This window comes from Canis lupus, chromosome 11, assembly GCF_048164855.1.
Source record: "Canis lupus baileyi chromosome 11, mCanLup2.hap1, whole genome shotgun sequence".
Classification (NCBI taxonomy): domain Eukaryota; kingdom Metazoa; phylum Chordata; class Mammalia; order Carnivora; family Canidae; genus Canis; species Canis lupus.
Genome location: NC_132848.1, coordinates 68,825,014 through 68,897,102, shown reverse-complemented (window position 1 = coordinate 68,897,102; position 72,089 = coordinate 68,825,014). Strand labels below are relative to the sequence as shown.

Here is a 72,089-nt window from a genome sequence, read left to right as displayed (position 1 = left end):
CTCTTACAGCTTAAAACCAGAAGTGACATTCAGAACTTCTTCTCACACTTCGATGGTTCGAGCAAAGGCCATTCCTAACATAAAAGAGGCAAGGATGTATCTTGCAAGAAGTTACTATGGCCGAGTTCAAAAAGGGTGTTGCCTGTGTTCTTCTCTAGGATTTTGATGGAATCTTGTCTCACATTTAGATCTTTCATCCATTTTGAGTTTATCTTTGTGTATGGTGAAAGAGAGTGGTCTAGTTTCATTCTTCTGCATGTGGATGTCCAATTTTCCCAGCACCATTTATTGAAGAGACTGTCTTTCTTCCAATGGATAGTCTTTCCTCCTTTATCGAATATTAGTTGCCCATAAAGTTCAGGGTCCACTTCTGGATTCTCTATTCTGTTCCACTGATCTATGTGTCTGTTTTTGTGCCAGTACCACACTGTCTTGATGACCACAGCTTTGTAGTACAACCTGAAATCTGGCATTGTGATGCCCCCAGATATGGTTTTCTTTTTTAAAATTCCCCTGGCTATTCGGGGTCTTTTCTGATTCCACACAAATCTTAAAATAATTTGTTCTAACTCTCTGAAGAAAGTCCATGGTATTTTGATAGGGATTGCATTAAACGTGTATATTGCCCTGGGTAACATTGACATTTTCACAATATTAATTCTGCCAATCCATGAGCATGGAATATTTTTCCATCTCTTTGTGTCTTCCTCAATTTCTTTCAGAAGTGTTCTATAGTTTTGAGGGTATAGATCCTTTACATCTTTGGTGAGGTTTATTCCTAGGTATCTTATGCTTTTGGGTGCAATTGTAAATGGGATTGACTCCTTAATTTCTCTTTCTTCAGTCTCATTGTTAGTGTATAGAAATGCCACTGACTTCTGGGCATTGATTTTGTATCCTGCCACGCTACCGAATTGCTGTATGAGTTCTAGCAATCTTGGGGTGGAGACTTTTGGGTTTTCTATGTAGAGTATCATGAATGAACTATTGGGACTTCATCAAGATAAGAAGCTTTTGCACAGCAAAGGATACAGTCAACAAAACTCAAAGACAACCTACAGAATGGGAGAAGATATTTGCAAATGACATATCAGATAAAGGGCTAGTTTCCAAGATCTATAAAGAACTTATTAAACTCAACACCAAAGAAACAAACAATCCAATCATGAAATGGGCAAAAGACATGAACAGAAATCTCACAGAGGAAGACATAGACATGGCCAACATGCATATGAGAAAATGCTCTGCATCACTTGCCATCAGGGAAATACAAATCAAAACTACAATGAGATACCACCTCACACCAGTGAGAATGGGGAAAATTAACAAGGCAGGAAACAACAAATGTTGGAGAGGATGCGGAGAAAAGGGAACCCTCTTACACTGTTGGTGGGAATGTGAACTGGTGCAGCCACTCTGGAAAACTGTGTGGAGGTTCCTCAAACAGTTAAAAATATACCTGCCCTACGACCCAGCAATTGCACTGTTGGGGATTTACCCCAAAGATACAGATGCAATGAAACGCCGGGACACCTGCACCCCGATGTTTCTAGCAGCAATGGCCACGATAGCCAAACTGTGGAAGGAGACTCGGTGTCCAACGAAAGATGAATGGATAAAGAAGATGTGGTTTATGTATACAATGGAATATTACTCAGCTATTAGAAATGACAAATACCCACCATTTGCTTCAACGTGGATGGAACTGGAGGGTATTATGCTGAGTGAAGTAAGTCAGTCGGAGAAGGACAAACATTATATGTTCTCATTCATTTGGGGAATATAAATAATAGTGAAAGGGAATATAAGGGAAGGGAGAAGAAATGTGTGGGAAATATCAGAAAGGGAGACAGAACGTAAAGACTGCTAACTCTGGGAAACGAACTAGGGGTGGTAGAAGGGGAGGAGGGCGGGGGGTGGGAGTGAATGGGTGACGGGCACTGGGTATTATTCTGTATGTTAGTAAATTGAACACCAATAAAAAAAAAAAACAAATATGAAAAAAAAAAATAATAAAAAAAAAAAAAAAAAGAGGCAAGGAAGTATTCTATCAACCACCTACAAGTAGAAAAAGATATTTTGCAGACAGTAGATAATGAAATAGATCTTCTTAACAGCCCCAGAAATCTATTCCTGGGTAGGGAATAGCAGTAGGGTAGGCATGGCTTTACAAACAGGTTAATTTTGATACTTACTAAAAGCACAAGGGCTAATGATGATGAAAAAGTATGGGCAGATGGAGAGACTCATTAAGTCCGAACCCAACTCTGGAGCTGATACTCTGAGTGGATGATTGCTACTTCCAGACCCCTGAATAAGTTTCTCAAAACAATTTAATGATATGAACCCAATGGTACTGGTAATTTTGGAATTGTAGCTAGTAGACTTTCCATTTTTAATATGCAGGCTAACGTGAACATTTCCAAAAGAAATTTCATCTTCTGAATTAACATATACGAAAATATTTCAACCGACGGGTACAGAGAAAAATTATTCATTATTTTTAAGGAGCCAAGAAAAGAAAATGTTGTAACTTGGAACTTTAAAAGATGAATGTGAAAAGCCAAAATGCTATAAATGTTCTCTATATGCCAGAAACGCCTGAACTTTCCATTTTTACTAAATTACATCTAATGTAAGCACATTTGGCCTTTTCCTTGCTTCCTCATACTATGATATTCCAATCAAACTGTTTCAATATAAACTAAATCTTGATCCAATACTATTATCTCAACCAGAAGCTCATTTTAAAGCAATATAACCTTTAATGAAATATATGTACAATGGGTATGAGCAGTGATATACCTAAAAAGCTGTTTCTCCAGAAAAAGAAGAGATATTTAATATATTATTCTAGCATCACCTTCACATTCCACTTGCTAGGGAATTAGGGGCAATAGCCTATGTGAGTTTCCAAGGAGTCGGAAGGTTCTGCTATGAACTTCTTCCCCTTCTTTTTTCTTTCTTTTATTTTCTTTTTTTCTTGATTTTCCAGAAGAGAGAGGAGAGCTCTAGGGCCCATGAAGTACCATTTTAACCTCTCCTTGGCATTGAAAGCAGGCAGCAGGGAAAGAAAAGAAGGTAATTCCAAACAGTAAAGACTCCCTCCAGCCTTAGTAGATACAAGTGCCCTCAATCTAGGGCAGGGATCAGCAAATTTCCTCTGTAAAGAGCTAGATGGTTAATTTATTTGGCTGTGCAGGCCACAAGGTCTCCGCTACAAATATTCAATTCAACCATTTTGGTATGAAAGCAGCCATAAATTATACATAAACAAATGAGTATGTCCCTGTTTCAATTAAACTTTATTTATAAAAACTGGACACTCAAGGCTCCTAAGTGGTTCAGTTAAGCATCCAACTCTTGATCTCAGCCCAGGTCTTGATCTCAGGGTTGTGAGTTCAAGCCCCTCATTCGGCTCCACGCTGGGTTTGGAGCCTACTTAAAAACAAAACAAAGCAAAACAAAACAAAAAAACTGGAGACTGGTTATATATGGCCCATTGGCTATAGTTTGTTGATCTCTGCTCTTTGTGAGAAGGAGCCTAGTATTTGAATCTTAGATATGGTCATGGGTCTGTCCAGCTTCTCATGTTCTTTTATGAGAACCTACTACCTTAAAAAAAAAATCAAACCTGTACCTTGTTTCTCCCTTCAAATTTCTTTCATTTCAGAACCAATGATAATTGTTGAGTCCTATAGGTGAAATTTCAGGAAATAAAAGTTGTTTCCCTTATTATCTAGAAATCGATGTATATTTACCTATAAATCTCATCAACCCATATCACTTTTTAGCTAGTAATGTGTGAAAAGCTTTTTACTAAGTCTTGAGCCAATGAAAATGGAAGCAGCCAATCGGCCTTTGCCTCAAGCAGCTAATACTTTCATTGGAAGTGTCATGAGAAAAGGCAACTTTGTATTTCTTTAACAGAAACATGAATGTGTGTATAAGAACAGATGAAAGAGGACAAATGGCAAACAGGTGTCTGGAGTTAGAAAGGTGTTCATGATGCTTAGAACTCAGAGCATTAGGAAAATCCAAAGGCTGGAAAGTCACTGGAAAGCCTGGGGAAGAAAGATTCATGTGGAGAGGGAAGCACAAACACCTGAAAAGGAGGAAGACATGGCTTCTTCCCACTTTTAATTATTTCCTGATTAGTCTGACTTCCTTTTGATAAGAGACAAAGGTCAAAGCTTAGATTTCCCTCCATCTCCTCACCACTCTCCAGCCCACCTCCAAAGAAGAAAATCCCTGATGTGGATCTAGACCAATAGCACTACTATGCCCCAGCACCAAGCAAGGAGTGGGAAAGGAAGATAGAGTCGGGGTGGAAAGTCTTCCATTGTGACTGGAAAGGATGTTTACATCTCAAGAGTACCTGTGGCACACTCTCATTAAAATCCCACATTTGGTTATTATTCTTTGGCCCCCCCTCTTCTCTCGTGAAGGTAATGTGGTAAGAAGGGCATGGAATTTCTTCCATATTTAAGAAGGCAGCTCTAACCTCTATTTGGATTAGGATCCTATAAAATAGAGGCACTGGTCAGACCATTAAGTCTGTCTCACTGTTTATCAAAGGAGCGTCTGAAACTCACGTGAGACAGCCCAATGCACCAACATGAGAGGTTCTATGCAGTGGTTGGTATGAGGCAAAAACTTACATATGTGCTATGGACTGAATTTTTGTGTCTCCTCCAAAATTCATATGTTGAAGCCTAATCCTCAATGTGATGGTGTTTGGAAGTAGGACCTTTGGGAAGTGATTAGTGCCTTTGTAAAAGAGACCTCAGATAGTTGTCTTGCTCCCTTTCTGCCACCTAAGGACACAGAAAGAAGACAGCCATCTATGAATCAGGAAGCAGGCTCTCACCAGACACTGAATCTGCAGGCACCTTGGACTTGGAGTTCCCAGTCTCCAGAACTATGAGAAATGTGCGTTAAGTCACCAGTGTATGATATTTTTCTTATAGCAGCCCAAACAGACTAACATAGCATTTCATTGATTACTTTTTGTCTAGATTATCCCCTAGAGCATCACTCTTGAGCAGAAGTTTCTATCCTTTTCTCTCAAAAACAAGGCAAAGATCAAAGATCTCTGTTTCACACAAGTGTGTTCATACACAAGGAAGAAGACCTCAGCATGTTTGCTTGATCAGGTTAATGACATGCAGTGTGGTTATGACACTGGTAGGGAGAATTCTCAGCCACACCACCTTCCAGTTGTGCAACCTTAGAGAAGGTAATTAACTTTTCTGAGTTTCCGAATTCTCATCTCCAAAATAAGCTTTATTACTTGTTCTATCCACTTTACAGGACTGTAGTAGGATTAACAAAAATAATGGTTGTACAAGCATTCTATACATGGAAAAGCTATTAACAATATGAAGAGGTGGGATCCCTGGGTGGCTCAGTGGTTTAGCACCTGCCTTTGGCCCAGGGTGTGATCCTGGAGTCCTGGGATCGAGTCCCACGTCGGGCTCCCCGCATGGGGCCTGCTTCTCCCTCTGCCTGTGTCTGCCTCTCTCTCTCTCTCTCTCTCTCTCTCTCTCTGTGTGTGTGTGTGTGTGTGTCTCTCATGAATAAATAAATAAAATCTTTTAAAAAACAATATGAAGAGGTTATAATTACTATTATGTTTGACATTAGAGATTTTAATCAATCAAACTAGAAGATAATGTTTTTTTTCTCAAGCACTGAGTAGGATACCCCTAAGCCAATATTAATACTCTTAATAGATCAAGATAGGATTTATCAAACCAAGGCTCTGCAGATTACTACTCTGTTAGATTTAAATAGTGATGTCATTATAATCCCAGGTATTCCAAGGGATTCTGGAAACATGGCAGTGGTAGTAGCAGCATAGCTGCTAGATCTTCCAGACTCCCTACATAAAAATTGGCAGACCAATTAAATAACAAAACCAAAACTCATGAACAATTTTAGAACAAAACTAGATAGCAAAGTGTTCTCATAAAGCTAAAAATATAAGCAGGTAGAGGTAAACCACCAGTAGCCTCAAGAACAGCATGCTATCCCATCTGTGCAGGTAAAAGCAGAAGGAAGCAATGAGGTAAGAAGAGAGCCAAAATAGTGACTAGGTGTTCACAGGAAAGCTTGCAGGGCTAATGTAAAAACAGCAACCGAATCTGGGAAGGATCTCGCCTACTTACACAATTGGGCCACCACAGACTCTTGAAACTGACTTTTCATGACTTCCTTCCCAGACAGAGCCCCATACTGAAGGGGCTAGGAGTGGATTCAAATCTGAGCATGTCAGGAATGAAAGAGATGAAGAAAAGATGGTGTAGATAAAAATGGGAGAGGGAAGTAAAGTCAGGAGTCTTTGAAAACAGCCACCATTTTTTTTTAATACTACATAAAAGCAACAGAAAGGATAAGTCTGTGGAGTTTGAAAAGCTAGCTGAATCAAGCCTCCTTATAAAAGTTCATGAAAACTCATTTCACGTTAAAAAGTGCGTGGTAAAGAAAAATACTCTATACAAAGTTAATATCAGAAAAAGAATAATGAGCAGAATATTACTATTGCAGAAAATAAAAGCATGCCAGAAAGACACATTCAAAATATAGATCACAACTGTAACATCCTATTCTGAAATGAGCTAAAAGACATTAAGGAAATGATACAAGGCATGAATAAAAAACATAAACCAAAATAAAAACTCAGAAATGAGATGATAAACTCAAAAAAAAACTTAGATTTTTTTTTAAAGCATTAAGATTAATCTAGTTAAGATGACTGATTCCAGAAACAGGGAAGGAAATACAGAAGATTAGATAAAAAATTCTTGATATGCCGGAAAGTAAGACAATTCTCAACAATTAGCAGGCCACGTCATAAAGAACTCAAGACACAACTGGAGGAGAGTCTTATGGTCAAAGATTCAACAAGTGAACTTCAATAGTATTAGAATTGCAATTAATTAAAATTCATCGACTGTGTTTTAACTCATGAGCTCATAAAGATATTTGCCCAATAAGAGCATTTTAAGTTAGAAAATTGGGGGAAAGCTGAGTTAAATAGATTTTTTTTCCTGTGGGACTTCTCAGAGCTATTAAAATGTGTTGTAAATCTTTAAGAGGAGATACACTGAATGTCATCAAGTCTAAAACTCACATTTGTTTTTTACACTTTAACATCTGTGAAATTGGGCTGCATCTTCCAATCAATGGCATGACATAATTTAATTAACAGTGTTTTTTCTTTCTTAGTAGTACATAAAATAATGGTGCATCTTACAATCAAAGTTTTCTTAGATCTGTGAAATACAATGGTGTGCTGCCCTTTCCATTCATCCTACCACCAGTGCTTTTTCCAAGTACACATATTAATGGTTCTATGCTCAAGAAATGTTATATTTGAATAAAGGTACAGACCACATATCTGCCCTCAAAATCTCCCAGAACTCCTCTGACATACAGACATTTTATTCCTCCACATGGAAAAACACTTTCACTTCTGGTAGCTTATCTATCACAACTCGCAGCACATCTGCCCTATTGTGGGCAATGACCTCATCCTATGTATCTTTCCTAGCTCATCCCAAGCTTAAGCAGCCTTTTAAAGATAATTATTTTCTACTGACTAACTGGCATAATTAATCTGCTGTTGAGATATCCCTTAAAAGGGATACAATGAAAGTGTAGGTTTCATCTTCTTTCTTTTAAAAATTTCTATTACTATTATGCTACTCTAGGATCTAAGAGAACTGGAGTAATGCATTCTTGAATGATAACCTGGGTTATTTGATCCAAAATAGGTCTCCTCTCATAAGGCCACCTTGACAATGCTGGAGAATGCCTATCCTTATGGAGAGGCCATTACATTCAGATTTAGTGGATTCATAACAAAAGGATAAGAAAGAAATTTTCACGTAGAAACCCAACAGATACAAAAATAGGGTAATAAAAACCAAAACGGTAGCCTCTGACACACAGCCCATAATTGTAGAAACATAACAGAGATCACAAAGGAAGCTGACCTCCCCCACCTCCTCTCCTATTCACCAAGCTCTTTAGCTGCTGGCAGCTGTGTGGGCATGGGTGCCAGCAACAAGGCCACTGTGGAAACAATTGACGCTTTTTCTTTCGGGAAGTCACATCAAGAAAGTCATTGAAGAAGAAGGACTTTTTTCCAAACCACAAAACTGAGTCAGACAACACATACCCAGCATGAAGGATGGACTACTGCCACCAGTTTCTGCTTCAGGCACTGGATTAAGAAGGAAATTATCATAATTCTAAGTCAGTTCTGAAAGTTAGAGGAAGCCATATACATGGATGGATGGATGGACAGAGGGATGGATGGATGGATGGATGGATGGATGGATGGATACATAGATGAGTAGGTAGATAGGTAGGTAGGTAAGTAGGTAAACACATACACACATACATGATAGATAGATAGATCGATACATAGACGGGTAGATACGCTGATGGATAATTGCTGTGCCTATATCTATACAAAAGGTATAAGTGTATCCTTCTCTAATTCCTGCTCCATCAAGCAGCTCTACCTCCTCCTTGGCAGATAAAACAACTCTGGAGGAAAGTTTTCTCTTTGTCCCTCCTTTTCCCTCTCTCGTTCCCTCTCTCCCTCCCCTCTCTGATTCTCTTCCAAATAAAAAAGAGGGCCAAAAATGGCATTAAGGGTTTGAGACACATGTTCAGAGTTGGTAGAAGGACAATTATTCCAGTTCTTTTTTTTCTACTTTAGTGATTGTTCAAAAAAACAAAGAAACAAGTGAAAACCCTAAAAACTTATTTTGGGGGAAAAAATGAAAATATATGCTAAAGAAAATGTGAAACAGGGATAAGATACTGGAGTGAGGGTCCCAAACTTGAGCTCCAATTCTAATTTTGTGTTACAACTTAGAAGCATGTCGAGGTAAAAAAAAAAAAAAAAAAAGCCTAAGTATGCCCAACAAAATATCCCCTTTGGTCCTGAGCACACAGCTCCCTCCACATGGCCTCGTAGTGCTCGTCAGGAATCATCTTGGGATCACCAAGTCTAAGGTGGCCCATGGACTCATTGGAGTTGGCCCTACAAATGAAGGACAGGGAGGTAGCCTATGTGTGCACTGCAGGGACAAGGTGTCCCCAGCTGCACAGCCCTGGAGCCAGCTCAGGGTCATTGGGATGGGCAATTCCAGACCCCCAAGTACCAGATCATGGTCTTGAAGTCTCCTAGGCACATCGCTGACAGAAGGGAGTTCTCTCTCTCTTTTTTCCCATCTTCCTTTGAGATGGACATTACCTTACAATGTTAGTGATATTTTAGGGTTAAGTGTATGAATAATTGCAGGGATTGTTTGTAGTTTCCTGAATGCAGGCACAATGCCCTCCACCTCTTCACATCATCTGGTACAGCCCTAAGCACATTAGAAGGCCCAAAAATACATGTGAATATATATTAATTTTAGAACTCTATTCCAAAATTGCCTATATGTGTGTGTGTATATATATATATATATATACACACACACATACACACACACATATATATACATATATGTGTGCGTATATATAGATATACACACATTTCCCTATAATGTGTGAAATTGTACCACACACATGCATGTGCAGACGACTACAGATATTTTTCATCCTACCTGCACTGCTTGGTTAGTATGTATACTCTTATTTCCCTGGAATTGCCTTCCTGCTAGAATAATGCCCAATAGGCTGTGTGACTCTGGTTGTCTATTTTTCCCATCAAGATTCACAGAGTTATCTTGTACTTTACGAGCATTTGAAATTGGACAATTTCAGTTGTGCAACAGCCCCAAATACATGAGTTTATGTACCAATAAGAGGAGCTTATGGTTTCTATATTTTCTGGTTTCCCAACATAGTATACTAGTTTCAAAGAGTAATTTTTGGTTTTTACCAAATTTGTCTTTTACTTAAAGCTTCTTTATATATGAAACTCTAGAGAACTGTTTGTGGGAACAGGAGTGTGCCAGAAAACTCAACCATATAAATGAAAAAAGAAACAAACCATCATACTGATAGAGAAAGCACATATTTATAGGTTGACTATCTGACTGGAAAGCAGAAATAAAATAAAAATGTTCAAGGTAAATTTCTGCGTTTTGGACACTAGCAAGCCAATTCCCTGTCGCCAACATTTATGGGGATTTTTTTCCTAACAGTTACGGAATATCAAGACACTGAGGCAATTTTTCCCTCACAAAGTAGAATTAGCTTTCCGTCTTCCTCCTCCTTCCCCGCATTAACCATTTCCCCAGTGGCTACACACAAGAACCATTTATATTTACATTAAAAATGATTTGGCCTATGTACACTGTGTTGTTTGACAGGAAAGATGGATGTTCACTTATAATTAAGTTTCAGCAAAAATGACATCATTCAGGAAGATAAGAGTTCCCTTATTCCCCCTCTGCTGGTTTTCTCATAGGATACTGCGGGTTGTATGAAGACTCTGATGATTTTTCTAGGTCTTCTCATCAACAAACAGTTCTACAGCAACTCAGTTACCTCTGAAAATCTGGAGGAAATTTTCCCTAATTCATCAGATATCTCTTGGTTCTTTGCTTTTGGAAAAGGAGAGGCGTAGAGCACTGCCGCGTGAATTACTGTCTGTTGCAGCATAGACATCACCTGGACGTTTACTAGAAACGGAGGACCTTATGGTCCCTCAGACCTATGGAATCAAAATCTGCATTTAAAAAAGACCCCCAGGTGATTTTTCTACATATGGCAGTTTAAGGAATGCTGGTGTAAGAGATATAGGTATGTACAATGGGCAGCTTTGTAGAAAAGGTGTAGTGTTGGAGGGTTTTTTTTTTTTTCTCTCTTTTAACATCAGGCTTTGAGAGCTAGGTCTTCAAACTCTCATGTAGCCCCTTCCCCTACTATAGTAGGTGAACTCTAAAATCATTTTCTGTCTTGTATAATTCTCACATTACTCTATGTGCCTAACCTAATCTTCCCAACCAAGTTAGAGGACAGCAACCATATAAAAATAAATCATTCCACCTTTATTGTGTATTAAATACACTTAAAATGCTATACCAGATATTAGATGTGCTATCACAGATGCAGCAGATATAATCCCCACCAACAGTTAAGTATTTGTTTGTTTGTTGTTTGTTGCTTGTCCTTTATCATCCCAGGACTAGAAACTCTCAACAAAGCAGGGATCGTGTTGTTCACTGTTGGACCTGCAGCTTTTTCCACAATGCCTAGCACAGAGTAGATGCTCAGTAAATATGTATTTCAGAGATGAATGACTTTATAATATGGTAAGAAAAAGAGGATGCATATACAAATATCTAAGTGCCTGGCAGAAGTAATAAGTGCCACACTACCACGTTGTTCACATGTCTTCTATAAAACCGATATGCCTAAGAAAGAACTGAACCTGGGGCACCCGGCTGGCTCAGTCAGTAAAGCATGTGACTCTTGATCTCAAGGTTGTGAGTTCAAGCCCCACATTGCATGTAGAGTTTACTTAATAAAAACAAAAATAATAAAAAATAAAATTGGGAGAATATTTAAAAGAGAAAGAAATTACTGAAACAATCCTTCACAAATTCCTCCAAAAAAAAAAAGAGGGAGGAAGGAACACTTTTTAACTCATTCTGTGAGATAAGTGCTCCCCTGATACCAAAACCAAGAGAAAAAAAAAAAAAAGCTAAGGACCAAGATAACATAATACAGGCACAGGAATCCTCAAAGCAATGCAACCAAACCAAATCCATTAGCATGTAGGGAGAATTATACAGTGTGACCAAATGGGATTTATTCCGAAAATACAAGGTTGGTTCAACATATGAAAATCACTCAATGTAATCTTAATAAAATAAAGGGCCCAAACCACATCATCATCTCAATGCAGAAAAAGCATTTGACAAAAATCCTTTTGTGATAAAAAAAAAATCAACAAAAATAAAAAAGAATTTCCTCAACCTGATAAAGGGCACCTGCAAAAAAACCTACAGTTCACACCACACTTAATTGTAAAAGAGTGAAAGCTTTCCCTCTTCAGATTGAGAATAAGATAAGGATATCTACTCTCACCACTTCTATTTATCATTACACTGGAGAGTCAACCCAGGGCAATAAGAAAAGAAAGAAAGAAAGAAAGAAAGAAAGAAAGAAAGAAAGAAAGAAAGAAAGAAAGAAAGAAAGAAAGAAAGAAAGAAAGAAGAGAGAGAGAGAGAGGGAGGGAGGGAGGGAGGAAGGAAGGAAGGAAGGAAGGAAGGAAGGAAGGAAGGAAGGAAGAAAGAAAGAAAGAAAGAAAGAAAGAAAGAAAGAAAGAAAGAAAGGAAAGAAAGAAAAGAAAGAAAGAAAAGAAAGAAGAAAGGAAGGAAGGAAGGAAGGAAGGAAGGAAGGAAGGAAGGAAGGAAGGAAGGAAGAAAGAAAGAAAGAAAGAAAGAAAGAAAGAAAGAAAGGAAGGAAGGAAAAGAAAAGAAAAGAAAAATTCAGTTATTCAGTTTGGAAAGACAGAATACAATAGACCTCTATTTACAAATGACATATCTTATTTATTAAAAATCCTAAGGAATTCACAAGACAACTAGTAGAACTAATAAATGAGTTCAGCAAGCCCAAAAAGTACAAGAAAAATACACCAAAGTAAGCTGTGTATCTATACACAAGAAGTGAACAATATGAAAATGAAATTAAAAAACAATTCCTTTTAAAGTAGCCTCAGTAGGGTACCTGCGTGGCTCAGTCGGTTAAGCACTCAACTCTTGATTTCAGCTCAAGTCATGATCTCAGAATTGTGGGATAGAGACCTGGGTCAAGCCCCATGCAGTAGGGTGTCTGCTTCTCTCTCTCTGTCACTCTTCCACTGTCCCTCCCTGCCCCCACCCTATTTCTTTCTAAAATAAATAAATCTTCTTAAAAATAGTATCAAAAAGAATAACACCCTTAAAGATAAATTCAACAAAAAATGCAATACCTATAAAATGAAACTACAAACATGTTGAAAGAAATTAGACAAGACTAAAAAAGTGAAAATACATTCTGTGTTCATGGACTGGAAGACTTAATATTGTTAAGACAGCAATGTTTAAAAAAAAAAGACAGCAATGTTTTCCAAATTCATCTGCAGATTTTATGCAATCCCTGTGAAATCCCAGCTACCGTTTTGCAGAAACTGACAAACTGAGCCAAAAATTTATATAGAAATGTAAGCAACCCAGGATAACCAAAATAATCTTGAAAAAGTAGGAAAAAGTTGGGTTTCTTCTCAATTTCAAAACGTCCTGTAATGCCACGGTAATCAAAATTATGTGGTACTGGAATAAGTTTAGACATGTAGATCAATGGATTAGAATTTAGCATCTAAAAATACACCCTTGCACATGGCAAATCATTGACAAGACAATTCGATGGGAAAAAATAGCCTTTTCAATAAATAGCTCTGGTACAACTGTATATCTACATGCAAAAGAATGAATTTGGACTCCTACTTCACACCATATATACCAAAATGGATCAAAGACCCAAATATAAGAGTTAAAACTATTTAACTCTTAGAAGAAAGTATAGGTGTAAATCTTTATGACCTTGGAGTAGAAAATGGTTTCTTACACATGACACCAAAAACACAGCATTAAGAACAAAAAATAATAAAGTAGACTTCATCAAAATTAAAAACTTTTTTTGAGGTCTATTTATTTATTTGAGAGAGAAAGAGAGAGAGAGAATGCAAGTCAGGAGAGGGACAGAGGGAGAGACTCTTCAAGCAGACTCCCTGCTGAGCACAAAGCCCAATGCAGGGCTTAATCTCATGTCCCCTAAGATCATGACCTGAGCCAGAACCAAGAACTGGTTGTTCAGTTGGTTAAAAATGTTTACACATCAAAAGACCCTGAAGTAAATGAAAAAGAAAAAAAAAAAAGGATTCACAGAAGGGGAGAAACTATTTGCAAATTATAAATCTGATAAATGACTATCATCCAGAATACATAAAGAACAACAACATGACAATAAAAACCATAAACAATCCAATTAAAAATGGGCAAAGGATTTAAATAGGCGATTCTCCAAAGATGATTTGTAAATGGTCAATAGGCACATGAAAAGATGTTTAGCATCACCAACTGTTAGGGAAAGGCAAATCAAAACCACAATGAGACACTACTTCTCACCTGCTCCAAAGGCTACAATCAAAAAACAGAAAATAACCAAGTGTTGGCAAGGATGTAGAGACCTGGCCCCCTCAGACGTGGCTGGAGGAATGTAAAATGCTACTGCCGCTGTGGAAACAGTTGGTCAGTTCTGCAAAACGGTAAGCATGCTATTGCCATATGACCCAGCAATTCCACTCCCTGCCATATACCCAAGAGAACTGAAACGTGTCTACACAAAGCTTGTACGCGAATGTAGCATTGTTAATAATAGCCAGAAAGTGGAAACAATGCAAATGCCCATCAACTAATGCATGAAGAAAGAAAATATCTTATATACGCCGTGGAATATAATTTGCCATAAAAGTGAATGAAATAGTGACACATGCCACAGGGTGGGTGAACCTTGAACATTTTGCACTAAGTTTAAGAAGCCAGATGCAAGAAACCACATATTGTATGAGTCCACTTACATGAAATGGCTAAAATAAGCAGCTCATCCAGGCAGAAAGTAGATTAATGGCTTTTGGGGGTTTTGGTAGAGGGGGAATGGGTGTGGCTGCTAATGGTTACAGAGTTTCTTCTGGGAGTGATGAAAATATTATGAAATTATAGAGTGATAATGGCTGTGAAACTGTGAATTGACTAAAACCCACTGAACCCACCCACTTTAAAAGGGTGAATTTTATGGTATATGAATTATATCTCAACTTAAATAAAAATGGGTATGACAAAAAATAAACAAGCATCCCTTTCAAAACTGCTTCTCTCTTAACTTTATAAAAGAATGTCATCTCTCCCACTTATTCTATTCTTTTATGGTATATTCCCTGGGGTACATGGCCAAACAGATGAATGATTCGAGATATTGGTGAACGGCCCTCACAAGTCCTTTTGTGAAAAAGTTATCTCCAATTTTTTTGCTATCAAGGAAATTGCAGGGACAACTAATCAAGTTGTTGGATAAAAATGATTTTGAAGGTAAATTACAATATGATTTTTAACATAATTCAGGATAATTTCAAGGAACTGAGTGGACACGATTACAAGAATTCTTTCTATATGCGCCCACTTATTTAAGTGAATACGTTTTGTCAGAATTTACATCCATAACCATGGAAAGTAGGAATAAAATTGATGCCGAAATCTTCCTCGTTCTAAAATAATATTCTATACTATGCGAACTAATTAGGAAAAAGCTATTTCTTTCAGAGATATGTTTCCAAGAAATTTTACCCTTTAATAATATTTTAAACTTGGAAATATATTTTAATTATTTTTGATCAATTGAGTGCTATAGGTATTTGTAACATTAACTCAATGCAGAATATTTTAATGCTTCAAACCCCGTGGTTATAGGACATTTGAAAAGACAATAATAGAACTTCAATTTATATGTATATTTCTGTAACAGAATTATGACTGAATAATCAATAAAAACCTTTAAATCTCAAAACAGTAATGATACAAAATTCCAACTGTTAAAGAAGAGCCTATTTATGCCTTTTTAAAATAAACTTTAGATTTTATTATATAGAGAGAAGGAGTGTAAAGACTTTTTCAAAACTTTTTTTATTATGGAAAATTTATTTTTTTAAATAATAAATTTATTTTTTATTGGTGTTCAATTTGCCAACATACAGAATAACACCCAGTGCTCATCCCATCAAGTGCCCCCCTCAGTGCCCGTCACCCAGTCACCCCCACCCCCGACCCACCTCCCCTTCCACCACCCCTTGTTCATTTCCCAGAGTTAGGAGTCTTCATGTTCTGTCTCCCTTTCTGATATTTCCCACACATTTCTTCTCCCTTCCCTTATATTCCCTTTCACTATTATTTATATTCCCCAAACGAATGAGACCATATAATGTTTGTCCTTCTCTGATTGACTTATTTCCCTCAGCATAACACCCTCCACTTCCATCCACGTTGAAGCAAATGGTGGGTATTTGTCGTTTCTAATGGCTGAGGAATATTCCATTGTATACATAGACCACATCCTCTTTATCCATTCATCTTTCGGTGGACACCGAGGCTGCTTCCACAGTTTGGCTATTGAAAATTTCAAACATCGGTAGCTTTAGCCTGAGAGATAAGGACTCAGGCTATAAGACCACGTATGTTTAGAAATTACTGTAAGGATTTGATGCGGGTTGTTTCCTTAAGGAAGTAATCTTAAGGAACAAGAGAAAGAGTCCCAAAAAAAGTATAACAAAGAAGAAGGAAAGACCCGTCAAGGGTATATTATCAAACTGATCACACTGGGGGTTCCACCCGGAACCCTCTGAGTCTCCATGTAAGATGCACCTCAGAATCGTTGGGCAGTTCTGTCCCCCAGTAATACAGAATTGTCCCAAGGAGTGTTCACTTTCTCACACTTATTTCAAAGTTGTTCATGCACCCGAATGGCATGCCAGGTTTCTGCAGATGCTGTCTGTGGCGGGAGGGATGCATGGTGCACTAAGGCCAGGTACTGCTCCCAGGATTACTACTGCAATAGCTAAGGGGGACCCAAAGCAGGTACGGTAGGCATGGGGATGCCCAGTGCGTGAATAACGGCAACAGAATGCGGTAAGGAACATCAATCTGCCCAGCACCCAGCACCGACAATTATCTTGCTCTATTTATATCTCCATCTATCTTTATCTCTCACAGAATTCTGAAGAAAATCATGTCATGTCATCTACACATATTTCGGTAGGAATCTCTAGAAGATAAGGACTTTTTTAAAAAAAGATTTTATTTATTTATTTGAGATAGAGAGGGCACAGGCGGGGGCATAGGGACAGAGGGAGAGGGAGAAGGGGACTCCTCACTGAGCAGAGAGCCCGACACAGGGCTGGATCCCAGGACCCTGAGAGCCCCAGGACCCTGAGATCATGACCAGAGCCAAAGCAGACGCTTAACCACTGAGCAACCCAGGCCTAGAAGATAAAAACGTTTTAAAACATAACTCCAAGCCTTAGATTTTCTTTTCCCTGACATCTTGAAATAGTATATTATTTTACTTATATTCCTCTTTTGACCGTAGTTTTCTGGATTTCTGGATTTTTGGATTTTTGAGTTTAACAATTCAGTTTAATCAAAGACTGGTGCCTTGAAATGCAATTTACCTTTACTCATGGCTTCAGTTTAACTTGGCCTGTTGGTTGCGGGAGAGAAAAAGGGCAAAAGACAAAATATACAAATGATGACAAAATGAACGAACAAACCAACAAAAAACTCACCTCCAAATTAGACACTTGAAAAGGAAGAAAAATATTTAAAAAAAAAAAGCATCGTGGGCCACATTCCCATTTTCCCTACGAAAAGGTGATTGTGTGTTCTCCATAATTACTTGTTTTTAAGCAAGTCTCATGATTTAGGAATTATTATCCACATACTCAGGTTTCACATTTTAGATAATAACACATTTTTCTGTTACCTTCTTGGGATGATGCCTCTTACCCTTCCCAGCTCAAATTCCATGGAACATCTGTGCATATGTGAACCAAAAATTACGCAAAGTAAATTTTTAATGAATTAGGATGCGTTCTGGGATTATCTGGTGCCTGTGTTGACGTACGTCTAACTTTTGCTTTCTGTACCAGTCCTCCAGCTTCCCTCTGGAGGTACATCCAACTACCTATTAGGGATGAGAGCATGTGTTCACTCCAAGTTTAGAACCCGCTAATGCTCCATAGGTATAGGGTTACAAACCGACTTGAATCTTTTGGTGTTCAACTTTGTTTGTTCTTGGCAAACCTCAAAAAACTTAACGGGGCTCAAAAGATTTCTTGGACATGGACTTTAAGAAAAAGTATTTTGATGAGTAAAGCATAAATGAACCAGAACCCATATGGATCAAATTTTCCTCAAAATGCACATGGGTTTAATAATTAATGGAAAAAGTGCTTCTAGTATGCATTTGGGGTTTTATCAAACCCCAGATATTTGGAAATAAAATAGTGTGATAGGTTCAAAGAACCCAAACTCTGATTTGATGCACCCACAGTAATATCTTGATGTTGAATAAAAATGAGAGCTATGTAGGTGTAATGGAAAACAGAGGCAGAACTTGTTCAAAAATTATGTCAATGAAAGAAAATAACATAACGCTACAAAGTTCATCTTTGTTCATATTTATTTTCATAAATCCTTCTTTTGCGAATTTCCAACAATCTTTTAACCATACTCTGTCTTAGCATATTAAAAGTTTTGAAAGAAATTATTGATTGCAAGGAAAAAAATTTAAAAAAAAACTGAATGAAATCCTTTGAGATGCATAATATGTCATGAAATTTTCTAAGTTATTTGCAAATGTTTCTGCCAATATCAATAAATCCCCAAGATTACAGGATAAACTGCATTAATTAAAGCATGTTTCTATGTATTTAGAAGTTCCTTAAAGTGGTACTTTTGAATTCACAGTAGTGGCGCTGTGTGTCTTAGCAAAATTTAGTTTTACCTCTTTTCCACCAGGGCAATTATGTTCGGCTTCAGGGGCACTTTCTCAGCAGAACCTGAACATTTAAACTTTATGCACATTCAGTATGTTTATATCCCAAAGAACTCCCCATAACTTTAGAGCAATTCATCTAATTTTCATTGAGTACGTGAATCCTTTACAAACCTTGAATCAACCATAAATAAAAATAGCACTGCACTTTCTTTGTGTAGCCTTGAAGGTATATAAAATAATGGTTAAAGCATTTTTCAGATAATGGACACGGAAATTTAACCTAACTTACAGCTCAATTCGAGTAGGATATGTCAGACCAGTAAAATTAAGTCTTGATTATCTCACCCTTTAGGTCCTTAAGAAGCTACTGAAATTTTTTAATTATTGTATGTTTTGTTTAAATCCTACACAGAATAGTAATGATCTATCCCTTTTGTTTATACCTGTACTTCTATGAAAAGTGATATTCAGTAAATACTTGAATGTTGCATCAAAGATCCTGAACTGGGGACGCCTGGGTAGCTCAGCGATTAAGTGTCTGCCTTTGGCTCAGGTCATGATTCCAGGGTCCTGGGATCGAGTCCCATGTCAGGCTCCCCGCAGGGAGCCTGCTTCTCCCTCTGTCTGTGTCTCTGCCTCATTCTCTCTCTCTCTCTCTCTGTGTCTCTCATGAATAAATAAATAAAATCTTAAAAAACAAACAAACAAAAAACAAAGATCCTGAACTGGAAGAACTTTTTTAAGAGACAACATACGCTTATATGGAAAACTGAAAATTTAGATTTTCTTGTCATTACTGCTTTAAAAAAAAATACCATCTTTCCTAATAGAGGCAAAGCTGAGCATCTTGAGAAGGACTCAGTGTTGGGTTTTCTCCGTCACCTCTGCAACTGTAGGCCAGCATGACAGGTGTGAGGGGCCATAAGAAGAGACTCCTCAGAAGGGATATTCATAGATGAAAATAGATTTTTTTCATAGATTTTCAAAGATGAAGGAAGAGCTCCACGACCAGGGTAACACTGTGTTCCAAGCAAACACTATTGCTTGGAGACATCAATGGATGAGCCATAAATGTAATTGAATGCTATCTCCACTCTGATTTTCCTTCCTCCTCCTCATACTTCTGCACACAAAAAAACTATTGTAGAAGGCAGCTGTGTAGGTTGCCAGAAACCCGGCAAAGCCACATTAACAACATGACCCTTTAGGATACACGTTTATTTATATTCAGTGAAGTAGGTTACTGACAATTTGGCCATTAATTTGCTGTTTATAAATCGTATTTTCCTTGTGTCGTAACCACAAGACTTTGACATTCACAGTCGTGTTGAAAGAAACAAGTTTATTAAAGAAGGTGAAGCAGGGGGGAGAAAAGATCGGTCCTTTAAAGTTCACCAAATTGCACATGTCAGCCACTAAGTAAGATTCTGGACTTGGAAAAAAAAAAAAAGAAAAGCAAAATGCCTAGTTTCGGGGAAAGAGAAGGGAACGTGCTGGGTGGACTCACCTCTCATGTTGAAGGGGAATCAGGCGGCAAGGAAAAGTCTGAGTATTCCAACCCTTGAAGAAATACAAGCCGGAGTTTAGATCAGATGGTTTATGGGAGTTTATTGGAATATACAACAGGGTTCATGTCGTGTGTCACAAGGTGACGCCTGTTCGCCAGTGATTTACAGGCTGCATGTGCCGGCATTACTGTAATTTATAGAACGCAGATGGTCCTGGGGTGCCCCGCTGACTTGTAGCTGAATCAGGACCTAAGCCCCGTGTGTCATCTGCTCTGGGTACCTCAGGCTCACTTCCCAAAATTACGTGCCAACACATTTCTGTGCTGAACTGGAAGATTACGGAGACCCTTACCTTGCAACAAATGCAACTTAAAAATACGCAACTGGGAAGAGGCAGGCTGCGAGGACACGTTTGCTCCCCTGTGACCCCAAGAAAGGCAGCGTCTGCCTCTTCCCTTCCTTGGGCAAATTTTCATCAAGAGCTTTGTCACTACTAAACTGTTAACGGGGAAATGAGATGCCGTTTTCCTTCCTGAACGTGTCCACGCCGTCCCTCTCTGCTGACCACCCCCCCTCCACTCCAAAGATGATTAAACAGGGAAAAAAGGAAGGCCAAGACACTTAAAATTTTGTGCCTGGTTCTGCTACAGACTGCCAAAAAAGCATCTGTCCCCAGCCACCTTCAAAACGATGATATAATTGTGTCTTTGTTACAAATCCTCTTTACTACCCTCCAAGGATCCGGTTCCGAAAGACGGTGTAATAACGTGAGACGGATGTTTACAGAGTCTAATGTAAGTGGATTGACCTTTTTCAAAAGATTGTTTTATCAGCACTTTAATTCACAAATTAAGGCACACGTGTTGGTTTTGAACTCGCTTTCACTACCTTCATCGGGGGTCCCCAGCACTTCTTGCTGTGGTGCTAACATACTTCATAGCGCGTTCAGACCTCCGTAGGCCAAGGGGCGGCCAGAGAAGGGAGGACCTTTGATGTTCCGTTCGTGCTGCTCAGACATCTCCCTTCGAGCTCTTTATTGAGAAATTGAGTCGAACAATCTGGCAATCACAAACACGTGTTCTGGCACCATTGTACGCTGCCACCACGCACACCCCTTTGTCCTCCTCACCCAGCCCTGTGCAGCCATAGGGATGGCAGGAAGGGCAAGAAGACATGTTTCCAGGGCATTCTTTCACACTTGAGCGAGAAACACAGGACCCAACCTCCAGGATGGCGCGGTCTGATGGAAATAGCCTGAGCCATGTCCATGACTGAATTTCTTACGTGGCCACTCTCAAAAAAAAAAAAGAAAAAAAAAAGCAAAAAGCAATAGGTGACATTAACGCCATCATGTTTTGCACAACTGAGTATATCTGAAAGAACGTGGTTCAACAAGTGATCGATATTAAAAACAGCATTGAGATCCTATGTTCTCCCCTCGCACTTTGTCTTCAAGCTCTGATGGGCACTTGACATTTATGGCACTCCTTACTTCAGCCTAGGCACAGTCCGAGTGCTCAGGAGCTACCTAGGGCCTACAGTATTGGGTAACACACTTCTGGAACATTTCTCTGATGGAGAAGTTGATCTAGGAAATCTGAAGTTCTTGTGACTTTTTCCAGAAGAAGGAGCCATACGTACATGTTTTAATATATTTAAAAACACATAGAGGTAGGTAGTGGGCATGTTTACATATTGTTTTCTTATCAAGCAAAAGAGGTGGGTTTGGGGGAGTCCGAGAGGAGAGCCAGGAGAGCTGTAATGGAAATAAAATTGACAGCCTCTCAAAACTCAGGTGGCACTTTCCTTTTCCAGTTAATTACGGTTTTAATTACATGGCTTCTTGCGACTCCTTGATACCTAATAAACCAGACTCTTTGGGGCAGCCAAGTTGGATTTTACTTGAACTGCAGGTGTAAGACTCAGCATGAAACATAAATCAACTTCTTAAACACGCTCCCAGGGTGTGTTCAAGCTTTTTCTTCCTGTTTGCTTGTAAAATCACATCTTTTCACCATTGTTGGTAAAGAAATGGTTGAAGCAGCTACGCGTTGAGTCATAGCTTTGTGTTTTTGACTCAGTCGGCCCAGCATAAAGCATTTCGCCTCCGAGGAGATAGAAGAGGAGAATACAAGATGGGTGGTTTTTTGTCTTTTGTTTTTTCTTTCCCTCCGTCAGTCTTATGAATAACATATACTCCTAAGGAAATATATTGGACCTGTTTCATTTAAGGAAATAAGTACCTGTTAGGGAAAACAAAAAGGAAGGCTCTGGGAACGCATTAGGGGTGCTGATTTGGATACTGGGATCCCATAAGGTGAGGGGGAGCCTTGCATATTGCAGGCGCCTGGTTCCAACAGGGCGGAGCGTGGCCCAGACGTGGGGGGCTCTGCTGCGACAGAAAACAGGGAGAGGGAGCAGCGCCCTCAAAGTCCTCACGGGCTGAAACCCCAGCAGCATCTGATGGCATTATGAGCAGCTTGCAATTTAGCTCCAGCAGCAGGAAAATCTGCACTTGATCAACCCTGCCATAACCGGTAAACGTCACTGTGGTGGATGCGGATTTCACTGGAAGGTTTTGCAGGGCCTAGTGATAATTCAGCCAATCGTCCCTCCTTCCCTCCTCCACCCATAAAGGGAAAGTGCGACATATGGTATTTGCATGTTATCACAAAATATGAGATACGGGGTGAAATAAATTACGTGTGAAGGGGGTTTAGCCCATAATTTCTAGTAATTTCAAAAACATGAAAATGGCTTTTGAAGTAGGAGAGAAGGCCTTTCTCCTTGGGGAAAACTTCAAAACCCATCACACGCTATATAAACACACACGCGTTTACCTTGCCGGGGCCTCCCTTTTTTTCTCCTCGGAATTCTGGCTAATTGTCAGCGATGCCTGTGTTCTAACACAGGGTTTCTTTTTCAGACCTAAATTATTTGAATTCAAGCTCTCTGATAGGGACGTTCCATGGTGGGTAGGAAAGCGCATGGGGGAGGCCGCGTGGGGGACAGTTGGGCAGGGAAGGCAGTTGCTGCACAAGAGTCACATCTTCTTAGGAAAGAAGATCCCAAGGGGATTCATGGCCTGTGGCTCCTCCCAGATTCTCATCAGCGATGCTGAGTCCTGAAGAGATGTTTTTCTTGTCTCTGCGTGGTCTCTGCTTGTTCTGCTTCTCTTAGGAACGTTCACAGCTCTCCGCCTGGAGAGGCAATGATCAGATCAAACTTACAGACGCAGATTCGAAGGCGTGAGGCGATCCTTGAAAAACCCCCATGTCTGTTCTCCTACTCGCCCCTTAACCGTGGACGCATCTCAGAATACGTGCAGGATGAGTGTGTGGCGTATACAAACCCTGAGCTAGAAGGCGCTTGTTTTCACATTAGCAATGAAGACCTAGAAACTGGCATTCATGGATATTCTTCTAACTGCAACCCTAGAAGTCACTGGAAGTAAGAGTTTCTTGTCATCTTTTATTCAAAATAAGTGCTTATTACTATGCACAATAGTTCATTAATAAATATTTGTCAAGTCTGCTCTACTGTAAAGTCCAGGGGATAGGCGAATTGCCTTAAGTACCCAACCTAGTGCTTCGCACACAATCAGCGCTCGATAACTACTGGTTGAACAAATAAATGAATTGAAGTGGAGTTAAACTCCTCCATCTTTTCTGGACAGATGAAGAACAAGCAGGGAGCCAGGAAAACTGGGTCCAGTTATGTGTCATTAAAATGCTTATCAAGTCAGGGGCTGGTGAGGGGGAGTTTGATAGACTCCAAATAGACTTTCCCTGAATTCCCCAATCTCTCTTCTCAGCCAGTGCTCCTGGCTGGCCAGAAATTACCCTCGGCTGCCATAGGCATCATCCTCGAAGCAGTGGGATGGAGAGCAGAAGGAAATGATCATCAAGAAAAATGCAACATGGTAATCACTAGCCCTTGGATGGCCCATGAGAGTTTAAAAATCAATTTCAAATAACTTTTTTCAGTTAATCTGCATGAAAATCTTGTGTGATAAGCCCATTATCTTCATTTGGCAGAAGAGGAAACTAGGGTTCAGAGAAATGAAGTGGTGTACCTAAAATCACAATGATAAAAAAAAAATAGACCCTAAAGTGATATCTAAATTCTGAAACCAAGGAGACTGAGTCCTTCTCGAGTTGTATTTTTTTTAATAATCGATTAGTGAAAAGTCAATTAATGAAAACATTTTTATTTCAATCAGATCCCCAGTTTCCATTCCCACCCATGGCAACCATTGTCTAGTATTTTAGTATTCTTAAAGAAATGTTTAAACATATATATAAGCACACTCACACATGAGCACACACACACCCACACACACAAGTAGGGGCGTGATACCATGTTCCTCTGATCAAAGCTTTCCTTGAAATGGTAGCTGGGGGAGTATTTCTATAAAACTTCCCATCACATGTAGGTCTACATCATTGTATTAAATTTTACGAATATAATGTATTTTTCCATTTCCTCTTTAATGGGCATTTAAGTTGCCTCTAGAGATTTGACATTGTAAACAATGCTGAAATGAATGTAAAATTAGAAGATGACACTGCAGGAAGTCCTAATGAGGTAGGATTGTGTGCTGGGAAGAGATCCAATGTAACATTAGGACACTTGGGTTCTGCTCTTAACAAGATCTGTGATAATGAGGCTTCTCAAAGTCTAAATAACCTCGGAGACCTCCTACCTTCTCCAAAATGGTCTACAGGGGAGGACACGTTCTCCAGTCGTTAGCTTTACTGGTAGCATTTTCAAAGTAGTCAACACTGGTGAACACCGTTGTTGCTCCCCATCCATGCCCCCTTACATGGATATCCACATCACCCCTTATACACCTTCTATGTTTGGGGGGAAGCTGACATCAAGGCCTAAATGTGACTCAGGCCCAATCTCATCGATATAATCCCTTCCCCCAGTTATAGTTTTCAGGTCTGGGATGGGTATAGACCGAGTTGGATCATGGAGACACAGAAAGCTCTGGGGAAGAGATTCCTCACTCTTTTGATAGGCCTTCCTAGAAGGGGAAACATGTAAACCCAGAAAGTGTTTGTGGCCATCTGCCAACCTAAAAGAAATGCCAGCCTTAGGATAACACTAACACCAGAAAGGAAGGATGGAGAGGAGGACAGTTTGGGAGACCTCGGTGATATTACTAAACTACTGAAACAATCCAACCTGAAGGCTTGCCCAACTTTGCTTTCTATTTATGTCAGCCAATAACTCCCTTTATGGTCTAAGTCTTTATGGTTAAGTTTGAATCATAATTTTCTGTTACATGCAATTTAGGGCCTCTTAAGAGGCAGGAGCTTAGATATCAATATAGATACTCATGTAAATACACAGTTTATTGATGTTTCTTGAATATGGGCCAGGTACTGTGCTAAGTACTGTACAAGCATTACCCCCCCTTTAGTCCTCATGGCAACCCATAAAAATGGACACTGCCATGCTCACCTGGCAGATGGGAAAACAGCCTCGGGAATGTTAAGTAACAGTCCAGGTTATGCACTTAATCGGCAAGGGAGGTACAATTGGGAAGCTCCAAAAAGCTCTTGCTTACAAGTACATACCTCCTCTAGCCTCAACTCGAATAAACGTGTTTATTCGGTGTACCCTCACTCTAAGCAGCATTGTGAAGGGGAAGCTTTTCTCTCGTGTCTTATCCTACCAGAACCCTCCTCTCACAAAGATACACAGGGCCCTGGACTGAAACCCCGTCCTCACCCAAGGTAAAGGAACTGGGTCCAACTGGCAGCCAGGTCTCTACCGCCGAGCTTCCTGTAGTCTCATACTCACTGGATCTGCATCCCACTCTTTTGCTGCTAGATGCTCACTCAAGTTAAACTAATAATGGGTAACCATGTTTTCATGATATGCTTTTTCCAACAGATTTGCATCCTACCAGAAACCTTTGAAGTTTTTCCCCAAGTGAGAGACTAATGGAGGACACTGAAGTGCCAGGTACATTGGAAGATGGGTAGATGTGATTTTCAAATAGTTCTTTTTGGGTGACAGTATTTACTACCGGCCAGGTTATATGAGCATCAAGCTCACATTTTATTGAAAACTGATCAGTTCATTCAAAGTGTGGCAAAAAATCGAGAAGAAAACACCTGATCTAAAAGATAAGAAATAATTAGTAACAGAATCACATTTTTAACAGCAAAATGTCAGAAAGGAATGAAGCCTTCTTTGGCTGTGACTATGCCGGGTGATTTATAAACAACCAAATATATGCATATACGCTTATATATCACATATGTACAATACATAAGCATCCTTTTTTTTTTTTCCTGTTTAACTGATTCAGTCATAGACAGGGCTCAGATTCACCACTGGCACCCATCCCTTTGTCTTCTTCTTTTCATAGCTTAAATACTTTTGGATTAAATTCTTCTATATAACATTGTTCTCACTATTGTCTTTTGTTTATAGAAACCAAAGCAAGGAAGAAAAGAAGAAAAATTGGGAGGGAGGGAGGGAGGAAAAAAAGGAAGAAAAACATCAAAAATAAATTGTTTAAACAGACTTTCAGAATAAAAATGAAAACGGTAGTTATATTTATTAATTCCTTTCTGCCATGTTTTACACTGCAGTGTTTTATTATGTTGATTACTAGGAAGGAATAAAAGGACCTCACCAATAATTAATTAATTGTGCAATTAAAACCACACACCTGAATCTTCCACAAATGTTTAAATAAATCATTTTTAGGAGAATTAGTACATAGTTGTTGTCCCAGATGTTCCAAAGGCAAACAGATGTGTTAATTAGCATACTTTGGGGCTTGAACTACACTTGAGTCTCTTCCTTATCATTTTTCCTTTTATTTCCGACTCTAAATTCCTTGGGTGAAAAAAGGTCAAAATCTGGCCCAATAACAATGATCAGTGTCGGAAGAAAGTAAATACATGTTTGGGGAATCAATCATTTAAATTTAAGCGGCAAATGAGTTACGTATTCTTTGCTTGAATTGGGATAACCTATCAAAATTAAAATTAAAATCAACAAGCAAAAGTGGTAGCAAACGCACACGTGAAAATATTCAAAATATTCAAAAACAACTTTGCCGTGTGTCTTATTCCAAGTCACCCTCCCAGGGCCTCTGTGGGGGAACGTGCCTTCCGTGCCTCCCGTCTTCCGTGAAAGGCCCAGGGAAGGGTTTCCACAGGGAGCGAGTGGTTATCCCTGGAACCCGAAAATTCCCAGTCCCTTGCCTGCCCTTTGTCCTATCCGAGCCTTCCCCCCCGCCACCCCCCGCGGGAAGGGAGGGTTTCCTGTAAGTGTGAAAAGAGCTTAGGAAAGAGATGTCAAGGGAGACAGGAAGGAGCCTTCTTAGCAAGTGGAAAGGAAGGGTCTGGAAGGAATTATTTGTAGGGCCCATGGAAGCCCAGCGAGCATGCATTTAGAGTAACACAGAAAGCATGGAACACCATGCTTTGAAACAAAGGTTTATTTTCTGGTGAAACAGACTCGCACTGCGCTGCCTTCGCCAAGTGTACTTGGGCGCTGAGGGCCCAGAGGCAGGTGCGCCCGAGGGAGGCCCGCTGCGGAGGCTGGGGCATCCTGGGCGGGCCTGGAGGCTGCGGCCTTGCAGCCCCCCCGACGGCGCCTTCCCTCCAACACCACCTCAGGAAGAGCTAGCCCCACAGCTGGGTTAGCAGAGCGGAAGCTGCGTGACAACCAGGCGGCACGAGACAAAAATCCGTATAAAAGTCCAGCGGCCTCAATGCCGCCTGCTTACCTTCCATAGGCGAGCACACAGGCCCAAGCCTGGGCACCCTAAGAAAGAAAACGAGGCCCACCCTGCAGGAACGATCCAAGGTGGTAGCTAGACGTCCTTATGCTAGAATTGCAACACAAGAGAATGGGCTCCTCAGACTAAGCACTCACCCTCCCGAGGCTTCCAGAACAGGCCTCCTGCAGCAACAGGCCGCGGATCCCAAGTCCACGTCCAAGTTTGCTCACACGTTGGGAAAATACTCACTGCCTTGTATTTCAAGGAACGAAGAGCTCCGTGGGAAACCCAGCAAGAAGGTCCAGAGGGGGAACGTCAGATTGGGAGGAGCAACACCTTCTGTCAAGTATGGACCAGAAAAAAAATGGCCCGCCGCTACCATGACCGTGGTTCCCACGTGGAAATCAGGGGCTGCGATGACCCGGCCAAAGTCCCAGAGGGAGGACAGAGCCAGGAAAGGATTCGAGAGGTGGCCCCAAGTGTCCTGCCGCTCCCGCCTGGGGCTGCAGCTGCCAGCAGGCTCCGTAGGCCAGCCAGACGGAGGCAGGCCCAGGGAGGTGGACCCCGCTGCAGAAGGGCAGGCTCCGAGTGGGGACAGGTGGTGGCACTCAACAGAACACGGCAGGTGGTCCACACAGCCCTGGCATTTTCTTTTTTTTCTTTTTTCTTTCTTTTTTTTTTTTTTTTTTGGCATTTTCATTTTCAATGTGTCTGTCATCCTGTCCTTGGTGAGGTCATTCAGACGTCCTGACCCTGATTTACGAGTTATTTTAATCCACTTTATTTTCATTAGATGACCCATTTGCTAAAGCCCGTGAACTGCATTGCCTCGTGGCCACGACCACTGGTGGGAATATTCTATAAATGTGCCTCTCACCCCTCTGCTCAGCAACCTCCAGTGTGCAGGATCCGCAGCAGCATTTTGGTTGGGAGGCGACAATTGTCAACCGCTCTCGGTTTTCGGCAAAGTCGCACCAGGCCAACCACCCGTCACAGTTCTAGAACATCACAGTATATCGTGGTTTTGTTTTTTTGTTGTTGGTTTTTTTTGGGGGGGGGGTGGTTGGAAGAGCAGAAACCAGAAATCCAATTAGGAGTGCAAATGGCAGAGATTTATAGGAGAGATTACGGGTACGCATCGGGCTCCCCTTAGAGAGGATTCGTCTTAGAACAATCACGTAAGCACCGAGGGAGCAGGACATGGAAGTCTTTGAGAACGGAAGGATAGAGCAGAGCGGAGAGCCGCAGAGAGGGTGCTCCTATGGAGCCACAAGGTCGCTGCCCGGGGTGAGGGAAGTATTTACAGGAAAGCCAGGGAGGGGACGATCTCGGGCATTTGGCAGGCACAGACGACAATTATGCGAAAAAGCGAAAAAGCCCTGGAACTGCAAAGGATGTTGTCAGACTCAAAAGGGAGAGGGGACTCCATGGCTGGAGATGTAGCTGAGGACCCGCGAAGCTCTCGCCTCAGGGACGCGGGGCAGCCTCGGTGGGAGTCGGCCCCCACCTTGCCAGCCAGCCCAGACAAACAGGGAGAAGTCAAGCTCGATGACTCTATTGGCAAAGTGGAACATTCGATGACATAGAATTTCCTCCTCCTCCTCCTCCTCCTCCTTCTCCTCCTCCTCCTCCTCCTCCTCCTCCTCCTCCTCTTCTTCTTCTTCTTCTTCTTCTTCTTCTTCTTCTTCTTCTTCTTCTTCTTCTTTCTTCTTCTCCTCCTCCTCCTCCTCCTCCTCCTCTTCCTCCTCCTCCTCCTCCTCCTCCTTCCTTCTTCTTCTTCTTCTTCTTCTTCTTCTTCTTCTTCTTCTTCTTCTTCTTCTTCTTCTTCTTCCTCTTCCTCTTCTTCTTCTTCTTCTTCTTCCCCAATAAGGATTTATTTTCTAGTCTTTACTGGCCTTCTCTCTTCTGCTCAGAGCCGCCGGGGTTGTGGTTTGACCTGCTGCAGTCCGAGAGTCAGGCTGGTAAGCACTAGGCCAACAAGAGGGAGAAGGCCCTGTCCACTCACCCCAGTCCGACGTGCATTAACCTCCCCGGGAGGGAGGTCCTGGTTAGGCCCCGTGGTGACTGCTTGAGAAGGGGCACACGCCAGCTCACGGAGTCAGGGGAACGCAGAACCCGACTGACTGGCTACCAGGCCAGGTGCACGCCTCCCGCAGAAGGAAGTTAGCAGGTCTGCAGGTACCGAAGGGGAGTTCATTCCGGGATTGCTTTAGATTCAGACCCTACTGAATTCGCGTCCTCGCCTCGGCAACCTTCCGGCAACATCCTCAGAAAAAGAGCACACTGCTTCTGTAGCACAGAAGGTCCGTATAAACATTATTACGTTTCAATAAATAAGTAATATAATTAAGAGTAATCTTTTCCATATCCCAAATTCAGCACTAAAATTCAACAAGCCCGCACATATTCCAGAGACAATAACCGAAGGGGAGGGAGTCTGAGGAAACAGATGAAAACAATATAAAGACATGCAAAACTGCTATTAGCTTGGGAGAGATAAAAGAATTTCTAAATTATAGCTTTTGGTAACGTTTAAGTTGAGAGTCTAGTAATCTGGGTGCAAATTGTACTTGGGGGCATTTGTTCTTTGTAAAAGAAAATAGATTAAGAAAAAAGGATTCGAGTTGCTAAGCCCACCACCAGAAAACAAATCTTCAGAGGAGGCTCCAGCCCTTTGAAACGATGCATAAAACCTATCACCACGGGGCTTCAAAGCCAGGACAGTGAGCCAAGGCCGGCCTGTCGGAGCCGGAAGCGAACCTAGAAGTCAGTCACCTCGAGAACCTCTTCCGTGGTAGGAGAGGAGAGGGCCTACATACAACGACCTCCTCTGCTGAAGTCCGCAGGGCATACAGGAGGCAAAGGCAGCACGAGAGCAGTGCCCTTGGCACCATCGCGACCCTTCCCCGGCACGGGCGCCCATCTGGCCAACCTACCCAAGATGGCGCACGGAGGACGGGACTTGCCCAAGATACACAGCTCCGTGGAAGTGGCTGTGGGAGTCCCACTCGGGCCTCTAGCCCCAGACCAGCCCCTTCCTGATGGGGTGGGGGCAGGAGTATACCAGTGTCCCAGTCCCAGCCAAGCAGGAACGGTCACCCCTGGCCCCCATGGCCTGGCATCCTGAGGCCAACCTCTGCCAAGGCCCGGGCTGAGCCATCCTTGCTCAATGAAACCGTAGGGATCCCAAATGAAGGCAGTCCGGGCAGCTATGGCCCACAGACTGATGAGGACCCTTCTTAGACGTTGCCCCGGCCCTACTGCCTGGGTCGCTGCAGTCGGGGCCTCCAACATCTCTGAACTGGGCCTTCCTGGTTGTCACTTCTGTCTCCAAACAACACACACACACACACACACACACACACACACAGAGTCTCTCTCTCTCTCTCACTGTCTTTTTGGGTTTTTTAGATTTTATTTCTTTATTTAAGAGAGAGACAATGAGAGAGAGAAAGAGAGGAGCACAAGCAGGTGAGGGGCAGCGGGGAGCCCCGCATGGGGCTCAATCCCAGGACCCAGAGAGCATGACCCTTAACAGATGCAGCCACCCAGGCGCCCCTCTCTCACTGTTTTTTTTACGTGACCAGGGCCACCTTTACTAAGTAACTATTCTGTTAAAAAGGCGATTTCCATCTTATTTTGAAAACCTCAAATGTCCACATATTGGCTTTGTGAGGAGCCCGAGCGCCACACCCCAGCAGAGCTCAAACGTGGGGGCCCAGCATGGGGACAGGCCCGAGGGACAGATCACTGGGTGGCTCCCAGAGGTTCTGCTTCATGGGTGGGGGGGCGCTAAGAATTTGCATTTCCACCAGGTTTCAAGTGCTGCTGCTGCTGTGGCCCAGGAGCCCCGCTCAGGCCCTGCCATCGCTTGTGGGAGAAATCCTGGCTCCGGGCAGCAGGCGGGGAGGGGCTGCAAGGCAGGAGGCCCCTTCCAGAGACAGGACGCCTGTCTCCACTCTGCTGGGTTGGCATCCACAGGAAAGATCCAGAACGAGGCTTGTGCCCACCCCCAGCCCCAGCCATCCGATGAGACCTCCGCCCTGAGAGGGGCCCCGAGAAGCCTCCTCTGGTCCTTCTAGAGCAGAAGTGGAGGTGCTGGGCACGGGGGGTGGCTGTGTGGACAGTGACAAAATCAAGAACGTTGACAGAAATGCAACGGCCCCAGAGGGGGAGGGAATGGCATCATCTTGAAATTTCCAGGGCGGCTACCTAGATGGTCTCAAATCTCAGGTTCAAGCCCATGTCCCTCCCATGTTCCAGGGAAGCAGGAAAATTCTTCGCTGGAAGAGGGAAGCAAAACCCAAATCTTCTTTAGAAATGATAAAGCTGGTGTTCATTAACATTTCAAGAGGCGGTACTTTTTTTTTATTCCAATAATCCTTTTATTCTTTGGGATGAATTTAACAGACAGATTTCTCCTTCCAATTCTGTGTCCTATGAAAATAAGATAATTGATTTCAGAGAAATGTTATTTACAAATTAGGTTATTTTCTCATTTGTATTTTAATTTCTTGCTTAGTTCTGGTCAAAAATGCTATGAGCTATGCATTTTAATGTATAATTAAATAACCAAGTAATAATATGACATTACTAATATGCTAGTCATAAAAAATGACTACCGTAAAAAAGAAAATGCATAGGGACGATTCGTTGTGAAGAAAACAGAAATACGGGTTAAAGTTGAAATTTGAGGGGCATCCACGTGGCCCAGTCGGTTGGGCATCCACCATCCAGGGTCCTGGGATCGAGCCCTGAGTCGGGCTCCCTGCTCAGTGAGGAGTCCACTTCTCCCTCTGCCCCCCACCCCTGCTTATGCTCTCTGGCATGCGATCTCTCTCTTTCTTTCTCAAATAAATAAAAATTTTGAATATAATAATAAATTTTTAAAAATAAGGTTGTAATGTTGTTCTTGATTTGCCATTATTACCCTCTAGACCCAATTCCAGAATGCCTAGTTGTGTGTTTGTTTTCCCTACAGGAAAACCAACAAATTAACAGGCATGAAAGAACCTCATGACTGTTAAAACATGGGGGAAAATTGCATCAGAATTATTTAATAGGAGTATAAGATAATGTTGCTGCTCTCAAAATAGTTCAAGAGCCCCCAGCAGCCAGCCACCTGTGTCAGCCTCCTTATAACAAGAGCATCTTTTCCACCCCACCACTGACAAAGGTCATTAGATTCTATTTACACCATCTCAAATGCTCAAAAGATCTCCAGAGAGTCCACACTCATGGGATATGTTGACTAAGCCAAATAGCTTGTCCAATGGAGACCCAAAGAAACATGCACACAGCTTTCATGGCCTCCGTCCTAACTACTCAGATGTAGATTCAACAATTCCAGTTGTATTAGATTAGCAGAATCCTCGAGAAGCAGAACCAGTGGGAGATTATATATGATATATATATATATATCATTATATATAATACAGAATTAGGATCTATATATATATAGATTTTATATATATATATATATATATATATATATATATATATTTCAATGTTCAAAGGGAGAGATTGAGAGAAAGGTTAATTTTAAGGAATCGGTTCACACAGTTATGGAGACTGGCAAGTCTGAAGTCTAAGGCAGACTGGCAGGCTGGAAATTCAGGTAAGATTTGATGTTGCTGTCGGGAGGAGAATTTGATTTTCAGGGAACCCATCTTTGCTCTCAAGGCATTCGACTGATTAGATAAGGCTCACCAACATTAGGGAGGGTAATCTGCTTTACTCCGGGTCTATTGATTGAAATGTTCATTACATCTAAAAAATACCCTCACAGCGACGTCTAGACTGGTGTTTGACCAAACAACTGGACACCACTGCCTGGCCAAGTGGATGCAAAAAACCAACCATCTCACCAGTCCTTTCCCCACTTTCGTCACATTGATAAGTCGCTTAGCACTCTGGCCAGGGGAGGGGGCAAGGACTTGATTCTCTGGCTTTATGTTTCTCTGAGGAGATGCAGAGTCACCCTGGTTGGCCCGACCGATGAATCCAGGAGGCTTCACTGAGCCTTCAAGGCTAAGTCCACACAGGACCTTCTATTTTAAAACCACCTGACTTCAGAGCCCGATTTTCCCCCCACATGTGGTGAGCATAGGGGGCAGGCCCCTTGCTGGCTCATGGTTCTGGAAGCTGCATGTGGCACTTGGTTTGGGGGTACAGGATTCACATGTCTGTTTAACCACAGCTCACGTTTCCCCGGATAAGCTGACATCTGGATTTCTGTCTGACTTCTCGTATTCCTCGCTTGATTTAGAAATCTGAGAAGATGAAGATGTGATTAATTGTCACCTCTGAATCCTCAACAGCTTCCCCTCTCAGGATGCAGTCTCGTTTGTCTGTGACCTTCTTAAAATCAGCACTCAGTACAGAAAAAATGAGGTGTCCCCACTTTGATCCAGCCTTTGGAGTAGCCCGGTCAGTGCTGTCTCTTGGAAGCAGCGTGGCCTTTGGCACATTGATCAATCCGCCTTAGCCTCAGTCTCTTCGTTCACAAAATAAGGCCATGATTACCTACTTCAGAGATGTTGTGAGGGTTGAATTAAATGAGGCTGTGATTAAAGCATCCAATGAGAAAGCCCAACAGATAGTAGGTGCTCAATAAATAGCGGCTCATTTGGGGGTCACTTTCGGACAAGCTCGTCTCCCACAACTTGCAGTAGTTTAACGAACTTCTTAGCCCAAAAAATCGAATGTTACACCTCATTGGTTTCAAAACTGAGTCATTTGGGTGTAGGACCTGTTGAAGAAGTCCTGCCCGGGGTTCAGTAGCCTCTGCATCTTAGCTCAAATACTTCCTAATTCTTATAAACCGTCACAGGCCTGTTGTCTGATTGAGGCCTGCCCTCTCTAAGTTCTTCGGGAATAGTTTTCTACCAGCCACATGCCAACCTAATTATAATGTCTAAGTTTATGGCATCCCTAAGTATACACAGGAGATCTTGTGAAATTTAGGCTTTATCCATTTACTTGTTTGGTAAGCACGTATTGACCCTGTTACCATATACCAGGCTCTGGATTGCGTGCTGGAATTGCCAAAATGAAAGATCCAGTCCCTGTCCTCAAAAGCTTCTGAGCAACACACACATCAAAAGACACACACACACACACACACACACACACACACACAAAGGGCAGCCTGGGTGGCTCAGCAGATTAGCACTGCCTTCAGCCCAGGGCGTGATCCTGGAGACCCAGTATCGTGTCCAACGTCGGGCTCCCTGCATGGAACCTGCTTCTCCCTCTGCCTGTGTCTCTGCCTCTCTCTCTCTCTCTCTCTCTCTCTCTCTCTGTCTCACATGAATAAATAAATAAAATCTTAAAAAAAAAAAAAAGACACAACACAGCACAGCTAACACTGCAATGGGAAGAGTGAGGGTCAGATGGGTAGAGGAGAGGTCTCTCCAGTCCATCTTGGAGGTTCATGACAGGCTTCTGAGAGGACAAGATGCTCGCTTATTGTGTAGGAAGCAGAGAAAGCAAAGAAGCACATTAACTTCAGCGGAAATGATCCATTCAAAGGCAAAGAATGGGGAAGAGAGAAGAGGACCAACAAGGGGAACACTGAGCTTTTCTTAGGGCCACAGCCCAGGGTACCCATGGGGCAATGGACCCCCGGGGCCCACCACGAAGGGTTGTGGGGTGCCACGCAAATACTGTTCTATTACCCCATATGCAAGGAAGAGCAATTGCAAGATTTTATGCAGGGAAGTTACCGTGATCCCAGAGGCATTTAGAAAGATACGTAGGGCCTTGGTGGGAGGAGAGAAATGTTCCTCTTTAAGAGGCTTTCCAATCCCATGGATAAAGGTAAATAGTCTAGAAGAGAGTCCACAGTGGGAGATTTCTTTGTTGGAGTGCCGGATGTTAGAGATTTTCTGACTGGTAGCAGAGGTTACAATGCCCTCCCAGGAAAGTAAGTAAACTGAAGCAAGCACTTAAGAATTGGGCGGGACCTCACAAGGCCACCCGGACCAGGTCCTGCTTTGATGCCAGCATGCTTACACAGCTGGCATAATGTAGCTACAGCAGCTGAGTCTTGGGAACTGAAGCCATCGGCCCACGTCACCCAGTCTGCGGTCTCAGGGGGAATGCCAGGACGTCAGCTCCTGCTCTACGCGCCACCCTCGTCTACTGCGCGCTGTGGCCACGGAGGAGGTGGCAAGCGAAGACGCAGTCGGATGGACACCTAGCTTCTCATGTCAGATCTCCCAGGAGAGGAAAGATTATATTCGGTTACTTCGTGCACAGACATGTCAACAAGGATCTTCCCACACAGAATTGTTCTTTTATTCTCCATTTTGAAATAATAGCAATATGAGGGCCTCAATCCCCCTTACTCTGAAAACAAACCAACAACATTTTTGAAGAGGTTCATTTTACGAAGAAAAGCATGTTAAGAGATTGCTCATATTTCCTTAGAGATTTCTAAAGCATGGAGCAGGTCTTCTCAAGCGCTATGACTAATTCTAGAATGTCCGGAAAGGCAAAGACACGAATTTCCAAAGGAGCCTTCAGCCATTTCCGCCCCTAGCACCACTGTAGCCTCCTACCTCAAGGGTGGGGAGTCAAGAGACCAGATTTGGCCAACAGGGGAGCGAGGGAAGCGTTCCTGTAAAGGCGGAAAGGAGGAGCCTAAGTAAAGAATGAGCAAAAAAACTTAAGCCGTAGAACTGGACCACGGTGTCCTCCTGTCAAGTAAAAAGGTGACACCAAACGTAACAATAGGTAAGTGTTTTGTTACACGGTCTAATGGTAATGGCAGCTCATATTTACACGCCCCTTATTGCCAGTCACTCTTCGCCGATCTTGGCGAGTTAACTCGAGATCCTCACCACAGCACAACGAGATGGATACTGTCATTGTCCCCACGCCATAGATGAGAGAACCGAGGCACAAGGAGATTGAGCAAGTCACCTGTCACACAACTAGGACTTGAACCTGGGGAATTTGGCTTTTAACCTGACACTAGGAGGAATTGCATTTAGCTGTACGTTGTTCTCGTCCAGCTACTAAGAGCCGATTCAATAGGACCTTTAAGGTCATTCGTCCCGAGTTGGAAACAAATGCCTTGTCCTTCATCCACACCTTGGGGAGTTTTACTTTCCATGCATAATTGTAAGATATAAAATAATTCTGAGTCCTGGCTTAGAGATCAAACAACTGCTTCACTTGGGAAAGTCAGATCAATTTAAGGCCGAAGTATCTTCCTTATGAAAATTTTACTTCTTTTACATGTAAGACTTTGTTTTTATTCTTGCTGAACTCCAGGACTTAGAAAGTGACATATTTATTTACTTTGGCCTACATTTCGTATGTGCTGCTTGGTCCTTTCTTCTGAGTTTATTGTATCTCTTAATCTTCCACACATGCAACCAAGGACCTCAGTGATGAGGGCATTGGAAAAATCTAAACAAACAATAAATTCTGGCTACGAGATTCCCTATAAATGGAGCACTTAATAAAAGAATGCTTGGAAACGTGATGTTGGATTGATTAGATCTTTATGAAGTCACCAAATTATAAATTTCCAGTGCTTGCCGTAACTGGCAATATTTTTTTTCTTATTGCCTGAAATATTTGTCATCGGTTTTGCGCATGATAAAACAAAAATGATTCCCTCTTTTGGGAAGCAAAGGCGATTCAGTACTATGGCTCAGATGAATCTAGAAGCCATGAAGCTTTCTTCCTAATCCTGAAGCTTCTCTTACTGCTTATGGATCTTCTCTTTTCCTTGTATTAAAACAATTTAGTCATTCAACAACGATTTGGTAAGTACCTACTATACTCTAAAGACTGAGAAAAGGATGGTTAGTCAGAAAGACATAGCTACTGTCGTCATGGGAAGATACAGTAACAACAAAGCATAAGGGCTAGAAGCCCAGGATACAATGGAAATGCATAAAGAAAATATAAATATGAGAAGAGACACACCCACCAAATGTTGGAGCAGTTCTCCCTAAGTGTCAGGGCTTTGGTTAATTCTTTCAAATCAGATCCTATATTTCAAAAACTCTTCCAAGTTTCTTTTAATGGGCAAAAATATATTTATAATCAGAATTCTAAAAAGTAAAAATATTTTCAGTCTATTCAGATACTGTTTTGAGATGTTTTAAATATATCAAAATATTTTTAATATCAAAATAAGTTTTTTTTTTCATAGTTATTGTCACGAGGCATCATTTTTCAGGATTTGACCACAGACCCCACTCGACCTACTGAAGCAGCCGTTGTTGGATAAACACGCTTCTGAACTTAAGAAGGTCGCAGGCAGCCCCTCACCAACACGTGGCCCCTTCATGATGTCTCATCTACCTCCTTCTTCTTCCTCTCAACTTCATGAGCCACAGTAGAAGAATATAAACTATAATCCCATGAAATTTTAGAGATTCCATAAATGTATCCTCCGCCTCCCTCACCAGAACCTCTGATGTCAACAAAACCACAGATAGGTTACGTTCATTTGTGTGAGAAAAATAAAACGCATCAGCAATTATAACAAGAGAGCGAACCATGCTTATGTCCAAAGACCAAGATGATATAGATGGGAGCCAACCTGAAGTAGCAACCAGAACCTTCGCAGATGCTCTGTTGTCGGAATCTGTTAAATAGAATATTTTTTTCCAAAAAAAAAAAAAAAAGAATATTTTTTTCCAACTTGAAGGTAGAAATTATAGCCTTTGTTTCTTTTCAGTGCTGAAAGGTAATTTTTCCAGGTGCTAAATACAATTCCTAGTAATAAAATAATAACACACGCTTGTTAGAGACAACTTATAAAGTCCAGAAAAAGTTTAGAGAAGAAAACAGAATCCCACGTAATCCAGCTGAGACATGCCCACTTTTGCTGTTAAGTCCTCGTAAGGTGGGTTTTATCCTGGTTTTATATCCTGCTGTATTCACTTCACGTTATGTTGGGAGCACATCATTAGTTGTTTTTTGTTTTTTGGGGTTTTTTTTGCAAAATTTTTTCGTGACTATAATAGTCTATCGAGTGGATATTTACTTAACTATGCTTATTTCTGTATATTTAGATGCCTTCTATTATTTTACTATTATGTTATAATGAATGTTTTGCATTGAGAGCAACTTACACAAACATCTAAAGGACTCAATAATTATAAATCAAGGAAAAAGTTTCATGACACCTGATCCATGTTGTTATAGGTTATGAATGACAAATTCGCCTCGGCTTCCCAGTTTCTGGTGTTTTTCACACGACCAACTAATTTAATAACACCTAGATTTGTAAGTGTTTCAACCTGTTTGTTTTATCATCCTGCTTTATTTCCCAAATTCCTTGAGGAAACTTAAAGGTTCCGCCTCTTTAGTAGAATATGTATAAGTTATATTTGCTGCATCACAGGTTACCCCCAAACTTAGCTTAGACAAACACGGATAGTGTCACACAGCCTGTGTGTGTCAGGTGCAGCCTAGCTGAGCAATTCTGGTCAAGGTGTCCCATGAGGTTTGAGCCGGACTATCAAAGAGCATTCCTCTCAGATTCACGTCTAAGCTCATGAACAGGGTAGTCAGTAGGCCATAATTCCTCACTGGCTGTTGGGTGGAGGCCTCTACTCCTCACCTCGTGGGCCCCTCCATAGAGGCACTCACAACATGACAGCTGCTTCTCCCAAAGGGAGAGATCCAAAGGAGACAGGAAGCTAGAGGATGCCCTAAACAGAGCTACAGTCTTGTGTAACTTAATCACATCAACACTTTTACTCTATCCTCTTGGTCATGCAGACCAACCTCAGTATGGTGTGGGAGAGGACCACACAAAGGTGTGAATATCAAGAGGGGTGGGGCGTTTGGACTTTCTGTTGAAACCAGAGAAATCTCAGAGTCTGACTACCACATAGAGTGATCTTCGTGAGGACCCAAAACGTGTCTGTAATAATCTTCTGTCAAAAAAATTTTTGCAGGTGCCTCTACTTAGAAAAGAGCTGACCACTACCTGGTAAATTTGAATATTCACATACCCTACACCTGAGCAACTCCACGCCTTGATTAACTTCCTAGAGCCTTTCAGCCTTTCGTGTGTCCACCAGGGCTCACGTATAAGAATGCTCTGGGCAGCAGTGCCTGTGATAGCAATCAATCAATAACCGCCCAGATGCCCATAATAGAAAATAAATAAATAAACTGTGGGGTATTGATACAATAAAATGCTCTGCAGCAGTGAAACCGAATGAACTAGAGCTGTCCGCGTCAACCCAGTTGCATCTGTTGAATGCAAAAAGCAAGACACAGAACATCTTAATCTACAATCCATTAATATAAGGTTCCTGAAAAAAAAAAAAAAAAAAAAAGGTTCCTGAAAGATAGAAACAAGGAGCTTGTTGGTCAGAGGTACGTTTATAAGAGCTGAAATGATGAAGTAGAGCAAATCTGTGGAGATACAAGGGTCAGGAGAGCAGGAGCCTCCTGAGAGGAGGGATGGGAATGTGTCCAGAAGGCTTGCAGGGAACTCTCAGGAACTGGCAGTGTTTTATCTTTTAGTCTGGGGCAGGGAGGATATAGGTGTTCGCCCTATTGTTTTTTACCTACTGAAGTGCTTTTACAGTCTTCCATAGGTATGATATATTTCACAATAAAGTAAATTTTTAAAGCGCATTCTAGAGTAAAAATATTTCAATACTACTTTCAACAAGACAGTAGTCATTAGCACGTACTAAGCACTTCCTATGTGCCAGGTGCTGTGATGAGCACGTCCAGGGATTTTGTTTTCATTTACCTTCCTAACAGGATTCCAGGCGCCTCTCTTGTAAACACCAACCACATAATAGGGCGTGTTTATTGAGCATCTACTGCAAGTCACCTGCAAGGTACTGATCCAAGTTCCTAGATACATTTCATCATTGGACCCTCACAACCCCTCTCTGCAGTAGCTGTTACTACCAGGCCCATTTTACAGATGACAAAATGGGCCCCGAGAAAATGAGAAAATCACTCCCCACAGTTAACGTAGCTTATAAGTGACAGTGACAGGATTCAACCAGAGCCTATGATCATAATCACAAATATGCTGCCTCCCATGAAATACTATGCTTGGAATAAGGGCAAATAAGGAAAAAAATCGGCTCTTTTCTAATGAAACGTTGTATCAAATAGAGAGACCTCAGTGGCGTCCTAGAGAATTTCCATTATCAGATTTTCTTAAGGTGTCAGAAAATTGTGACATGTAATAGTGTATCAGGGAAAAAAAAAGAAACCATGACGGTTTCATCTCAGGGACCATAAGAACAATGTAATTCCGCTTGAATTTTTTTTTTTCGCTTGAATTTTTAATTTAATTTTGTTACGAGTTCACTGTCTTTATCATCTTAAGCTAACAAGAGTTAATTCAACTGGTTAGCGTTATAGGCACTTCATCCTCATTTACTTTAAGTTATTTTTTTTTTAGGAGTGAAGAATGATATTTTATATATTAATCTGAACTTAATCTCTATGTGAAGCTCCAGAACAAAAGGTATCAAGTTGAAAAAGACACTGTCTCTGCCCACAGGAATCCACAGCCTAGTAGTAGACAAATAATTACAGTGCAGATAACCACCACTCAACAGATTAGGTTCTTTTTTTTTTTTAACGATTAGTTTCTTAAACAGAGGGACACGCTTCTAGAAGTGACCAGCTCAATCTATGCTGCCCTGAAAAATAGGTGACTTTTGAACTGAGCCATGCAAGATGGGCGCACGTCACTAGATGGAAGCGGAGAGGGAGAGCACTCCTGGTAGAGGGCATAGCACGGTCGGAAGTCTGGAGGCATCAAAGAACGTCAGGGGTATCATCTTTTGCTGCCAGAGTGCAAATTGCTTAGGAGGCTATGGTGGAAAATGGCCCTGGAAAGGCCAACTGGCAGGAGATCCTGAGGGCCTTTGCCCAACTCAGTGGTTGGACTTGAGGGCAACAGTGGTTGGACTTGAGGGCAACCTGGAGTCTTAAAGATTTCTAAGCAGAAGAGTATCATGTTTATTATTTTATGAGGATAACTCTGGCGAAGCAAGGAGGCTGGATTACAGAAGGGAGAGCCTGGCTACAGAGAAAACAGCCTGAAGCCTATTTTAACAAGTTCATTCAAGCAAATCCAAGAGTCTCACCTAGGCTACCTTATAAAACTAAGTGGTATCTCTGGCCCCATTTTATAGATGAGAACATCAAGGCACAAAGGGGTCAAGTAACTGATCCAATGCTGCACAGCGGGCAAGCGGGAGCCAGGATTCACACCCAGAGAATGGGCCCAGCACGCCCCGCACTCACGTCTGCTCGGCCCAGTTGGGTGGCCGTCGAGGTTAAGGTGAGGCAGGCAGAGAGCCCCCTTGGACTGCTGAGTGGGCCGGAGGGTGCTCCCAGTCAACAGCAGATGGATCTAGGAGGGGAAGCAGGTCAGGGGAGGGATCGACGAGTCTGGTCTCTGTCATGTGGCCCAGAAGGACTCGGAGAGGCGGCCAAGACGCGGGGACCGTCAGAAGCACCAGGACCAGGCATCAGGAGAGCCATGGGCTGGAGAAAACCAACCAGGACACAGAATATCACCACTCAAGAGACACCCCACCCCATTCCACCCAAGACCCTCATCTTGAAGACGTCAAACCTGCAGCCCTGAGAGGCAGCTCAGAAGAAACAGCTGTAGGGCCAGCCTCACGTCCACGTTCCGGGCTTCGACGTGTGTTCTAGGAGTAGTTTCTTCACTTTTCAGAGTTTTTCGTTTATAAATAGAGACTGCCAGTGCTTCGTCTGCTGCGTTGTCACAGGACTAAAACGAGCACATACCCAAAGCACCTAGCGCACGTTGCCTTCCAGAAGTAAGTGCTCCGTAAATGGTAATATTATGGTTGTCGTCATTATTATTTCAAGGATTTGTTGATGATGAGGCTCAAGTGCAGAAAATGCTCTGGGCTGCCAGCCCAATCACTCTCTTGACAATTTTTCCCACAAGATTCTCTTACCTACGTGGAATTTTTGCTCATTTTGCCACCCAGGAAAAGCAGCTCTTTTGAGGAACGTGAATTAGCCCTTTTTTGGAACCATCAGTTCTCTATGAGCCAAGAGCTCATAGAAATCAGAGCCTGGAGAAATCAGATAAAGAGGACATATACGTGTGATAAAAATCTAAAAACCGTGATGAAAACACATCAAGTGCCACATTTTCCCCAGTGTCTTACGTGACAAAGGCAAACGTGTGGCGCGCAGCTCCTTGCGTGTAAAGGAGGATCAGGGCAGAGGAGTGATAGAAAGTGCGTCATCAGGCAAGGTCACCTTGCTCAGGGTTTTCTGCTATGACAATATCCATGTTCACAAGGGCCACGTCTCCCGCGGGGGGTGTGGACTTTCAGGAGTCCCAGACCATCGTGAGCTCTAACCCTCCAACCCAAAAGATCCGGGCTGGGGCATGAAGTTGAAGCCTTGAAGACTGAAGGAAACGCAGCCCATTTGTGGATCCACTTTGTCATTTCCAACTTCTTCAGTCATGTTTTTCTTTGCAATTCAATGTGGTGACTAACAACATGGTTATTTAAGTCAAAGACCTTGGGTTTGAGAAATCACAGTGGAGAAGAGTTTCTGGTAAAGTGACTCCGATTCACATCACACACACACACACACACACACACACGCACGCACCCTGCACACCGCACCAAGTTCAAAACACAAATAAGGGGGAAACAGGACATTGGAAATGAATGGAATGTGTTGTTTCATTTGATTGCCTCTCGGATCATATGTTTGGTAAGGATATGAATATAAGCAATGTGGACAAAATTAAAAAAAAAGAGGAAGCAGTGCCAACCTCATCCGTTAGGAATAAGGAGAGATGTTTTGAGACAAAACTGTTGTTTCCTCCCCCACTAAAGATTCTTGGCCTTTCCAGTTCTCATCTCTGAACGTGGCTGTGAAGCATCAGATTCCGCTGGGTCTCGCGCCTTCCACGCCCGCACCCTCACCCTCACCCTCACCCTCACCCACGCTTATCTGAATATATAAGCCTGCCCTTTGCTCAGATTTATGGGTCGGGCCAGGGCCGTGAGTATTTACAGTGTTCTGACCTGAGGACCCCGGGCTGAAGGAGAAGAGGAGGAAACCGGGCCCATTCCATAAACAGACACAGATAGGAGGGGGAGGTAAGAGGCTCTGCTAGCACTTAACATTTTTAACTATTTGGCCAAGCTTAAGAATTAGCGATTAGATTAGAGGGAAAGAAAAACGAGAGATATGGGTGCAGACTTGGGGGGGGGGTCAGCTGTGCATTTTTACTTTAGTCCAGTTACTCGGAGGTTCTAGGTTTGGGGGGGGCAGATTGAGTGGGGTCGGATTTAACGTGGAAGGTCCGAAGGCAGACAGACGGATCTACAAAATGCTTTGGGAAGGCAGAGAGTCTACGAAGATGAGGATACAAACAATATTTAATAAGTTGGAAATTTTCTCTGACCACGAGTCGTGCTCCTCGTGTGAAGCAAGACCCCTTGCGTTTTTTTTTGTTTTAAACTGTAATTGGTTATAGAACAATCTCCCGCTCCATGCTTAAATGAGAACACATTGACATAGATTACCCAATCAATTTTGAGTTGAAATGTTTTTTTCTGGCCACTTGAAAGCAGTTCCATTTTCAAACGGGGCAGCCTCGTCAACAAGACCGCTGGCACACGCGCCCGGTCGAATGGGAAGCACAGAGTCGTCGAGTCTTGAGCAGTGATTGTGATCGGCACCCCAAGAAACTGAGCAAACCCCCCCTTCCCCAGGGCTTCCTGCACCTCTGTGCACGGGCAAAAGGTGAAAGCACAAATAAGCTACTTGCTGGAAACACTTGAGTCTGTGTGGAAAAACTGACCAAATTCGAAGTAACGTGGCATCAGAAGTCAAGTACAATATTCACGGGAGGCCCCGAGAGCAAAGCGCCTGGGATGACACGGTGATTCATCCACAAATCAATTTATATTGCAATAGAGCAAAGGGCTGTCACATACATGAGTGAAACATCATCAAATTGTGTCTTTTTGCTCCTTTTCATATAAAGCAATCATAGCCCCATGATGTTACCTATTAAGGCATCTGCAGGAATGATGGAACTGTTTGATTGGAATTTTTTTTGTTTTGTTTTGACTAAGATATAGCCTGGGTAATGAAGAGGCTTGTTATTACAGCCCATTCTACGTGGGTTCCTGTGACTGGGATTGAATTATCACTAATAATTGCAGGAGAAAATGCGTATGCTTAGCACTGTGTGTGGCATTTCATAAATGTTAACTTGTTTGTTAACTTGCGTGATGCTAACGTGTGCTGTGATTACTCAGATATCAAAAGTAAAGTTAATTCTACGACTGAACTTTGAAAAAACTTATGATACAAAATGCACTTCGATGCACGTTCCTTTCCATTTATGTTTGGCATTTTAGGTTGAAAATTGCACATAAAAGTCAAACCTTCGGAGCTAAAAAAAAGGCATTGGTTTATTAGCTGGGTGCTAGCTGACTATGTGACAGTGAAGAGTTGGGCCAAAAAAAAAAAAAAAAAAAGAATGGGAAGAGCTGCTCCAACAAGGTTGCATTTCTGGAATAAAATGCAGATCTAGAATAGTCCAGGAAACAATTTTTTTTTTTTTTTTTTTATTGCTATCATGTCTGAACTTCTCTCTCCTCTAAAACCCGAGACTTCCGCTTGGTAAATAATCCACGCTCCAAACAGATGCAACCGCATGAGGAGTGTTTAGGAGGAATTTTGGGACAATTACATCACAGCTAAAATGCTTCCCTTGTCGTTTCTGTTGAGGTCCGTTTGCCGGTGAAATCATTTTTTTTTTTTCTCTCTCTAATATGGTGCGGATCACAGCAACGTGGGTTCAGATGTAACCATGTAGGAGCAGAGGCCTAGCTCGGTGTGCCAGGAAAACACACGCACGCACACACACACACACACAAACAACAACAAAAAACACACCACGCACCACAAAGAACATTGAGATGAATGGCTCTATTTTATGAGCCATAAAAGTTTTATTCATCTTGACACTGAAACAGGTTTAGGCAGTGAGTTGACACGCCTTAAATAAATAAGTGGAATTAATTCCCCAGCCCTTGAAACAATAGCAGCATGCATGTCGCACGGAGAAATGCCCCATTGTTTCCTGTGGCTGCCTGATATTGATATTATTTGTGTTTTTCTGTGCCGCTGCCTCAGGGGCCTGGTTGATCCACTTCAGATTCATCCCCTGTTTTATTAGAGGTTGAAAAAGGTTCAAGACCTGTTTGTACCACAGCTCCCACCGACAGCTAAGGAACCAGTTTGGCGTCTGGTTTGTCTGTTGTTTTACTGCTGACCTTCAAATCAACTTTAACCCCTGACCTCTGGAGGCATCTATCATGACAAGAGGCTGTTTAACACAAATGGTGCCCATTTATAGGGGAAGAGACTCAGAAGATTTCCTTTTTTATGAAGAATTTAGTTTTTCACCCCTCTTTTCTCAGTCACCACAGGTGAAATCCCTCTTAGCAGCTGGCTTATGAAATAATGTGAAGGGAGGCCTTAATGAGCAGAAAGCACCCTCAGCTGGAGATAAATATATGCAAATGAGATGCACAAACAAAGGAGCCTGGACAGAGAAATATCTGCAATTCCAGCAAAATGCTGCCTGCAGCTCGAAGATGAACAGCTTTGATAAAATGGTAACAAAAAGCACCTTTTTATCCTCCAGCGTGTTTTACATTGCAATAGACCATTGTCATTGCAACCCAGTGGAGCATGCAGAGGTTCTCTGCACTGTTTCAGAAAACTGTTTAAACATTTGTTTTAAGGCATTCATGAAATATAATCAATGGACTGCTTCTGTGTTGTTGTTGTGATTTTTTTTTTTTTTTTTTTTTTCCTGAGTGTGTTTCAGATGTCGCTGTAGTTATTTTACCTGTTGGTCTTTTCGGGGGTTTAATGTTACTGCCTCGCTGTGCTATTTCACTTTCTGGGGACTGTTTCTGCCACTGGCGAGAATGGGTTTGTGTTTTTTGTTTTTTGTTGTTTTTTTTTTTTTTTTGGTTGTTTTTTTTTTTTTGGTTTTTGTTTTTTTGTTGTTTTTTTTTTTAAATTTCAACGGAAAGAGATTCCAAGTTAGTAACTAGCCCAGATCGGCTTCGAGGAAGGGTTGGAACCATCACAGAGCAGCACCCAAACAACTACTTTTAATGATGGCAATCAAGTGTGTAGAGCTAATTCGGAGACAGGCATGTAACATGCTGATTGTAATAAGCTTTAAAAAGGCAATCTCTAACTTTTAAAAGTCTCTTTTTAATTTAATCGTCCTTGGTTCCTATGCTGCCAAAACAAACAAAACCATTAAAATATGTTTTCAATATGTATCTGCGGTGTTATTTGATAGTGTTTTAAATTAGCAGCGTGTTGGTAAAATATTGATTTGATGAGCTTTAAAAAATGGAAGAGCTAAAATCATCAACCTATTTGGGGGCAGGGGGTGGGGGTGGGTGGGGAGGGGGAACATTTCTCTTGAAAAAGGAATTAGGCCCCGGCCCCAAGGTCTTGCCAGAGAGAGGCTGGACCCATGACACGGAAATTGCTGCATCTGAGCGCACGTCTGACGTTTAGGTTAATAATCAAAGCAGTTGAGGTGAGAGCAGAAACACTAGACACTTCACGTGTGTCCAAGTACCCTTGCTCTAGAAGCTCAGCGAGGTTTGGTCCTTTCATTTTTAACACAATCCCAGCTTTCTGCAGTAGGGATGTACAAGGATCTTTACATTCTCTTCGCCTAAATTATTTCATCCCGGTTGCTTGCGCTGGAGTGGAGACGTTTCTTCTGAGGACTGTGTAGCTTTCACATTTTATGTGCATTTCATCAGGCAAATGTCAAATTTGCTAATAACAAGAAAATCTCCTCATTTTTAATCACGCCACTCCTGTTGCATGGGGGTGGGGGGTGGGGAAGGGGGGGTGGAGGAGGGAACATAAATGCATGGAGCGGTCTGGCCAAAGGGAAGAAGGCGAAAATGCTTATTTGGGTTTTAAAATGACATCCGCCCAGTTAGCTCAGTGGCTGCGTCGGTGCATCATTAAATTCAGGATTTCAGGAGTTAATAGAAACTTGGTTCTATTAGGGATGCTTTTTCAAGCCCAGGTTTGAAGCAGCATAATTATGTTCAACTGCTGTTGTTTGGAAAGGGCGAACAGCATCTTAGGCACAGAACAATGAAATTACAGCTGAGATTTAGGTTAGCAAAAGCCGTCTTCTCCAGGCTTTTATGATTCATTATTTCCCATTAAATACAGTATTAGAAGTGTACACTAGATAGCTCATGGTTGCTGCTCTCGGAGCACATTATCTATATTACACAGGTCTGGGGAGCAGAATTAGAAAACTTTGGGGGAATGAGCAATATGTGTTTGCTGATAGAAGTACCATATGGCTCATCTTCTTCAATTGCTTTCATTGCGACTCTGATGCTGGAGAAATTAAAGTTTTATTTGATGTGGCACAGCTTAATGAACTGTCTTCTGTTAGGAAAATTGAATATGTTTCCTGTTATTTGAGCACAGAGCCTCCATGGTTTGGCTGATGAGGGATGCATTATGTATTGTTTATTTAGCATTTTGAAAACAAAAGCAAGATATTGAAGGTAAAATTGATTACTGCTGGATTGCATTATATAATCAAGTTTTCCCCCTTTTAAATTTCCCTTTACAGTCCTTTTGTAATGTTTTAATATGGGATCGTTCCACGTTCTCGTTTCCCAAAAATGCACAGAGCTTGGTTTCTACCGAGGTACCTTTATTTGTCAACAAGCCACAGGAAACTCTAAACTCAGTATCGTCACATTTGTGAAGTTCAGAGGAGAATGTTTGGGAATGTTGAACGCAGTTCAGTTTGTGTGAACCTAATGGCAAAACTTCCAGTTTGCCCCTGGTCGGTTTGGAGAAGCCAACGTTTACTAGTTGAAAGAGGGATGTCATTTTCTTTTGTTTGAAATAGACCACGTCAGAACACGCTGGGGAGGGGCCACCAGAAAAGGAAGAGTTTGGGGATATCTGGAAATACAAACCTCGAAATACCAAATTTAAGATTTTTGATCTCAGTTGTCCGTCAATGAAAAGGCCGGGTTATACCTGTGAATTGAAAAAAAAAAAAAAATGAAGTGTATACTCCATGAACTTAGATTTCTTTTTTTTTTTTTTTTTTTTTTTTTTTACTGAATAAACATGATCAAAGAAAACATAGAATCAAAAATATATTCACAGGATGAGAGAACTGGAATGTCGGTCCACGTGAATGTTGTCCACTCCCTGGAGAATCTGCAAAGAGAGATACCTTCAGCATCTTGTTTGATTTCCCCCATTTTTGTTTTGGATCCGATCCTGTGGCAGAAATCGAAAATCTGACTAATCTCTAAAAAGACTGACTGTAAAATCATCTAATCACTGTGTTTTCTTTCTTTTTTTTTTCGGTGAGAAATAATCCTCCCCTGTGCTGATGACTCAGGCTCATGAATCTGCAACAAGCAAGTGGGATAAAAAATAGTTAAAATGAATCAACATTTATCTGGAAGATACAGTCCTGACCTTAAAAGAAAAAAAAAAAAAAAAGGCCATTTATCTTCTGTGTCCTGTGATGTTTTGAGGATTCTGGCAAATATGGCAGTTAAACAAACTTCTTTCACAATCTAAATACTGTCTGTTCAAGAGAGGCTTCCAATGTTTATAGCTCATAAGTAAAGAAAAAAAAAAAAAAGAAAGAAAGAAAAAAAAAAGAAAACCCTGGTATTTTACCAACACGGGCGCTCTTGAAAATGTCTCCGAACAAAGTGTTTAAGCAAAAAACTTTGGCCACAGAGAGTCTCGATTGCTCATTCGCCTTCTGATTTCCTTTTTCAAGGAGATGCTTTCATATTCCGTCTTTGCATTCCTTTTCTGGAAATCAGCAAATTAATTGCAAAAAATTAACGCCTGACGAGTGACCTGGTCATACAAACTTCCTCTAGAAACAGTTGAGAGGAAAACATCCCATTTTTATGAACCCCGTCTCCTGCCAGGGGCCTCAGAGGAGGAACACCATTATGCATTGTTATCAGCGTGGTGTAATTTGACTGTTGACAAAGTATCCGTGGCAGTGAGAATGAGCGCAGTTAGAAGTGTGGCGGATTGTAATCAAGAAGATGCTTAGCTGTGCAACACTGCATCTTGAGCAGATTTGAATCAACATTGCCTTAAGGGGACACACACACATACCAAAAGGAAAGGGGGGAAAAATCCATTAATTTTTAGAGGAAAATTAGAGTGGCACTTGATGAAGTAAAATTTGACATGCGTTAATTGCTCTGCAGCTCTCCTAATTAGAGATTTTCAAATTCTTTTACTGCTGTCACCATGATGGCACATTGTCTTGCCGGACAAACCCTGGAATGGCAAATGCGTTTGATCGGGAAGTTTTATGGAGGGAGATTGGACTGTGTCCTCCGGGCAGTCCACGTCCAGGAGGTGGACAGCTGGGGAGCAAAGGGGGGTTTTCAGCATCACCTTCACCACAGAGAAAAACAGGCTTTACTAAAATAGTTTCATTACAAGACTTAATGTAAAGGAAGCAGGTGCTGATGCGATTTTCTTAAACGGACGGAAATGTTCCTTTGATACTCGTGCCTCTGTTTCATATGAAATATTTCAGGTGGGGAGGGGGGGAGGGAAAAAAAAGCCAGTGAAATGCTACATTATATACACATTCTCATATTTCTACTTCTACTCTTCTGAAATTGGAGAGAGGGGGATTTGAAAGGCCATGTCATATTTTTCCCAGGTCTGAAGTCAAAGGCAGCAGCATTCCTGGTTCCCCTTCTTACCTCGAAGTAATTATGCTGCTCCCTGGCCCTCAGGATGGCACCAAATATGACACCATCATAATTTTGGTTTCCCTTTTTCAACCCCTCTGTCCGGCCCCGGAACCTCTCTTAATTCATTAACATATTGAATTTTTTTTCAATTTTCCATTTTCTTGCAATAACAATATTAATGCCGGGGTGAAAGCTTGATTGGAGCTAAATTACTTGTTACCTGCTGGCATTTATTTATATGGCATTGAATTATAAAGCTTTGCTATTGTCATGCCTTGGGCGAATTGTTTATGACACCAGTAATAGGAGTAATTGTTATTGTTGAAATTACCTGTCAGCTACCCATAGCAGTGGCCCTTGTCCCACTGACAAATAGTGACAAGGGAGAGGTATCCTCCGTGCGTCCCCCTGATGGCTTCTCCTCTGATAATAAGAAGTGCAGGGCCTCTGATAATTTGCCTGTCACTGTTGAGTGCAGCTCAGAGAGAGTTAGCCAAATTGTTGTCATTCACTTTGACAAAGACGGCACGATGCCCCTGTGCAGGAGGAGGATTATCAAAATAAATGAAATCGCTTACACCCCCTTTGTTTGTTTGGCTCAAGAATCTGCCTGGCTTTGTATGAGGTGGTGAAATCAGGGTCCAGGTCTAGGCACACCCCTCTCTGTTCATTCTAAGATGAGGATCCCAGGGAAGAAAAGGCACTTTAGGAGCCTCGCTGTTTTGCAATCTGCGCTGGCTATTTTTAAAGTGATTTTCAGATCTGAAGGGAAAGTCCGTAAAATTGTAACGAGAAGTCTGAACGTGTGGCTGAACGCGTGCGTTTAAGCACAGGCAAAATTCACACCTTTCTTCTCCTACCTTCCTTTTTATTCCTCTTCCTCCTCCTCCTCCTCCTCTTTTTTTTTTTTTAAATCCATGCAGGCATTCAAATTCAATAAATGTTCAAAAATGCACATATTTCCCAGTTGCAATCAAGTTTTCTCTAAGACCGTAGAAATCTGCATCTTTGACTCTTAGAGTCTTTCAAGATTATATAGTCAAATTTGGGATTATTATTGTTTCAAATGGCTGCTTCCTTTCCATAAATTACCTCTTATTTATGTAATATCTTCTATGTGTAAGGAGATAAATGAAACGTAGTTCCAGGTATGAAGCATCAATTATCACAGGCTAACAGAGGAAGCAAAATGACTCGGTTATTGCCAGAGCTCCAATATAAATATTTGCATTTTAAAACCCCTTGGTTGCAGCCTGTGAACCTGTCATAGAGAGAGAAGAGGGGGGGACAGGAGAGTCAGGGGAGGTGTCTGGGACTGTCCACACCTGAAAGAAAACGACTTTAAAGCAATCCAACCTTTGCTCTCATGAAAGCCAAAATCACTCTCCCCATTCCACAAAGGGCATCATTTCACGCTAGGAAAATTCTTATTTTTAAGGGGCCTGTGAGGTTATTCGTCATAGATCTTCTTGACAAACACTTGCTGTTATAAGACGTTGAAAAGAAAAGAAAAGAAATAACTAGGATAAATGTAAAATATTGGCTCCTTACAGGATAGTAATCATCTGTTTATTGGTCTCTACCAGACAAGTAATGACCAAGGCCCGCGTTAAGTGCCAGCCACATTGCCTTGGGCCCTTCCCTCCTAACACCGGCCATCATCTGATTAGAGAACCTCCAAGAAGTCACTATTGCATAATTTTCTGGGTCTTAACAGTGCAGGTTCGCTGGCAGGAAAACTACCTAGGAGGGTTGATAAAGCCACAGTGAAACATGATTTTATTTACTCCACTTATGCCTCGCTCGCTGAAAACGTCTCTGAGTATCTCAGATGCTGGTGGCTGCAGAAGAAACCTAAAATTGGTTCAACTAGGAATTGTGGGAGAGGTGGGGGAGGCAGCAGGGGTGAGGGGGGGTGCTGGGTGGGGGGGGGTGTTGCTGAGACAGGAAGCGGAAAATTATCTACCCCTTGAAGCTTTCCGTGAGCCGCACCTAGAAGTAATTAGCAGCATCGTTTTGGGGCATCTAAGCCCATTCTTAGGCGTTCTGTGTTTAAAGCAGGTAAAAGCAGTTTTTCGCAGTGCTAAGATCACACAGGCAACAACATGAGGGTGGGAGTAAAATGAGTTTTTAATTCTTAATAATAACCATGTAGTCGTCTGAAGGCAACCAGTCACCGGTTAACCATGTTGAATGTCCCTTGATTAACAAGTGGAAGGCAGTGACATAATTAAGAGGTTATCGGTAGTAATAAAAATGCTCAGACCTGTCTCGGAATGTGATCCCTTCAGCAGATAATTTTTAAGAATGTAGCATGTCCTTGCTTCCTCTGTCGAGACCCACGTTAGTGATCCCAGGAGGGAAAATAAACATACGTTTTTAAATGAAGATATTTAAAATGTACCCCATATTTCAGCGTGTTGCTGTAACCCGGTCTTTTTTATGTCCCTCCTATAAAACCTAAATTAAGCCTCTTAGGAGTGGTTTTGCTGCAGGTTTCACCGAAAAACACAATACATGCTAGACGGTTCCAGGGGCCGGGTGCACTTTAACGTGTGATCGCACAGTTTCCCCCTTGCAAGCAGCGGGCTTTTAAAAGGATGAGCCTTCTTTAAGATTTAGCTTCATTTGAAATGGAAACTTTTAACAAATAGCAATTGCTCCTGGAGCTCTATTGATAAAGTGGCAGCAAATCTTTTCTCTCTCTCTCTCTCTCTCTCTCTCTCATGTAACATTTTGCAACACCCATCAGTGTCAGGGGAAACTGCACACATCTCCTTTGCTGCTCCAAATAAGGCTCAGCAATGTTAAGAAAAATGTCAGAAAAAGCTCAGTGGATTAAAGTAACATTTCTGCACCATGTCACGGAGCAGGGCAGGGTGGGCTGGTCTGCGTAATTCTGAAAGATATTTTGCGCGAAAGGCTTACTTTATGGACCAGATGAAATTGTATCTGGAGAGATTTGAGATTGCACTTGATACTACACAACATCCAGTTGTTGTTCTAAATCTCGTTACCCCCTCATCCGCCTTTGGTATGTTATTTTTTTATTTTATTTTTCAATCGGGGCAATGATACACGCTTCTCTTTGTGGTGTGCTTCTGCACCCGGGTGCAGCGTCAAGACGCATTTCAGACCCTTCAGTGCCTTTTTCTCTTCTTTCTAAAATTCCTAGGATGTTCATTCGGTGAAAGCAGTAAAAAAAAAAACGCGGGGCTCTCCTCTTGCGCATGCAAATTTATTGAACTAATCAGTCCTTTTTCACTTTAAATAAAATTTGTATATGGCCTTGGGGATTCTCAGAGCAGTTCTTTTACAGATACAAAAATATATACATACACATATAAGGCATTTACGCTTAATACATGTATTAAAAATAAATTACCGGCTTGAGATTTTTAGTTTTGTTCTCTTTTTCTAAAGAATGCTCAGTAATTGCACAGGAGTATCATGGTAGTAAACTATCTCAGAGCATCCTACGTATGTAATTAAAACTTCACAGTTAAAAAAAAAGAAAATAACTCGCAGATTCATTACTGGCTACCAATAGACATGGCAAGATTAGTTTTACAGAAACAAGGTAAACCTCAGCTGATTTTAAGTATAAACTTTTTCAAAACAGCTTAAAAATGAATTTAGACAAATTTGTCTCTTAACCTTTAAAGATTTCCTGCCTGTTTCTGTACGTCCTTTATTACATTAATTTTTTATTTAAATTACACCATTAACTGGATATGAATTTATCAAGAATACATGTATTGATTTATAAAACAGTACCATTAATTATTATAATAGCTAGATGTAGCTGATATTACAAAGCCATTTAAAGGTTTTTAATATAACTTGGACATACATAGATAGATAGACATTATGGACAAGACTACAATTTAAACTGGCTACTAGCAGTTAATGAAATCCTTGATTTATATTCTAGTTTAGAGATTGATTATATTGTTGCTTTGCAAAACTATTTATATTATGCCATTTTTCAAAGGATGTCTCAATAAAAAAGCTAAATAAAATATTCAGTCAATTCCCAAAGCAGATTTTGTTTTCTGTATTTTAAATGCTAGTGAAAATAATTGATTGTGTGTGTTCCAAGCTTTGTCATTTCCATGCCAGAGGTGGCTTTCCTGAAGGGAGCCTCGTTTGCAATGCACACTTTCGCACACTCTTGATCCTTTGCAGAAACAAACCCCTTCTCTTTATTTCATTACCAACGTCGCTCCCCGCACCTCCGCTCCAAGCCAACCCACGTATATCTCACAACCACCCCCCCACCACCACATCAGGACACATAAGTCTTTTTGGCATCTTTTATGTTATGCATCTTTTTTTTTTTTTTTTTTCCTTAAGGTTGTGGAAAACTGGGACTTACCCCAAAGCCGCAAAGCAGGCAACAATCACGAAGAGTATTTGGGTAAGAATGCAATCTGAAGAGAAAAAAAGAAAAAATGAGGAAGCATATCAGCAAATAACTGTAACACTTTCAAATTACTTTTCAAATGATAATTAGCCAGCGAAGAGATTGAAAGTTAAATTCTTTTCACATTGTACTTGGTTTGGGTCTCCTGGTCTCTTTATTTATATCACTTTTCCTTGCCTGGCAACATATGTTACCGATTTATTATAGTATTTTTACTGTTAGCAGACAAATCTGAAGGCTAGCTGAGAAGGCTAGCTTCATCTGATGACTTTCACAACAACTGCAGGGCATCCTTGAGGGTGAGCCAATAGGCTCTTTTGAAGCTATAATACCATTAACCATTTTGATGCCGAAATATTTCCTATAGCTCACTGTGGTTCTCTTTTTGTAGGTGCTCTGGGTTTCGCGTATATAAAAGTTTAACGTGAATGATTTGTTTAGTAAATATTTCACTAGCCTTCTAAGCACTTTCTTCCATGTGTTGCGTAAAGACCAGACGAAGGCTTTGGTGTCTTTATTTTTCCCTTTCCTTCACAGGACGCTGAAATCTGGACACACATTTATAAGTAAACAGCTATCAAGCATCAAGTTAAGTTGTCACTCCCCCCACCACCCCCAGGCCATTAATTTTTCTGCTTTGCTACTAAAAGAAACAAATACCCTTTAAAGGACCACGTCTCTGATCTAGGTACAGCCCAGAGAAGCAAAGTTCAGGCCCGAGAGATGCTCTCTGGCTGAGCATCTGAAATCCCTTTCCCAGTTAGGGATGCGTCCCTTAGGCCCCTTCGACGGCGGATGCGAGGGCCCGGCCAGGAGTTTATGCCTTTCGATATGCACGTGGGAGAAACGTCTGTTTTACAACCGTATTCGTTGACTAAAGGTATTCACGTTAAAGCTGCCAAATAACTAACTTCTACTTCTGATCACCTGCAATGTCCTCCCGTCCAGATTATCCGGTTACTTGAAAATCTCACAATCTCTTTCTCCACTTCAACGTCCCACGCGGCCTTCGGACACACGTTCTGGAACCTCTTCCGAGCCTCCGTGGCTTAAAGTTTTAGAAACTAAATCTCGGATTTGGGAAGCCAGTGTTTCTCGTCCACAAGGTCCAGCTCAGCAACCAAAATGTATCATAATCTTGATATTAGAGTTCAGGAGGGAGTAGAACCGGGATATTCATGGCAGCCCCGAGGGGTCTCACTGTCCAAAAAAAAGTGAATTTTGAGGACCTGAGATGCGGCGTGCACCCCGAGATGCAGAAGGGGCCAAGAGATGGGGTCTGTCCAAACACACCTAGCCTCGCACACGGTTTGCAAATCAGAGCAGTGCCAGAGCTTTCCAGGATATTTCAGAACACCCCCCCTCCCCCAACCTGGTTTAAAGACACTTGCCTGTAGAATTATTTGCCTTTGGAACAGGTGGTAAAACAACTACCATCCAACTCACCATTCAGCTAGTTCTATTTTTTTTTTCTTTCTTAAAAGTTCTCAGATCTCCATCATTTGTACTTCAATACACTTCCCATAAACTTTGTTTTACTATTAATTGCGATTACCCCAGCACAGTAATAATAAGTAAATTTTATATTAAACGTAGAGACATACATAGTTTCATCCCAGTCTACCGTCGGGTGATCTTTAAGGGGGCTTTTTCCTAATACCTCTTGTCAGATATTTACTGTTTCTATTCCTTTTTTTGGCCCCAGGAGGCAGCTTACGGTGACTATAGGTCATTTTAAGGAAGGAGCGATTATGATCCAAAGGATTTCAGCTTCAGAGACCGGGGCTGACTTTCTGCAGGCACGAATGCACAGCAGTTCTGAAAGCGATCGCGAGTGGGGTCACGAATACCCAGGGGACTCGGTGCTGGTCCCGTCATTCCATGAAGGAACCCATCCTGAAGGCACCGATGAGGATGCGTTCATTTTAAATATTAATTTTCTCGGGAAAACACATGAAGACAACTCTGTAGAAGGCCCTAGAGTTTTCTTCTTCTAAAAAATCATATTCCTGAACCAAAACAGAATCCCCAGCAGAGCTTTATCCCCATATTTAGAGGCATGGCAACTGTGTACGTGGCACTCCAAGCTCCTTAGATGCCTGATGCTCGGGTCTCTTCTGGACTAGGGCCTCCGCTCCAGGATATAGAGCCCTTCATAGAGGGAAGGGGCTGGACGTCCCTTCTCTGCTTCTCTCAATCTGCGCCCTCCGCCCTCCGCCCACCCCATTGTCCCTCCCTCCTCCACCTTAAAGCAGGTGCCTTTTAAAGGCCTGAATCGAAAGGTTCAGGTTCCTCCGGCCTCCTGGCTGGGCCTCTGTCGTTATCATTCTGAAGAATGTCTGAACGGCCCCTTCCAGCCACTGGCCCAACCCTGAGCTGGGATCCCCCCCTTCCCTGTTGTTGCTCACCTCCACCCCGACCCCCAAGGGCCACCCCCCTGCTTTCTGTTTTGTCCATCACCTCGGTTCTTTCCCCCTGTTTCTGACCTGCACTTTTTCTGGATCAGACGCAGGCAGGTTGAGAGGTAATGAGAACCAGATGGACATAGCGCAGAAATTGCCCAAATGGGTATGAGAATGTGGGGAGCTGTCAGGCATGGAGAGAAGCTGGAATTTTTCAGCAATAAAATGGGATTTATCGCCACTCTACCACAGTCATTGCCGACAACCGTTTACCTTGACAGAAACCCCATTCCAATAGGCCACGCCGATGCAGATTCTTTTTTCCCAAAGAGTGATGATTGGTATTTGTTCTAAGGCTCAAATGGCCTGCACTAAAGGTGAAGCATTAGGCCAAAGTCCTGTATTCCCCACTGAGGCAAATGAACCTGCTAAAATAAGTTCCTTCCACAATGGCTGTGTAATTGAAACCAGAAAGTGAGAGAATTTGATAAATTGCTTGACCCTGAAGGAATGTTAAGGTCATAAATTTTCATTGCATTTTTTTTTCCTCTCTCTCTTTTTTAATTTTTGTATATTGATTATATTTAGTATTTGCTTCAAAATTCAACAAGCTTACCGATCATCGGTTGTGGCCCTAGGGAGAGCACGGTAAATCATCAATTAAGAGGGCAGGGGCCATGCTCCCCTCATCTTCCAAATAGGAATGTCAGCTCCTCAGTATTCCAAGGACAGTCATGGAGGTGTCTTACACCTCAGAATTGTTCCAACTTTGCACGCAATTTGTCGTGGCATGGACAAAGTCAAATCCACAGGAAAGATTTTTCTCAGAGGGTGCTGCTACACTTCTATCATTTAAGAATGATGGACTGTTAAGAGACTGGCAATCCATTTACAGCGATCACACCCACACACCTTTTTCCCCTGGAACCTGAAAGTAAGAACAATGGTATTTTAGCTGAAAAAGGTGATCCTTCCCCTCTTTTAGGTAAATTGAAAGTGTGCGCCTGTGCGTGTGCTCGAAAGCACCCGTGCTTCTGAACGCTGGTTTTCTTGGCAAGTCCACTCTGAAATTTCTCAAACTTACTTTTTCAGTATCTGGATTATCTTAATGTGGAAATAAAACATAGGTCATAAAAACAGCCCAAACCACACGTGACATAATGTAAAACGGACTAAAACGCTAAAGTCATCACATGGTAGCAAATTTCTACACATCTTGCTTTAAGGTTTTACTTGTTTTTCTAAGAAGTGGATGAACGAAGCTTGTCAGCATTTTAATTTAGCCGTATTTTCCAGCGATCGCTTGCAGTGATATATTATGAAGAGTGGACATATCTCGACACTCTATCACATTAAATAATTTCTTGATAGCCAAAACCTCTGGTCCTTGGAAATTTTAGAGAATAACCCATCTCCCTTCTAGTTCTGTGCTTGGCCTGTTCTCACTGTTAAATACATAAAATCTGAGGTATCCAATCACTCATGCGTAGCTTTTATGTTCAGAATTTTCAGAATTCAGGAGCCCCAAACTGGGATGCAGAGCAGAATTTCTGACTGACCCCCGGGACAATTTCTGTAATTTAGGAAAGACTCACGCCGACTTATTCTCAACTATTAATGATCCGCTTACAGACCGAAACCAATACTAGCTCGGGGAAGGCATAAGTATTAAGTAAGCACACGTACGTTTCTTGAAAAACATCTAAACTGTATAAGGAAAAAATAATTAATGATGCATTCCTTAAAGTATTATCAGAAGCGGTGAGGCTGGATAATTTCCAGTCCCATGCCCTGCTTTCTTTTGTTCAAAAGTCATCAACGACAATATTTACTCAGAGTATTTATCTCAACAAAAAAAAAAATTGGGGATCAATAAAGAATCGGGAGAGTCCACACAAGAAATAAATTCAAACCCTTGCCATCCCAAAACACACAAGTCAGAGAATTTGTGAGTGATGCAAAGCAGTAAGCAATAAATAGTTCCGGGGCTGTTGAAAATCTTAGAATCGAGCACCAAAAGTACAGAGGAAAAGCTAATTTTCATACATTAGTGCCCATGTGCATATAAATATTCTAGCAAGAACTCAGCAAGCACATGCTTCACCTCGTAGAGGGGAGATCACGGTGTAGGCACGATCCACTTTTAATCCGGTGGCTCTGTCAGCGTTAGAAACGTGACTTCCTCCCTCTGCACTTGAAAATTTTGTTGCGAGCCCGTCTCAGGAAAACAAAAAAATAAATAACTATATGCATATGTCCGTATAGATACATATCTGTAAGTATAAATAAAATATGAACACAAAATGGCTTCCATCACTAATATTTTTGCAAACTAACGTTCAGCTGATGCAACTCAATTTTATTTTGCATCACATTAGTGTCATAATGGTAATGACTAGCCTTTATTCACTAACAGTTTGAGTCAGCACTTTGAGACATTTTCAAATTAGGTCATACTGCACATTTGTGGCTGATACAAAGGTTGATTAAGAGAGCTGCACAATTTTAAAGTGATGTGGTGTGAGTTGAATTAAGTTCTCTCTGATAGTTACGGGAAATGTGAGCCACCATAACTAAGCAGAAATAATGTATGGGCTATAGGGGAGAATATATTTCCACAGAGTGCTTGAAGTCATACTCATTTACAATTTCACAAAGTCCTCTGTCTGTTATGGAAGAATTTTATCATGGGGCCTCGAAACAAGCAATGAATTACAATAAGGACACTGGAGGCCTGGTCCTCAGTCCTGTTGCAGTGAAAGTCAGTTTTTGCCTTTATGTCCCTTTTGATCATCTCAAAAAAAGAGCTTTTTTTTTTTGCTTTATTTTCACCCCCTTCTAGACACTGACTACTGCCTTTTCTGAAGTCCAAATGATCCCATGTCACCACCAAACCATTTACCCATAATGTGATGATGCTGAGGTCTGGCTAAATTGCTAAGCAAGCTGGACCTGAAGAGAATAAAGAAAGAAAAGGAGAAAGGTCCACTTAAAGTGAATATTGTCGTGAGAGACCCACAACGTCGACTGAAACGTGTGGGCACAGCACGGTCTTTAATTCACCCAGCACTCCCAATGAATTGTAGAAATCACCCCTGTACGCAGAGCACCTTTTCACTGGGTTTAGGAGAACGAAAATCAAAGCTGAGACTCTTACATGTTGGTTTGCTCCAAAGGGGCAAAGACAGCTGTTATTATTAATTCCTTATTCATTCCATATCTGTAGCAGAAAGAAGCCATAGAAGATTATGTGTGTGTGTGTGCGTCTATGTATGAATATATATGAAATGCAGGCTGCCTTTACACTGCTTTTACAAGTGGCCTTAAAAGCCAAGGAACCTAGAGAGAAACTGGAATGGCATCTGGCACTGAAATAAAAAAAAATAAAGAATAAAAATTTTTAAAAAAGCTCCGCCCTTGGCTGAGCAGGCTTCGGTCCTGAGGACACAAAAGGAGTTCCCTCTAGTTTCTCTTGCACACGCACCTGGCCTTCTTGGCACTGGCATCTCGAAACATAGGTGATCACATCAGCCTGTATTTGTGTCTTTGCTGTGCTTTTTTGCCTTTTCAGATGTCAACTTCCCGTGCAGACGTTTCTGTGCTCCTGGATTCCATCCCTGCAGGTCAGGTGTGGACAGGCTGTGCTGCCCAGCCCCCCGCGGACCCCTTTCCGCCAGTTTCTTCTCCGTTTCTGAGATTTCATCTGAGCTTCCACAGAGGCTTGGCCTGAATTTGTTTCCTTGGGGAGAAGATGTAAGCAAAGTAAGAGGAGGGACCCCGCTAAAAAAATAAAATAATAATTTAAAGAAGTGTACATGTTGATTTTTTAAAAAAATAAATGTGCCTAGGGCCCTGCCCCGGGTGACTCAGTCAGTTAAGGGTCCAACTCTTGATCTCGGCTCAGGTCTTGATCTCAGGGTGGTGAGTTCAGGCCCCAGCATGGAGCCTACTTAACAATATAAATTTAAAAAATAATAATAATAATAAATGCACCTGATTTGCAACATGACGTTGTAATGGCCACAGTCATTCTCAATATTTATAAATCTGTTCATCTTCCAAGCTCCCTAAGATCTTCACCAGCATATAAGGCAAACAGCCTTCAAATCTTGGAAGGGATATAATTAAGAACTCTTTGGAAAGGAGGGAGGGAAAAAAAAAAAAAGAGAGACCAGCAGGGAGGGTGAGGAGGAGAAAGGAAGACTGCTCTCAGCTCCTGGAGTCTGTCCCAGCCAAGGCCTTCTGGTGAGGCTCCATTCCAGCTCGCAGGTCTCTATCCCTGAGCTGGGAGGGTCACAGGCCACGCTGCCCTCGAGTCTATGGTCACGGATCTCCTGTTATGCCCATAACCAACACTTTTAACAAGGTAGAACTTGAATTGGGGTCATTCCTCGTTCTTGCTGAACTACAGTGGTTGCTGTGCCCAGACCCAATGACATAGCACAGAAGCAAGAGTCACACGACATCCTGGGACCCAGATCGGGACACAGATGTCCCTGGGTTCACGGGCTGCCCGCTAACACCCGAGGCCACGGGGGCTGCACGTCTCAAGCACACACATTTTCATTTTGAACACACCCCCGGTGTGTGCAATCACTTAATTTACATTTTCCAAAGGTCGTGGTGCTCGCTAAAAGGGATTATATATTTGACTTATTTTGAAGCGGGCTAATTTGCCCAGCTCGGGAGACACACCTTTCCGGCTACTAAGATGACATAGACCTCAATCAGCCCTCGTATGGCGGTGAAGGGACAAAAAGCATTTTTGCCATTTTGTTAAGCAATTAAGGGAATACTTGAGTTTCTCCAACAGTTTAATTTAGTACGCGGGAAGGGCAGCTCGTGAGCTATGTTTATTAATAGTGGGGTTTTTATTATTATTCTCCAGAACAGATACAGTGACATTACAGGGGTTCAATATGACTTCTCATGATCTGGCATTCGGTGATTAAGTAAGGTTAACCCTCATTTTCTATGCTAATAGGATATTTATAATCTCCACAGCATATCCAATTTAACGATTTTATTCTCTGTTGTTCAGAAAGTATTTCTTATTAGTGAAAGAGAATACCCTTACATTCACCACAGATGCTAGTTTAATTGGGCTTGAGTGCATTGTGTATAATTAGTCCACTTCTCTAATATTTCATCTATAATTACACAATGAACAATGTGCTTAAATTTCATAAAATTAGTGGGTTCAAAAGAAAGACTTCAAAAAAAAAAAATGAGCATTCCATTCTTGAGCTTTCCCAAGCCTTACTGAGAGCCCGATGGAAATCCGGCTCAGGCCAGTGGGAGTCCGGTGAATGGGGAACGGATGCCCAAAGGCTCTGAAGTTCAAAGCAAAAACAATGGTCTCCCCCAGCTCCACTCATACCCCCCCCCCGCCCCATGACGATGTTAGTGGCCGAACTGCTTGCTCCAGGCCCAGCTGTCACTAGAGAAACAGGATTAAAATCCCCACGTACTCTATTCCCTGTCCACGTTCGTCTTCAAGAAGGTGTATTTTGAATGGCAAATCGCTCTGGTTTGGGGTTTGGGTATTTTCTCCCCTGGCATTTAGAATTCTTTGGGGCAAATTCATGTCAGATACCAGTCTACGAAGTTTATTGAGGGAAACCAACTTGTAGGTCTGTTAGGAATGTGACCAAAAGTAGAGAAAGAGGGAGAAGAAAAAGAGAGAGAGAAACTGGTTTAGGATTTTGAGTGTTCCTTCATTGACCGAAGGAAGTTAACGGACCCTCCGAGTGTGTGTGTGAATTGTCCACATTGGCTCAAATGTGGCTGCTTTCACAGGATACTTACTTGCAGAATTTAAAAAATAAAACAAAATGAAAAAGACTTCACGGACAAAAGGAAAACATATTATGGGGGTTTGGGAGAGGTTTTTCTAAGGGGTGTAGGAAGCCTCCGTGTTCAGGGCTGTCTAGCTCAGGGGAGTTAGCCCAGGTCAACACTGGGTGCACGTGTCCCCTTCAATGTGCCTTCTCCCGGACCCCTACCACACCCACCTTATAAGGACCTTGGAGGTTCTTACTCATTGTGCCTTCCAACATGTTTGTTCCACTTGTGCCAACTAGAGTGCCGACTGCCAAGGTGACCACTGGGACCCAGCAGCCTACTCGCTGACCAACAGACAAAGAGACACCCCCGAAGATTTCAAACGGAATCACTTGCCTTTTGAACCCATGACCTCTAAATGAAAAAGCAGTTGGTTGTTGTAGGAGTCAGGATCTAGTCAGAAAACTAGAATCACCACCAGAGAGCTCATCAGGGGAACTTAAACTAGGGTACAAAGGTATTGAAAGAACTGAAAGGTCAAAGGGAAACCCGCCAAGAGTTTGGCAATAGCAGGAAGCCACTGCTGTCCTTAGATTGAAGGGACCAAGGCAAGGGGACAGGTTGGGGGACCTCAGAGGAGATGCCCCTGTGGCCAGAACCTCTTTGAAAGCACATGGGGCCGGGGCCCAGCCTCTCCCGTCCTCTCTACTCAGAGGCTTCCTTGGCAGAACCTTTGCAGAAGGCAGATGGCAACGTCCTTGCAGGGCTAAGCCCCCTGGACTAGGAAAGAGCAAGGAAAGAGCAGGAATGGGTCTAAGAACAAACAGACCAGACAAGGCTCCTTCTCGACAGCCTTCAGACTTTTGCGTGAAGATAAAATCCCAAATGAATCCCTGGGTGAGTACAGTAGAAGGAAATTGGTATTTATTTTGGTTTCGAATTCCTGAGGTGCGCTCTCTGGGAGCACCAACTGGGAAAGTGGCTATCATGCTGAGGATAAAAATTTGAGCAAACATTTGAGCAAACCCACATGAGCCGTGTGGACTCAGGGGACACGGGTGCTTCGAAGTCAAGTCAAGTCACGTCCCTTTACTGTACTGCTGCCCGGTGGCCCGATCTACTACTGAAAAAAAAACTGTTCCTATTTTCCTCCTAACCCTTAAAACTCTTCTTCCTGGACACCTGCTAAGAGTCTGTTATTTCAGGCCACGGACGAGGTCACCTGGAGACCCAGGCACGAGTGCACTCCTCAAGGTTTACCATCTTATCTTCCCACCCCTTCACTTTCAGCCTTATCACCTGTCCCTTACAACACACGCTGAGGTTAAAAGAGATTTGCATTTGGTCCTTCAAAATGAAGATTTTGTAAGTTAGCTTTTTATTTTTTTTTCCTCCTGACCAGAATCCATATTACTTGGAAAGAGAAAAGCCAAAGGGAAATTATTGCTATTTTAGACAGCAGCATAAATTTTCTTCCTATTTTTAACCTAGCTTTTAATTTAATAAGTTTTATGACCCTTATATTAAGTACATATGTTTTACAAGACATTGTGTCCCTTGAGTCACCCTGAATTTGCTCTACTGTACCAGAGTTAAATGAACGAATACCATTCTGATTTTAGCTCACCATGCATTTGATCCTTATAATATGCCCAGTAAACTTCCCTAAAAACAAAGAACCACAACACAACTCAAAGGCCATCTAAAGATGTTTTAAATGAAGCGAATCAATGTGTGCCCTTGTGAAGTATTTTAAGTTTTGGGATTTCTCTCCTGCTGGTGCTTGTAATAATAAATAAATAAGGACGTACAAAGTCATTGAAATGGTCTCTCTTCTTCAGATCTGACAAGTAAGCATACAAACACCTATAGGGGTTTATGCCACTGGCCAACACGAAGACATTTTTCCTTCAAATTAAAGTTTTCAAATCCAAAACAACCAGATTTGGTAATCTGAAGTAATGTCAATGTTCTTCTTCAAAAAGTACCATCATCATGTGTTCATGGTCATTTGAACATGAGTTTGGTGCTATTTAAACGTAAAGAGGGCCTCACCAATCCTAGAAGAAAGATTATCTGAATATAATTCGATGGTTACTTAAGAACTTTTTGAATTCATACCAGAATGGAGAAAAATCAGCTATAATGTTAGTGTAGAGGTAGGTTTAGTAGTTCATAGTTGGTTAATGAAGAGGTAGGTTTCCCTGAGTGAGTGAGCAGTCGGCAAGAGCTGTGGGAGCAGAGGGATGGTCTGGCTCAAAGCGGTGTGTGTAAATAGTGCAAAACTATAACGACCTTGCATTGATGACAAAACCTGTTTTCTGATCGTTAAGACGTAACAGATTTTTATACCGCACCAGAGTATAAGAGCCACTGACCAGCTGAATATTCAACCAAAAGATCTTTATAATGTAATAAAATTTGTTTTGAAATATGCTTTATAAATTTTCTGCTTCAATTCTGATTTTCAGATGGTTTCCCTACATATGCCAAAGTCTAGTAAATCAAGAGGCTACTAACAGTGCATTTTAGGTCAGTGGATTGAGGGTGGCACAAACTCAAGATGGCAAAATTAGCCTTTTTACCGCAATTTCAGATTATGTGCCAGACTGTATGACTGTGTACCACTTAAGTTTACTAATGTATCAAATCCAATTCAAGAAGCCATTAATTTCTTTTCTTTTTATTTTGTTTGCTTTTGTCCTACTTCAGTGACTTTGAAGGACATGACCTTAAAATATAATTGGTTATTCAGTAAAACTCCCTCAAAGATCTACATAAGAATTGATGTTTATTTCACAATCACATATAGGCTCAAAATTGATATGTTGCCTTGTGATTTTATTGTTAGAAGAAACCACCCATTATTTTCCAAAGGAAAGAAGCTCAGAAGCTCAGCTTCTCCATATTTCATTTTCAAAGCTGAGTCACCAAAAGAGGAGACCTGTTTGAAAACTATTTAAATGTTGGCACCTTGTAGATTATTTGCATTTCAACGGTTGCTTTGTTTTTTAGAAAACATGTAAGGGTCTCTAACATCTAGAAACTCTTGGTCGGCCCAACCGTCTGTGTTATGGCCGCTCTGCTGAGAAACACAGGTTAGGATGGAATGTTGGCATTAGGCTCCAAGAAAACAAGGGCTGGCCATTTTAGCCCGTCAACTAGAACTCCTGGTCACCTCCCAAGGGGCAAATTGATGTCAAGTTCTCCTGTCTGTCAGGATTAAGTGCCTGTTTGCTTTTTCACTAACATGTGGTTTGAGAACAAAGCAGCTCAAATCTCCTCAGTCCCTAACAAAGCATCTCAAATTGCTGAGTAAAATTCCTTAATCCCCCATCTTAATCTGAAAACACCAGCAGCGCAGAGTAGAATGCTGTGGTCTCTTTTTGTCTTGTTTCTCTACTTCACCCCCCCCAACTCCCCCATTCCTGACCACCTCCTCCTCAACACTACCGTTAACATGTGCATCTGACGCCCCCTTGTAAGCGACCCTTCAGTAGAATATTACCCAATTGGAAATCCAGCTAACTTGGTCTGAGATCATGCTGGTTCTAGTCATTTTTATTCCTTATCAATTTCCTTTTGAAAAACGAAAGGGAAAAAAAAAAAAAAGAAAGATCCTAACAGAGGGATTAATTAACTGCCTTCATATACCCTGGAAGTTTATACGTACACAAATAGCATTGTCAAAAGTTTTAATGGACAGGCCTTTACTGCTTGTTTGCAATATTTGTCAACTCTCGGTCAGAAGTCAGAAGGATCTGGGGATTTTGCATACAAATGTAGGATATTTCCACTAAGGTAAGAGAAGGAAGCAAAACTAACTAACTTCAATGACTGGTTTGAAACGGTGAAACAGTCTTGGTTAACACGTGGCAAAAAAAAAAAAAAAAAAAAAAAATCAGCATTCAGAAAATATTTCCCGTAATTTGCATTTGTTCATTACTTATTAAGGATGGAGACTTTATCCATTGACTGGAGTTGAAAGGCTTCAACCTTTTGCTTCCTTAATTTGCAGAGCATTCAAATCTGTATGTTGAGTTACATAAAACCCTATTTCAACACCTCATGATATCTTTCCTTCCTAACTTTAGTTGAAAATAGAATTGAAAAAAAAAAAAGAAAATAGAATTGGTAGATTTTTCTTAGGAGGATATTTTGGAGAGCTGTCAAATTAAGTTCTGGTCTTAGGGAAGCTGAAACTAACTCAGGGCGATTATCTTTTCTTTTTTTTTTTTTTTTCTATAAGAAAGTTGAACAAGATTCACCATTTAAAAAATAAAATAAAATAAGGGATGGTGGGTAGTGCCATCGGTTTAGTTTCTTACTCTTGGTTTCAGCTCTGGTTGTGGGATTGAGTCAGAGTTGGGCTCCTTGCTCAGCAGAGTCTGCTTGAGATTCTTTCTCTCTCTCCCTCTGTCCCCCACCCTGCTCATGCTCTCTCTCTTTCTCTCAAATAAATAAATAAATCTTTCAAAAAATATTTAAAAAATTAAATTAAATTTAAAAGCTCTACCTCACTCCAAAAATTTCATTCAGTTGAATGCCAAGTTAGGATAGATCCTGATCTAGTAGGTTCTTGCTCAGTTTTCCTCCTCTTTCATAATGGGCTCCTCCTTAAAACAAGTAAGCTTAATAAAACCCCTTTCCCTAGTAGTCTGGGGCTCTGTTGCAATATGTGTATTTCTGAAAAATGGTAATAAAGCTTTATGGAGAATGTAAAAAATAGGAGACCTAAAACTTCCCAGCACCTATGAAAATAGCACCTGTACTAAATTTCCTCATTTTTCTTCCTGACATTTTCACTTTCTAAAGGGATGTATGAAGAGAAAGAGCAAAAGAAGAGGGAGATACCTGCAGACATTGCCATTCTAGGTCAAGCCTTCATCACCAACTATCTCTTTGAAATGTTGACCTTTATTAGAAAAACAACAACATAATTGGAATCCAGCTACAAAACATCATGTTTCTCTCAGTGAATTCATTCATTCTCATAAAATTTCCACTTAAATAATAGAAAAAAGCTCCCTTCCCAATTCAGGAATTATTATGTGATTATAATCACTTTTAATGTAAAAAAAAAAATAGAAAATCTAGGCAGTTGTTGCAGCCTCCTAATCCATAAATCCTCAAACATGAAACTTTCTGCCTCAAGCCCAAGGTTGAAGGCAATGACTTCAGATGACCTAAATAAGAGCAATAATCCCAGAAAAACTTGGTAATACAGTACACAGCACAAGTGTAAGAGCAGGAACTATAGCCAGACTGAATCCTGGTTCCTTCACTTCCTAGTTGTGTGAGCTTAGAAAAGTTACCTAACCTTTCTGTGCCTCAATTTCCCCCGCAAAATGAGAATAATGGTCATGCCCAACTCACGTAAATACTAAATGCATTAATATTTCTTAAATATAGCACTGTCTGCTATTAGAATGTTTCTTTTTTAAAAAACTATACCTTACCAAGATAGTTTGAAAATACAATCTCTCTTTCCCTACTCTATTCAAAGAAAAGCACTTTACATCCTAAGATGACAGCATGGGAAGAAAAGAAATAAAATAGTGGGAGAAGGTTTCTTTTCTGTCCCAAATAGGGAAGAATATGCAAGGTTAAAAAAATTACAAATATGTGAAACACATGAAAAATATATCTGTACGGGTTCAAAGGATTTGGAAAAGGATATGATGTGTTTCATGTCCTAGCAGCCTACCTTAGTCATAACCAATAGTTCTTTGGGAACTCTTGATTATTCTAGGCAAGTTATTTTGCTAAATAAGCCGTTGGACATTTAGGCTATATCTACCTTGGCAAATATTTATTTCTAGAAGTTGGACTTGAGCAAATAAATGCCATATTTTGGGACATCTTAACAACCTGAGCTGAGATCCCAAAACAAATATTTTTAGTAGTTGAGTCTCCCTCCACTCCCAATAGACATGTTCATTTTAAGCATTACATAAAATGGCACCTGGGTAGAAGTTTCTATAAATTTTCACACGCTTTCTCACATAGCCTTCCAGCTACCATTTAAACCAGCACTCCTGGCTGCCCATTGAAATAGTCATGAAAATATTTTTTCTTTCTTTCTTTCTTTCTTTCTTTCTTTCTTTCTTTCTTTCTTTCTTTCTTTTCTTTCCTTCTTCTTTCTTTCTTTCCTTTCTCTTTTTTTCCCTCTCTCTTTCTTTCTCTTTCTTTCTAAAAGATTTTATTTATTTTATTCATGAGAGACACAGAGAGAGTGAGGCAGAGACACAGGCAGAGGGAGAAGCAGGTTCCCCGCAGTGAGCCCAATTCAGGACTCCATCCCAGGACCCCTGAGCTGGAGGCAGACACTCAACCACTGAACCACCCAGGTGTCCTGAAAATATTTTCTTTCATTCACTCTTTCAGCCAGTATTCATTGAATCTCCACCTGGGCTAGGCCCTGCACTAGGTGTTGTTATGCAACAGTGAACTACACAGACACTACCCATGCCCGAAAGCACACGACTGGCACAGATTCCCTGACAACTAACATATACCCATATGAGAATGCTGGAATACCTTTTTGTCTCTAGTCTTCCAACCTGGACGTGTTTCCTCAGCCTCTTCCAGTGGTTACCGTGACTGGGCCAACACAATCTGTGAATATTCAAGACTCTAGTTAAGAGATTTGGGTAACATTTCAAGACATTGAATTTCCTTCAGTATTACCAAGTTCCCAAGGCTAAGCTCGAGTGAAAAGCAAGGAGAGTCCTTTAATACAGCTCAGTTCTAAGGAGAGTTAGAAAGATTAAGTGTTCCTGTGGCCCAAGAGCAGCTTTACATTTTGCTGATCGCGGTATCAAGAAAGTTTCTGTAAAGGAGAAGGTTCAAGATGGGAGTGCGACCAGCTGCCCATGTACTGCAGCAACAGAATTTAGGATGCGTGGGAGAGTCTCCAAACTTCCCTCAGGCCATAACTCTTCTTCACAGGTTGTACTGCAACTAAAGCCATTAAAGATGGCTCCAATCACGTACTCTTGAAGCCAAAGCCAATGACGCAATTCTCACGCTCTCCAGTTGGCTTTGCCATATCTCACAGCTATAAACTGGTCTAGTTGGTTTTGCCGTATCTCACAAGTGTAAACTGGTCTAGTTAGTGTCTCCATATCTCACAGCTATTAATTCAACTTAAATGTACATAATCTAAAATTACATATTTGTGGTCACAACCAATCAAGGGAAAGATAGCAATAAATCCACTTACACATAAATTGAAAAAAACTTTCAAAATACATTCCTTAAGACAAACGGAACTGCCTGCGTGTAGGATGTACCACATATTAGTATTCTCTAAGAAAAGCCTTTCCAATCAGATTTAAAGTCCAAAGAAAACCTGAAAGAAACTCCCCAGGAAATGGAGGGCCTTCTAAGGAAATGGAAGCCCAGCTAACACCTGGTTTCCTAACGTCCACGAAGCTGGTAGAGAACATTGAGGGCCTGACCTCACAAGTCTAAGGATGTTGATGTTTATCTTCACTTTATTCACTGCTTTCCAGAACTTTGGTTTTCTACAACGGTTAAAAAGAAAGGGAAAAAAACTGAAAATAACCTAATTGTCCATCAACAGGCAACCAGCCATTTGATTATTAAAAATGATTCTGTGTGTGTGTGTGTGTGTGTGTGGTCCTACTGGCATTCATGCCATATTCTTAACTTAAAAATGCAGGTGAGAAGACCTTATGCATAGTATGACCCCATTTGAGAAAACACATCTGTTTTGCCTAAAAAATAAAAAATCTAAGAACACAGAAAAGTGAATAATGGGTATCTGTTTGGAGGGTTTTACATTCTCATTATTTTCTATTTTCCCACCTATACTTCCTCCTATTTTTGGAATTTGAAACCCAGGTAGGAGCTTCGTTACATAAACCTTGAGAGGTGCAGCCAGGCTGTCGATTCGATTCTAAACGTTTGTTGGAGAGGGAGTGGGCCTTCCTTCACATCTACTTGATTTCAAGTATACAAAAACCTGGGTCCTACGGCCAGCAGGTAAGTCTTACCTAAATAAATACATCAGATATACGCTTTGCCATGTAGACATGCACACAAACCTTACAAAAACATCATGAATTATTAAGATTATTAATAGTAATAATCACCCCATCCATCAAAACGGCTACCCTATCAGCAGTTCTCAGACACCAGGGAGCGTGACAATCCCCTGGAAGTTTTGTTAAAACACCAATTGCTGGTGGACTCACCCCCCGAGGTTCTGAGTAGGCAGGTGTGGGGTGGGGCCGAGAATCTGCACTTCTGTCAGGTTCCAGGAGACGCTGGTGCCGGTGGTCAGAGGACCCCTGCGAGGACCACGGACCTATCAGGGCCCCTTTGCCTCAGTGAGGGACGCCTGAGGGTGATTTGGTGCCTCTTGGTTCAGTGTGTTCAATTCTACTCTCAGGAAGATGGTAAACAGCTGTTCCTTCTCCTCGCTGGAGAAAAGAGAGGAAATGGAATTAACGTGCAGCATAATGATTTAGGTTCGCTCTAGAGGGAAAACGTCCTTACAGAAGGGTTATTAAGTGCTGAGATGGGCTTAGAGGGTTACTAAGAGGAAGTTTTTGCTATCTGCCTCCCTGGAGATTTTTTGGAATTTACAAACCGAACTTGAATGGAAGGGAAGGAAGAGAATTGACCTAAGAAGCACTAGTTGCTTTCAGGTGAACCAAGCCCACTCCACTACCTTCTGCTGAACAGGGATAACTAAACGTTTTCTCTTCCTCTGTTCCCCAATCAGAGTGATTTGCAACTGTTCTCTCCGCTTCCTCTCACTTCAAGGAGAGTGTTTCTGATTCAACATCATAT

The 72,089-nt window shown here is 41.5% G+C and overlaps 3 long non-coding RNA genes across 3 annotated transcripts; 1 reads left to right on the top strand and 2 right to left on the bottom strand.

The window, feature by feature from the left end:
- Nucleotides 1-47,862: 47,862 nt before the first annotated feature.
- LOC140600393 (uncharacterized) lies at nucleotides 47,863-59,839 on the bottom strand. Its single transcript, XR_012003655.1, has 5 exons — nucleotides 59,587-59,839; nucleotides 58,099-58,410; nucleotides 56,008-56,280; nucleotides 55,033-55,087; nucleotides 47,863-48,939 (listed from the first exon to the last, which is right to left on the bottom strand). It is a non-coding gene; the product is annotated as an uncharacterized lncRNA (long non-coding RNA).
- On the top strand, nucleotides 52,594-61,258 carry LOC140600394 (uncharacterized). The gene is made up of 3 exons (XR_012003656.1): nucleotides 52,594-53,688; nucleotides 55,011-55,074; nucleotides 61,054-61,258. It is a non-coding gene; the product is annotated as an uncharacterized lncRNA (long non-coding RNA).
- On the bottom strand, nucleotides 60,943-71,702 carry LOC140600395 (uncharacterized). The gene is made up of 3 exons (XR_012003657.1): nucleotides 71,489-71,702; nucleotides 69,807-69,884; nucleotides 60,943-61,221 (listed from the first exon to the last, which is right to left on the bottom strand). It is a non-coding gene; the product is annotated as an uncharacterized lncRNA (long non-coding RNA).
- Nucleotides 71,703-72,089: the final 387 nt, after the last annotated feature.